The sequence below is a fragment of the Nicotiana sylvestris genome, chromosome 5, assembly GCF_000393655.2.
Source record: "Nicotiana sylvestris chromosome 5, ASM39365v2, whole genome shotgun sequence".
NCBI lineage: Eukaryota > Viridiplantae > Streptophyta > Magnoliopsida > Solanales > Solanaceae > Nicotiana > Nicotiana sylvestris.
Genome location: NC_091061.1, coordinates 160,338,139 through 160,410,227, shown reverse-complemented (window position 1 = coordinate 160,410,227; position 72,089 = coordinate 160,338,139). Strand labels below are relative to the sequence as shown.

The 72,089-nt window shown below is 36.6% G+C and overlaps 3 protein-coding genes and 1 non-coding gene across 5 annotated transcripts; 2 read left to right on the top strand and 2 right to left on the bottom strand.

Annotated features, from left to right (window-relative positions):
• Positions 1–31,029: 31,029 nt before the first annotated feature.
• Positions 31,030–35,774, bottom strand: LOC104210803 (GDSL esterase/lipase At5g03610-like). Of its 2 annotated transcripts, none has more exons than XM_009759772.2 (5): positions 35,627–35,774; positions 35,108–35,311; positions 34,098–34,381; positions 32,149–32,455; positions 31,030–31,371 (listed from the first exon to the last, which is right to left on the bottom strand). In XM_009759772.2, exons 2-5 carry the CDS (start codon positions 35,304–35,306, stop codon positions 31,160–31,162), a joined length of 1,002 nt encoding a protein of 333 aa, XP_009758074.1. In that variant the 5' UTR covers positions 35,307–35,311; positions 35,627–35,774; the 3' UTR covers positions 31,030–31,159. The 2 variants fall into 2 exon arrangements, with proteins under 2 accessions (XP_009758074.1, XP_009758073.1); XM_009759771.2 differs by having other exon boundaries at positions 35,651–35,774.
• A 4,882-nt stretch (positions 35,775–40,656) lies between these two features.
• On the top strand, positions 40,657–42,069 carry LOC138869571 (uncharacterized). Its single transcript, XM_070147199.1, has 3 exons — positions 40,657–41,056; positions 41,228–41,829; positions 41,947–42,069. The coding sequence occupies exons 1-3, from the start codon at positions 40,657–40,659 to the stop codon at positions 42,067–42,069; spliced, it is 1,125 nt and encodes a 374-aa protein (XP_070003300.1).
• A 521-nt stretch (positions 42,070–42,590) lies between these two features.
• TRNAK-CUU (transfer RNA lysine (anticodon CUU)) lies at positions 42,591–42,665 on the top strand. Its single transcript has one exon. It is a non-coding gene; the product is annotated as a tRNA-Lys (tRNA).
• Positions 42,666–42,803: 138 nt separating this feature from the next.
• Positions 42,804–48,184, bottom strand: LOC104210802 (protein SUPPRESSOR OF K(+) TRANSPORT GROWTH DEFECT 1-like). The gene is made up of 9 exons (XM_009759768.2): positions 47,985–48,184; positions 46,914–47,505; positions 46,140–46,245; positions 45,336–45,534; positions 44,202–44,273; positions 44,042–44,116; positions 43,850–43,948; positions 43,564–43,719; positions 42,804–43,165 (listed from the first exon to the last, which is right to left on the bottom strand). Exons 2-9 carry the CDS (start codon positions 47,383–47,385, stop codon positions 43,040–43,042), a joined length of 1,305 nt encoding a protein of 434 aa, XP_009758070.1. The 5' UTR covers positions 47,386–47,505; positions 47,985–48,184; the 3' UTR covers positions 42,804–43,039.
• Between the last annotated feature and the right edge of the window lie 23,905 nt (positions 48,185–72,089).

The following is a 72,089-nucleotide window of genomic DNA, read 5'->3' as shown; positions in this document are numbered from 1 at the left end:
GCAATATCTAAAAGGGACTACCGATATGGGCTTATTTTATGGCAATGATTGCAATCCCGATCTTGTTGGTTATGCCGATGTTGGGTATTTATCTGACCCGCATAAGGCTCGATCTCAAACAGGTTATGTGTTTATATGTGGAGGCACTGCCATATCTTGACGATCGACTAAGCAATCAATCGTGGCTACTTCTTCTAATCATGCTGAGATAATTGCTATTCATGAAGCAAGTCGATAATGTATTTGGTTGAGGTCTATAATACATCTTATCCGAGACAAATGTGGTTTGAAGTGTGAAAAATTACCCACAATTTTGTATGAAGACAATGCAGCATGCATAGCTCAATTGAAGGGAGGATTCATAAAAGGAGATAGGACAAAGCACATTTCACCAAAGTTATTTTTTACACATGATCTTCAAACGAATGGTAATATCAATGTGCAACAGACTCATTCAAGTGATAATATGGCTGATTTGTTCACCAAATCTCTACCAACATTAACCTTCAAGAAACTGGTGTACAAAATTGGGATGCGAAGGCTCAAGGATGTGAGTTCATGCTCTCATCAGGGGGAGTTAATACGCGTTGTACTCTTTTTCCCTTATAAGGTTTTGTCTCACTGAGTTTTCCTTGCAAGGTTTTAACGAGGCAATAAAAGGGTATATTTCTAATCATGTGTACTCTTTTTCCTTCACTAGGATTTTTTTCTCATAGGGTTTTTTTCTAGTAAGGTTTTAACGAGGTACATTATCTTTGGACATCCAAGGGGGAGTGTTATGTAAATATCACATTATGGTGGATGTCTACTCTTCTTCCATGATCTTCATCTCAAATGCTTAATGACATATTCAATGACATATTTTGTATGTTCAATGACATATTCCATGACATATTTTCTTCACTTTTATGCCTATATAAAGGCCTTGTAATAGATAGGAAAATACAAACAATTGAAGAAGAAAATCTCTTCCTTCTCTCTATCTCCATTTCTTGTTCATGTTTTACTAAATTGATTTTATTTTCTTATTCCATATTGTTACTTTGAGTTATATTTCATAACACTAAACAAATTATTAACTTGATAGAGTAACTTTTTAATTACTTTATTGCCTACTATGAAGAACTTTGCAATACAATAGTGATTGCATTGTCAACCTCTAGTAATATGGTCATAACCTTTTGTTAAAATATTCAAATGACAAACAGTTGGAATTTCTGAAAATTACACCCAAAGAGAAGCAATTTTTGAGAAGAAGAAAAAAGTACATTCTCTTCAAAAACACTTTTCTAAGAAACACTTTTGAGAAAAATACACTTAGAAATAGTTTTCAAAAGCTTGGCCAAACACTAATTACTATTCAAAGTACTTTTTAAATTAATTAACCAAGCACAAACTGCTTCTCACCGAAAGCACTTTTTTTAAAAGTACTTTTTAGAAAAGCACTTCTCAAAATAAGCTGATTTTAGAAGCTTGACCAAGCAGGCTATAACAAATTTGTAGTTCCCTGATGTGACCCCAATGCAATCTCCACTCTGCCCCCTTGTCCAACACTCAGGCCGTTGCCTCCGCATTCGAGGCATTGCCTTAGCACTCTGAAAAGTGCCCTTTGCACTGCAGAAGCTATAGAATATCAGCAAAGTGCTGAAATATTCTAATTTGTTCAAAACTCACCCGAGCTCTTCGGACATCGTCCAACTATCCCAACTAGTTCGTATTAGGGCTGCTCGGTGGGTCGGGCCTGAACCGGACCGGACCGGGCCCGCGGTCCTAACGGGCCTGGTGGGCCGGTCCTGGGTGGGCCGGTCTTGGTGGGCCTCCTGAGCCCGTCACGGGCTGGTCTTCATGGTTGAGCCCACGAGCCCGGGACCGTTTAGCCCGGGACCGGCAGGCGGGCCTGGGCCGGTCCTGGCGGGCCCAACGGCTATTTTTCAAAAAAAAAAAAAAAAAATCTCCAACGGCCATATTTAAAATCTAACCGTTTGGGCTGAAAATATGACCGTTTTTTAAGTTAAAAAAATGGCCATTTGGCCCCCAAACTTTATTTTAACCCCAAACTTTATATAATTACACTTTTCCCCATTTCTCAACTATAAATACCCCCTCATTCTTTCATTTTTATTCACCAATTCATCAATATCTCTCAATATCTCTCAATCTCTCTACTACAATTACTTAATTTATTGTTGAAATTTCGTGAAAAATTGTGAAGTTGTTGAATTGAAGTTTTCAAGTGTTCAACGATTTTCAATTTTCAAGAAGTTGTTCGGCAATCCGGTAAACTCGTTTCAACTCTTACGTTTTTAGAATATATTTTTGTGTGGTTTAGTTTGCATAATTATAATTAATATGGCATTTACTTTGAAAAAAATGTTTGGTAAAGGAAAAGATAAAACCGGTGAAAGTAGTGGCCAACCAACTACCCTTCCCCCGGCTCCCCGACCTAGAAAAGATAAGCAAGTTGAAAGTAGTCGCCAACCTAGACGTCCTCCTCCTTCCGTAATTCTTGATAGTGATCACCCTTGTTTTCAATTTACCGATAGTGAATTTTATCATAATGTTGCACCAGGTGATAGATTAGATGATGAAATTATGAATGCTCTTTATCCTAATGAAACCATCTTAGAAAATAATGAGGAAAATGAGGATGATGATGAAACTCAAGCACCGGATTTAGATGATACACCTACTAGTCCTCTTAATAACCCAAGTGATGCACCGGTCGACCCACCTGTAGAAACTCCTACTTTTAATAGAGAACCTGCTAAACGCCTAGAAACATCATTAGTTTGGAATTTTTTTACTCAAGTAAGAGAAAAAAATAAGGCTAAGTGTAAAACTTGTGGGAAATTAATGTCGCATAAATATGTAGGAGACCGTAGCGGCACAGGTAGTTTGACTAGGCACATAAAAACACACCCTAGAGATAAGGTGTCACACCTCCTTTTTCCGGCACCGCGAGGTGCGTAGGGAGTTTTTTCCAATTAAAGGACAGTCGAAACGGGATTGGTTTAATTATTTCAGAGTCGCCACTTGAGAGATTTAGGGTGTCCCAAGTCACCAATTTTAATCCCGAATCGAGGAAAAGAATGACTCTATATTACAGTCTGCGTACCAGAAATCCGGATAAGGAATTCTGTTAACCCGGGAGAAGGTGTTAGGCATTCCCGAGTTCCGTGGTTCTAGCACGGTCGCTCAACTGTTATATTCGGCTTATTTATCTGATTTTTAATACAATTATGAACCATGTGCAAATTTTATCTTTTACCGCTTTATTATTATAATTATTATTTTTTAGGAATGTGAACATCGCTTAAAACATATCTTTGGATTGTGTCACATGAAATGCACCCACAATACGAAACATATTTTATTTGATGTTTTAGGATTTAGATTTGGGTCGCATGAAATGCGCATCCGAGTTTAAGAAGGTAAAATTAATTAAATCGCGCCTAAAGAGTCTAACGCGTCATTATCTTTGGGGAAGGAAGTGAAATTCACTAAACAATCCATCCCAAATTCTAAGTAATTTTTTTTAAATAATAAATGAATAAATGAGATTGGAGAATCCTGTAAATTTGTATTATTTACATCTATTTATTTTTAGCGAAATCCTTTTAAGAATATCCTTTAATGACTACATTTTTATTATTACTAAGTTTTTTATAAATATAAAATCAATATCTACATTCTTGAAAATGACATATTAAATAGAAGAGAAAAACAAATATTAACAGAAAGTAATAAAATTATAATCATAAATACAACATGGAATTATCGAAAAGTAAAAAAATAAAAAAAATAAAAATTAATTATTCCATAGTTGGATTAAAATTCAAATTGTTAGTAAGACTTAAGCTTATTGAAACTAATTATTTACAAATACTGAAAATTGAAAGAAATAAAAATAAAAACTTGAGTACTAAATCATATTTCTAAAAATTTAAACAATTTAACATTAACTAACTTTGTTTTAATTCATCATGTCCTAATACTTGTTCGCAGACTAATTCATGTTATAACTGAAATTGACTACATGATTCGGATTAACTTATCGTTGACGAAAAACCTTATGAATAAGGAACTTAGTTAATTTTTGCCAAACTGATTCAATAACGCCATTTTTACGTTATTTCTTCTATTTTTTTTATTAAACAGTTTTAATTAATAATCAGGCTTAAATATATTTCCTAATAATCTGGTAAAGGCGTTATTTAATATGTCGCTATAATATGCCTAGTTATGCCGATGACAGTGATTTACAGAATAATAATACATGAATAACCTAAATACAATACAAAAATTAAATTAAACTAAATTAAAAATTTAACACTCCATTCTTCATTTCAGCTTACAAAATGCCAAAATTACAGTTGTGTACCTGATATTGTCAATATAAGAAGAAGAAAGTCAGCAACGTAATACGTAACACAACAACAGCAACAATAACCAGCAATAACCAGTCAACGAAAATCCCAGTGACAGCTTTGAAAAATTCAAAATAAAATCCAGGAATGCCGAAAATAACGGACAGAAACCAAGGGAAATTTTCAGATTTTTGAAAGGCTAGTTAATCTTCAACCCTTAATTTCTACACCTGTATACCAGAATATTTATCAGGTGTGTACTACTTTCTCTTCTAATTTTCAATTTTTTTTTCTTTGTATGTTTTTCTTTTCTTGAGAGTTTCAATTTTTTTTTTCGGAATAAATGTTCAGCTTTTTTTTCAATCTCTTTTTTTTCTGTCTGTCTTTTTTTTTCTTCTATCATTTTTCAGACCTCTATATATAATCCCCACCCTTTAATCAATTAAAATCAATCCCTTTCTCTACCAAACCCATTATCTTCCCACTCATCCCCATTACATTAAATAAACATATCACACCACCCCATTATATTTTGTCCCCCATGCTTTATTTAAAATAATGCAAGATTCCCCTTTAATTTAAATCTTGTCCCCCCTTTATATTAAATAATCATATCACAACCCACCCCATTTCATTTTGTCCCCCATGCTTCAAATAAACAATTTCAAAATGTACAATTCCTAAACTACCCCTTCCGACCTTACTGAAATTACCAAACTACCCCTGAACGTATTACAAATTTACCAAACTACCCATCAGCTATAACACATCAATTAATCAAACTTAACCAAAATATAGACAATATGATCAATTTCTAACAATGTTCAAACAACAATATGAACACGGATGAACATCATAACAACAATATCACATGAACATGATTTTAACAACATTTCAACAACAAATCACATGAACACAAATTGAACAACCAAGAACAACTAAAATTTGATTGAACAATATTTAGCAACAAACAATCCTATTTTCGGATTCAACAAACAACAACAAACAAAATATGAAGATTTCTAAATTCAATCATATTGAACTTAAAAATCAACTCTAACAACATTACAACAAACAATTCTTATATTAAACTTAAAACAAGATTATGAGAACAATTCAAGCAATAATCATAAATGGTAAACAAGAAATCAAACTATACAAAATTCGGATTCAAGATCATCCAAACAAAGTATGAACATGAATGAATCTATTTTAAGACAACAAACATGACGGATTAAACGATTAAAACAATATATTCCTTTAATACAACTAAATTCTTTAAACAAATAACAAGATCGACGAAGAAACAATTATGAACTTAAACTTGAACTTAACAATATTAACAATTTCTAACAATACATAAACACATGAAACAAATTGAAGAAATAGTTGATTAAATTTCAATTTGAATCTAACAAACATCAAACTAACAAATATTCACTTAAACAATAATACAAACATGAAATGAATATGAAAACAATTAATTAAACTTCTATTTTGAAATCTGAAAATTAATTTTAACAAAGCACATGAACATGAACAAACTAGAAAAATGATTTTAACGATGAACAACGAACAAAACAAGAATTGAATTCTTTAACGATTTTGGATCTGGAAAATACCAAACAAAAATATGGACGATAAATGAGATTCAAAAATCAACTAACCGGAAATGAAACGACGAACAACGATTGTAAACAAATCCGTCCGGGCTTCGACTCAACGAAAAACCCTCGACCTTTGACAAATCGAAGAAGACAAAGCAACAACGAAACAATAGCAACTGCTGCGACGAGCAGCAGTCCGTCGAGAAGCAGCAGAAGCAGACGCGCGACAGAGGAAGAAGAAACTGCATGAAGCAGTAGCAGCTGGGAGCCGAACGCAGCAGTAATGACGAGGATGCAGCAACGACGGGCAACTCGACGAGACCGGCAGAACAGCCGCGATAGCAGTGTCGACGAAGCTTGGAAGAAACAGTCGCAACAGCAGCATGGTGGAGAAGCAGGCAGCCATGGCAATCTTAGCTCAAACTTGAGCTCGACGAGCTTCATTAATGGCGAATAGGGCTGGGGTCGTTTAGTCGAGCCGGGGTCGTGAGGGTGATGTGCGTGTGTGTGTGAGTGTGACGGGGTGTTCATGGTGGAGGGTGGTCGATGTTGGTGAGGGCAGCCATGGTTGTGCTTTGGAGTTTTGAGGAAGAAGAAGGAGAAATGGGAGGGGGGGGGGCGGATCCTTAGCTCTTTTTTAGGGTTTTCCTTTTATTTTTTGTTTTGTTTTGTATCTTTGAAATGCAAGATAGGGGTATTGGGTCTTTTGGGTTATGGACTGGGTCGACCCAGTTCGAAATGGACTGGGTCGTAGGGAAAATTGGGCCATTTTTTGGGCCTGTGGCTTGAAGTTGAAGAAGAGGCCTAATTCCGACTTTCTTTATATTTTCGCTCTCTTTTCTTCTTTTATTTTTTTAAAACTAAATTATAAAAATACTTAAACTATTATTAAGAACTAAATTAAGTTATAAAAGCGCAAATTAATTCCCAATAACAATTAACGCACAATTAAGTATTAATTAAGCATAAAATTGTATATTTGGACATTAAATGCTAAAAATGCAAACGATGCCTATTTTTGTAATTTTTAATTTTTGTAAAACAAATTTAATTACTAACAATTGTAGAATTAAATCCTATATGCAAAATGCGACATATTTTTGTATTTTTTATTAATTTAGCAAATAAACATGCACAGATAAATACAAATAATTATTCAAAATATCACAAAACATCACAAAATTGTACACCAAGAAAAATTACTTTATTTTTTTGAATTTTTTGGGAGTAATTCTCATATAGGGCAAAAATCACGTGCTTACAGCTGCCCCTCTTTGCCCGAAGACACGAAGGGTTTTCGTGCAAAGATAAAGCGAGCGATTTTTGCCCATCCGAGTACTCCGTTGAAGCATTTTTTGAAAAAGATTTGACCGAACCTTTGCTTCAAAGGTTTCCTACATATCCTGGGCTAAACAGGAATCAGGTCAATGTAGTTCGAGAAATTTTGGTAGCTGGGACTACCGTTGGACTGCAATGTTACTGTTGTTGCATGCTATTATTATTGCTTACCGATCTCCTTGTTACACCGTGCTTAAAAAAACAAGAAGCTAGGCTAGAGTACAATTTATTTTTGTTGCCTTGCTTCCTTGTCTGCTTGCATTTCTTTCGGTGCTTTTCTTCCGATGCTTTTCTTCCTTTTGACACATGGACTTGAGTTTATGCTGGGACCTCTTGTTGCAACCTTCTGCTTCCCGGTGCTGGGGATTTTATTGTTTACTGCTGGGGATTCCTGTTGTAACCTTCCGCCTTCTGGTGGGGTTACTGATTCCAAACTCTGTAATACAAGACTAAAAAGTTGCTTCAATGCAAAATTATGAAATGTATGCCCGCATTATACTGGTGGACGACCTAGAACTGAAATGTATTCCCGCATTTTACTGGTGGGCGACCTAGAACAGAAAGTATTCCCGCATTTTACTGGTGGGCGACCTAGAACTGAAATGTATTCCCGCATTATACTGGTGGGCGACCTAGAACTTAAAAGTATTCCCGCATTCTACTGGTGGGCGACCTAGAACTGAAATGTATTCCCGCATTTTACTGGTGGGCGACCTAGAACTGAAATGTATTCCCGCATTTTACTGGTGGGCGACCTAGAACTTAAAAGTATTCCCGCATTTTACTGGTGGGCGACCTAGAACATAAAGTGTATTCCCGCATTATACTGGTGGGCGACCTAGAACTGAAAATGTATTCCCGCATTATACTGGTGGGCGCCTAATTGGTAAAGAATAATTTGAATTTGTTTCCTCGATTCTCCGAGAAAATTTCCACTTGTGGCAGAAAATTTTCTGCCCCAATTCTGGCGATCTTTCTTATGGCGTATCTTTAGGCCATCATCGACACTTTATTTTCCTGTTCAAATCAAAGAAAATTTAGTTAGTTTTTTTTTTTTTTGAAATATGGCGAGTGGTCATGTCACTCCTGATGGGGATGATTGTTCCCTTTCCCTTATTCTTGTTCGGCGTTCTCAAAACTTGTTGGGGATGATGTTATTTGCTGGGGATAACATTCTGCTGGGGATGGTTTTTCCATTTATCCCTTCACCATTTTGTATCTCAAAAATTTCTGGAGGTTATTTTGCCGAAGATGAATTTTCCTTTCTTCCCTTCCCCTTCTGTGTTGTCCGACCACCTCGTAGCTTGGTCGATATTCGGTCGGAGTACTCTGGGGATCGTCTTGGAACTTGGCTTACAATTTCCTCAACATGTTTTTTTTTCCGGCTCTTCCCCGTACTTTCCTTGCCATTTTAGGACAGTATTATTCGGCCTAGCAACCAACGTCTTTTGCCTTATTGCCTTGTCTCTTGCCTGCCCTTTTCACTTTTTATGTTGTACCATTTTGGCAACTGGTAGTAAGCTCTGAAAGACCTTCCTTAAAACATAAATTTCTAGAAAAATTCTTTTAAACAAAGAAATGAAAAGATAGAAAAATGAGAAAATCTTTCTGAACAAATGATGGGAAAAAAATGAACTTATCTGGGTGATATAACCGATTCCAACGATCATGTTGTGCATTCCGGATTTAATCAACCCAGTCTATTTGTGTCGATCAAACTTTCTGATGTCTTCACTTGCTGGGGATAAATAGGTGCCCAATTATTCGCAAAATGCGGATCTTTTCCGTCAATCTATCTTGTCGCCTCATAGTGCCCTTCGCGGGGTTTTCACTAACAAGGCTCTCTCATTTCTCACAACTCCCGTCGCCTTATGGTGCCTGTGAAGGTTTTCACCGATAAGACTCTCTCATTTTGTATTTCTCAGCTTACGTCGCCTTATGGCGCCTGTGAAGGTTTTCGCCGATAAGACTCTCTCATCTTATTTTCTCAGCTTGGGATTGGAGTGTTGCCGATAAGATTTATCTCTGCCGGGAATTCTTTTGGCTATAAATTCTTTCAATTCATGATCCTCATTCAGTCAGGGACCGACGTTTTATTCTTGGTTTTCATTTGCCTATCTTAACACCTCTCGGATACTGATCGGGAGGTCTTTTTTGGATATCAATATAGGTTTTAGAAGAAAAGGATATAAAATTCAAAATAACTTTGATGGGTAAAGTATTACAACTCTTGGAATCAAACTCCTTTTTTTTTTCAAAATTTAGAAACATAATTTTTGCCCCAGTTTTCTTACTTGGGGATTTTTCTTTTGATTTTTTTTTATTCTTTTTTTTATTACCTTATGACCGAGCCGTGAGGCGCCTACGTATCCTCTTTGAGGAATCAGGTCGAACGTAGTTCACTGACTCCTTTGTTTTCTTGCGACCTTCAAAAAGTTTTTTTTTTCATACATTTTTTCATTAATGATTCCAAGAGAGGGGTATAAAAAGATAAGTATGGCTCAAAGGGGTAAAGCAAAGGTTAAAAGTGTTTGGATAGAAGAAAGAATTGCCTCCGTCATTTCATTATCCGATAAGCACTAAGTACAAACAAACAAATAAACAACAAAAGAAATTACACATAATATCTTTTGACTGCATCAGAATTGATAGCCATGTCGACGCATCTTCCTTCAACATCCGTCAGACGTAAAGCGCCATTGGATAATACTCTGGTCACAATATACGGCCCTTGCCAATTCGGGGCGAACTTGCCTTTTGCCTCAATCTGATGTGGGAGGATCCGTTTCAATACTTGTTGCCCTACTTCAAATTTTCTGGGGCGCACCTTCTTATTGTATGCTCTTGCCATTCTCTTTTGATACAACTGGCCATGACATACTGCTGCCAATCTTTTTTCATCCATTAAACTCAGCTGCTCTAGTCGGGTTTTGACCCATTCATCATCGTCAATCCCGGCCTCAGCGATAATTCGAAGGGAAGGAATTTCAACTTCCGCTGGTATTACTGCTTCGGTTCCGTATACCAACAAATAAGGAGTCGCACCTATTGAAGTACGAACAGTAGTGCGGTATCCTAACAACGCAAATGGTAGCTTTTCATGCCATTGTCTGGATCCTTCAATCATTTTCCTCAATATCTTCTTTATATTTTTGTTGGCTGCCTCAACTGCTCCATTCGCCTTGGGCCGATACGGGGTGGAATTACGGTGTGTAATCTTAAACTGTTCACATACTTCTCTCATCAAGTTGCTGTTAAGATTAGCACCATTGTCCGTGATTATTATGTTTGGGATCCCAAATCTACAAATGATATGGGAATGGACGAAATCCACCACTGCCTTCTTGGTTACAGACTTAAAAGTTTTGGCTTCAACCCACTTAGTGAAATAATCGATGGCTACCAGAATGAACCTGTGACCGTTCGAAGCTGCCGGCTCGATAGGCCCAATGACATCCATGCCCCATGCTACAAATGGCCATGGTGCGGACATTGTGTGCAATTCCGTTGGTGGAGAATGAATCAGATCTCCGTGTATCTGACACTGATGGCATTTTCGTACGAAACTGATACAATCATGCTCCATAGTGAGCCAATAATATCCCGCTCGCAGAATCTTCTTTGCCAACACATATCCGCTCATATGGGGCCCACAGACTCCAGCATGTACCTCTGTCATCACTATCGTGGCTTGACCTGCATCAATACATCTCAGCAATCCCAGATCTGGGGTTCTTTTGTACAACATTCCTCCACTGAGGAAAAATCCATTTGCCAGTCGTCGAATGGCTCTCTTTTGATCTCCGGTTGCCTGCTCCGGGTATATTCCCATCCTGAGATATTCCTTGATATCATAAAACCATGGCTCGCCATCCATTTCTTCTTCTATTATGTTACAGTAGGCATGCTGATTACGAACCTGAATATACAATGGGTCAACATGGATTTTGTCTGGATGGTGCAACATCGATGCTAAAGTGGCCAAAGCATCGGCAACCTCATTGTGAACTCTCGGGATGTGTCTGAACTCCACTGATCGAAATCGCTTGCTCAGATCGTGCAAACATTGTCGATATGGTATAAGCTTCAAATCCCGTGTTTCCCATTCACCCTGGATCTGATGTACTAGGAGGTCCGAGTCTCCCAAGACCAAGACGTCCTGAACATCCATGTCTGCAGCCAATCGTAGGCCCAAAATACATGCCTCATATTCAGCCATGTTGTTGGTACAATAGAAACGTAGCTGAGCTGTAACAGGATAGTGATGTCCTGTTTCTGAAATAAGTACTGCTCCTACTCCAACTCCTTTTGCATTAGCAGCCCCGTCAAAGAAAAGCTTCCACCCTGGCTCCTCATTCAGTTCTAACTCCTCTATATGTATCACTTCTTCATCAGGAAAATACGTCCTCAAAGGCTCGTATTCTTCATCAATAGGATTCTCAGCCAAGTGATCGGCCAATGCTTGAGCTTTCATGGCCGTCCTCGTCACATAGACAATGTCGAACTCTGTGAGTAATATCTGCCATTTTGCCAATCTTCCTGTGGGCATAGGCTTCTGGAAAATATACTTTAATGGATCCAGACGTGAAATAAGGTAAGTAGTATGTGACGACAGATAATGCTTAAACTTCTGTGCTACCCAAGTTAGAGCACAACATGTCTTCTCAAGTTGAGTGTACTTATTCTCATAGACTGTAAACTTCTTGCTGAGATAATAGATGGCTTGCTCTTTTCTTCCTGTGATGTCGTGTTGACCCAACACGCAACCAAACGAATGATCCAGGACCGTTAGATAAAGGATTAATGGCCTCCCCGACTCAGGTGGAACCAATACAGGTGGATTGGATAAATAACCTTTGATCTGGTCAAATGCCTCCTGACATTCTGCCGTCCATTCTATCGCGGCATCTTTCCTCAGCAATCGAAAGATGGGTTCACAAGTTGTTGTGAGCTGAGCGATGAATCTGCTGATATAGTTCAATCTTCCCAACAGACTCATTACTTCTGTTTTGTTCCTTGGTGGCGGCAATTCCTGGATGGATTTGATCTTTGACGGATCCAACTCAATGCCTCGCCGACTGACGATAAATCCTAACAGCTTTCCAGATGGAACACCAAATGCACATTTGGCTGGGTTGAGCTTAATGTCGTACCTTCGAAGTCTTTGGAAAAACTTCCTAAGGTCTGCTACGTGGTCTTCCTGACGCTTGGATTTGATGATCACATCATCTACGTACACTTCGAATCTCTTTGTGTATCATATCATGGAACACAGTAGTCATTGCTCTCATGTACGTTGCCCCAGCGTTCTTCAAACCGAATGGCATTACCCGATAACAATAAGTCCCCCATGGCGTAATGAAAGCTGTTTTCTCTGCATCTTCTTCATCCATCAAAATCTGATGATACCCAGCGTAGCAATCCACAAAGGAGCCGATTTCTCGCCCGGCGCAATTGTCGATCAAGATATGGATATTGGGCAATGGAAAGTTATCCTTTGGGCTTGCCCTGTTCAGATTACGGTAGTCGACGCATACCCTGATCTTCCCATCTTTCTTTGGTACTGGCACTACATTAGCCAACCAATCAGGATATCGAGAGACCCGAATAACCTTTGCTTGCAGCTGCTTGGTTACTTCTTCTTTAATCTTCACACTCATATCTGTCTTGAACTTCCTCAGTTTCTGCTTGACGGGAAGGCATGCCGGGTCAATGGGCAATTTGTGAACCACTAGCTTGGTGCTTAAACCCGGCATGTCGTCATACGACCATGCAAAAATATCTTTAAACTCAATGAGTGCTTTGATTAATTCTTCCCTGATGCCAGGCTCAATGTGGATGCTGATTTTGGTTTCTCGGACATTATCCGCATCCCCTAGATTTACAGCCTCGGTGTCATTCAGATTAGGCTTGGGTTTCTCTTCAAATTGGCATAGTTCTCGGTTTATTTCTTCGAAGGCTTTATCCTCATCATATTCAGACTCATAATCGATCTCTTGTATCATTAAATCAGAGTCAGATTGATTTATTAGACTAGGTCGAAGATCCGTCGTGCATGCCATGTCATTAGAACCAGTAAAAAGAGAACTGTTCAGAAAGAGAAAAGAATAAAACAAAATTAAAATGAGACAAGAAAAGAATTTTATTAAAATGCGGGATAACAGGGTTCACACTTTTACAAGATAAAATAAGATTTGGATTACACCCTGAATAATCCGAAAAATAAGAAAGCAAAAATCAAAGCCTACTACCAGGACTCTCCCCGAGTAGGAAGAGGAGTAACCGTCCAATTGTTGGTTTTGGCCTCAGGCCCCATAAACTGTATGTCTGTTCCGCTGGAACCCTCTCCGACTTCTACCATATTGACATCAGTGAACAATCTTTCGAAGCTCTGATTCAGATCCCCGTCAATCCCAATCAATGGCCCGAGAACTTTCGGGACCGGTGACCCCTTGGCGCTTGCTCTAACAAAAGATCTTGAGAGACGTGGCACAGGTTTGGGAAGAAACCAAACTTTCTTCTTCATTTTCCGCGCTCGTTTTACATCTGCCGCAGTCGGTTTGAACCCCAACCCAAAGGTCTCCAAATTCTTGGGCAAGGAAACAGGTTGAACAATTCCCTGAAGTTCAGCTCCCAAGCCTTTTCCTGGCATAAACCCATTACCCAGCATTTCTGAAACCATCATAACCGTTGCGGAAGCTATCCTAGGATGCTGAATGATTTCACCCTCGGGGATCTTGTTTGCCGACACTGCATCAAAAATCTGGTAGACCCAGGGACCTTTGTCATCATTGGTCTCTATGAAGGGTACAATGGCGCCTCCTACGGTGCACGCAGTGTCCTCGCCGTGCAACACGACCTCTTGTCTATCCCACTCGAACTTGACCATCTGATGCAAGGTGGATGGCACTGCTTTGGCTGCATGGATCCACGGTCGTCCCAACAGAAAGTTATAAGATACCGTAGCATCTAATACCTGGAATTCCATGGTAAACTGGACTGGACCGATGGTCAACTCAAGTATAATATCCCCCACGGTGGCTGTTCCATTTCCGTCAAATCCTCGGACGCAAATGCTATTCTTTTGGATTCTTCCGTGGTCGATCTTCAATTGGTTCAGGGTGGATAATGGACAAATATTGGCACTTGAGCCGTTATCCACTAATGCCCGAGTAACTGCCGAATCTTCACATTTGACAGTTAGGTAGAGAGCTTTATTATGCTCCGTGCCCTCCACTGGCAGATCATCATCTGAAAATGTTACCCTGTTCACCTCGAAAATTTTGTTGGCAATCGTTTCCAGGTGATTTACAGAAATTTCATTGGGCACATGAGCTTCATTCAGTATCTTCATCAGGGCCCGACGATGTTCATCCGAATGGATTAATAATGATAGCAGTGAGATCTGGGCCGGTGTTTTCTTCAACTGTTCGACCACGGAGTAATCCTGCACTTTCATCTTCTTTAAGAAATCCTCAGCTTCTTCTTCTGACACAGGTTTCTTTATTGCAGCTGGATTGGGTCTTCTCAACTCCGCCGGAGCAAAACACCGTCCTGATCGAGTCAGTCCCTGCGCCTCACAACTATTCTCCTCCACTTGTTGTCCCTTGTACATCACCACTGCCTTCTCATACTTCCAAGGCACAGCCTTGCTATCAATCACTGGTGTTTGGACTACTGGTTTTATGATGACCGGTTCCCTGCAGACCCCTTTCACAACAACCACGGGTGCAGATGATGCTCCCGTTATTACCAACTTGGCTGGTTCTGGTTTCCTTGTAGCGGCAGATGGATTCTTCCCCAATATCACCACTGGCTTGACATCTTCCCCCTTCAACTGTACCCCTGCTTCCTCATTGATCGATTTTTCTTTTGGAGTGGCACGGATCATCATCACTGTCTGTGGGGGTTTCTTCGGCTCCCCTTCTTCGTGCACAAGTTCGATCATGTGGGCTTCAGGGTGCTTTGGCAATGGGTTCTGGTTAATGTTGGGTGCCTCCGGTGCCTGTACCTCGATCTTGTTGGTATCAATAAGATCTTGTATTGCATGTTTCAGCCTCCAACATTTCTCGGTATCATGTCCGGGAGCTCCCGAACAATATTCACATCTTACCGAGTGATCCATATTTTGGGGTAAGGGATTTGGTAATCTAGGCTCAACAGGATTTAATAAACCCAACTGCCTCAATTTGTGGAACAAGGCAATATAAGTTTCCCCCAACTCAGTAAAAGTTCTTTGCCTCTGCAATCTTTCATTTCTGGCGGCCGGATTTCCCCTGAAACCCATCCCTGGAGGGTTCCTGTAGGCTCTTGGTGGTGGATAGGTGTTTTGTGGTGGTGGGTATGTGTTATGTGGAGGTGGGTATGTATTGTGGGGAACCGGCGCGCGCCATTGTGGGCGAACCGGAGGTTGGGTGTATGTCTGGGCTTGATGGACGGTGAAATGTTGTTCTTGTGGTTGGTAGTAGGGTTGTGGAGGGTAATTTGGAATGTGTGGGTAGTTTAGACGATGGGGTCTGGGTTGGTAATGAGGGGAAGGACCTCTAGATCTGGACCAATTGTCGGCCTCTAATGTCGTGACCTCCTCTCTCCTTTTCTTCCCTAGCGCACCTCCCGTGCCGCTCTGAATGGCCTGAGTTGTTGCCTTAATTGCCGAATAACTCAGGATCTTATTGGACTTAAGTCCCTCTTCTATCATACCTCCCATTTTCACAACTTCATTAAATGATTTGCCAACTGACGTCACCAAGTGACCAAAGTAAGTTGGCTCGAGAGTTTGTAAGAAGTAATCCACCATTTCTCCTTCTCTCATTGGGGGATCAACTCTGGCTGCCTGTTCTCTCCATCGGAACCCAAATTCCCGGAAGCTCTCTCCGGGTTTCTTCTCGAGCTTTAGCAATGTGAGACGGTCTGGGACTATCTCAAGGTTGTATTGGAAATGTCCTGCGAAAGCCTGTGCCAAGTCATCCCAGGTGTACCACCTGCTCGGATCTTGTCTTGTATACCACTCTAACGCCGACCCGCTCAAACTCTGGCCAAAGTAAGCTATTAATAGCTCATCTTTGCCCCCTGCTCCCCTCATTTTGCTACAAAAACCTCGTAGATGTGCCATAGGATCACCATGCCCTTCGTATAAATCGAACTTGGGCATTTTGAACCCTGCTGGTAATTGAACGTCAGGGAAAGGGCATAGATCCTTGTAAGCCACGCTGACTTGGTTACCTAACCCGTGTATGTTCCTGAAGGATTGCTCCAGGCTTTTAAATTTCCGCATCACCTCGTCCTGCTCTGGGCTCTTAGCCGGCTTTTCAATCTCCGCCGGGACCTCAAAGTGGGGATTATAGGTATGTGGCTCGGGTGCTTTGAATGTGAGTTCAGGGGGGTAGTATTGTGTATCGTGAGCCTGAAACAGTGGCTCACTAGATGATCTGTGCAATGGGGCTGGGGGAGGTGCCACAAAGACGGGAACATTTGGTGGAGGAGGGTTTTGAGTGGGTGGTGGAGCTTGGGAATCATAAGCCTCTCTTCCCTGATAATAGTGATGGCTTGGGAAACTTGTTGAAGGACCGGGAGAGGGGTATTCCGGCGTGTGTGTTGGTTGGAGGGTAGGAGTAACGGGTAATTCTTGCCCCTTCTGGGCTCTAGCTAAGGCTATCTGCATTTCATTCATTTCTAGCCTCATTTTTTCCATTTTCTCCAGGGCTTCTTTCAGCATCTGATTGGCCGTTTTTTCTGACTCAACGCTGTTGTCTGACCCAGTCATGCTTTCTGGTATAGGACCTTTTGATCTTGTCTGATAATGGTACGGTGCCAGTACGCTCTAACAACTAACTGATATTGATTGGAAAAACAACAAACTTGTCAGTGTTAGAGTCTTAACAGATATTGTAATTGCACGTTAGGGGGATGCAATGCTCCTAGGCAGTTAATCATTTCTAACATGCTTTTGCTCTGACCGCATGCATCATCCCGGCTTATTTTTTGCTCTGACAAATATATATTCTTTTTTTTTTTTAAATTACGGTCGAATCCTATAGAGATTGCCTACGTATCGTGACCCCGCATGAATCAGACCAAGCGTAGTTCGTGCCATAAGACCAAATATTTTTTTTCATTACTCAAAATAATGCTATTACAAGCCATCACACAAAACAAAAAATACAGACTTTATATATATATATATATATATTTTTATTTTTTTGAGAATGTTTGAAGAAGAAAAAAAAACATATGGGTAGACAACAGACTCGAAAAACAAACAAGTGCAAGATTGAACTAGGGATACATTAAAGCTTTGAATTTTGGTGCCCGCGAGGCATCATTCGGCCTTTCCGCGGGCTTGGGGGCCAGGCTTCTTTGCAAGCTTTTTAGTTCCTCCATGATCTGATGGACATAACCCATGATTGAGGCAAATAGGACATCACGAGGCATCTCTTCACATGTTAGGCACTTTGTGGTGATATAGCGCCCTATATCATTGATCCTACCCCTGATTCTATCCCTCTCTATGCACAGCTGTTCTATCCGTTGATTCTTTAGTCCCAATATTCGAGTATTGTCAATGAGCTGCTCTTGGAACCTCTCCATTTGTTCTTCCATCCGGGCTATCGACTCATAGCAGTGTTCTCTATATGTTCTAGCATCCTGGGCTTGTTTGAGGACCCGATTATTGAGAATGGAGTTTATCTCTCTCAATGTCGCAACACTCATTTCGTAGTCCCTTTTTACTTGCCATAGGTGCTCTCTCCGTGATGTTGTAACTGTAGCCCACCTGACCCGCATTCTTGTTATACAAGCCTGGGATCTCTCCAAGTCTTCTCGGCTTTGGCTGACTTGATTTCTCAATTCCGCTATCAACCTTTCATCAGAGCGACGTTTCTGTCGGTCGCTATCACTCTTACTGACTTGGCGAATTCGGGCTTTCAGTGCCTGGTTTTCTTTGGCTAATTTGTTCTTCTCACCCTGCTCTGAGGCTACTTGAACGTTGTTTTCAAACATAAGCCTTTCAATTTGTCGCTTCAGCTTCCCGATTTCAACCCGGTAGCCTTCCTCTCTCACTAACCAGCCCCACTGTTCCTGCGAATCATCCGTAAATTGTTGGACGTGAGCTCTTTTGGCAGGCCTCTGACGAATCTGGAACCTTTTCCCGAACCAAACATCGTATTTTGGGTCTACCTCACCCTTAGCCAGCTCTCGAACCATAGTCTTGGGTTCAAGGAATCTACATTCGTGCCACAACTTTCTAATTTTTCCTTCGGGGAACACGACTCCTGGACTCAACTCAATGGCGTGCTTGCTTAGATCCTCATCAGTGGGAATTACCTGAAATCTTCCTAGTTGGCGCAGTACCCGATGAGGAGCATATGGTTGGATGCTACGAAGTCCCATCAAAAGAACATGACATTCCTCGGCCGCCATGTATATTACCTCAGTATCATTCAACCACCCAAATGCCCATTCAACTTGGTCGGCTGTTGTTGACCTCAATTGTGCAAGCCATGCTTCGACGCCTTCGGGAAATATGACGCCTGTCATTCGTTTCTCAAAGCCGCTAATGCAGTTTCTCTCAGTCAACCCGTGGTTCATGTATCCCACTCGGTGATGGAGGTGTTCTTGCATCCACAGCTGGAGTAACAGATTGCATCCCTGAAAGAACTTGCCTCCTTCTCGGCATATAGTTAAAGCTCGGTAGATTTCGGACAAAATCAAAGGAACCACAGTACTGTCGGTTCTTTTGATTGCAACATCGGCCATCCCTACAAGGCCTATCTCTATTTTTTTATCTTTGCGGGGACAGACCACAACTCCCAGAAATGCTGTGATAAATGCCAAAGTACGTCTTGCTTCCCACTTGATTCTGTTCCCAGTGTGAATTAATCCGAGGTTTGGTTCTTCCAAACCCTGAGGAATTCCGTACCGTTGATACAAGAATTGGAGAGTACAACATCCCTTCGACAAATCATCATTCTGTACCTTCCGACTAATGCTTAGCAAATCCAAGAACGCGTGCGGAGATACTGGTCTTGGTGAAAGTAAATACTGCCCTCTTAGTTTCCCATTCAACCCCGCATATCCGGCGACTTCCTCTAGTGTAGGTGAAAGTTCAAAGTCAGCAAAACGAAACACGTTGCGTGTTGGGTCCCAGAACGGTATTAGAGCCTCGATGATATCTGTCCTTGGCTTGATATTCAACAGATCGACAAAACCTCCCAAAACTCTTTCCACTATCTTTATACTATCCTTTCCCATATCATTCCACCACATGTGGAGTTGCGAAGGGACCTCGCTACACACTGAGAATGGTTCATTTTGACTTGTGCTCATCCTGCACATTTATTATAGTGATTAAAGAAGGAAAAACTTTTATTTGACTTAAAAACTATCTATATTCTAAAGAAATATTTTTTTGGATTTTAATAATTTTTATTTGTTTTTTGAAAAAAAACTTTTAAGGAAAAAGGAAATATTTTTGAACTAATATTCTGAATTTATGAAAGAAATACTACAGAAAAATATTTTTTGAATTTTATTTTGAATATCTTTTAAACAAATAATTGGGATTTTGAGATTAAAAGGAAATATTTTTTTTAAAATTTTTTTTTGAGGTCTAAAAGAAAAACTTTCTAAAGAAGTGAGTAATGTTAAATATTTTTGGATTTTTTTTTGAATATGGTGAGCCGAAACCAAAGAGGTTTGCCTATGATCTCACATCCGGTGAGAATCATACCCGCGTAGTTCAGGCTATAAACTAACTAATTTTTGAAAACAAACAAATTTTTCCTTTTTCTTTTATATAAAAAAAAAACTATTTTCCTTTTTCATTTTTTTTTAAATACAACAAATTAAAATAAAAGACTTATTCCTACACACTTTCTACTTTCTAGGAAAACCAACAATTCTAAAAGTAAAAATATATATGTTTTTTTTTTTTAAAAAAAAAAATTCGGCAGCATTTCGACAGTACTTGGACACTGATTTTTCTAAATTAATCAAATAACTTTCCACTTGCTATTTTTATTTTATTTTTTACACTCCCGAGACTCAGAAGCCAGTCAACATGCAAGACCGAGCAAATAAATGCACATAAAACAAATAAGATGCATCAGGATGGTCATTTTCATTTTTGGTGCACCTGTCCTAGACAGACCCAACCCCTGTGTTGAGCCTCCAAAGTCAGATGCACGTGATGCAAACAAACGTTCCTACTAGGGATCCGACATGTGGTTTTGTTATACTAGGTTCAGAACCTGGGTGTTTGTTCTAGACCTGGCTTACCCGAGCGGACAGCTCGAGCCGAGGGGGGTAGCGTACCGGGAATACAGAAGCTTCACCGGCTTAGCAACTTGTCCGAACCTCGTTCTAAATTGGGATTTTACACTATACAGAAAAGAAGTCGTACGAAGTACACCCTTCTTCATGATTTAGAAGACTCAGAGAGGAGATGGGTTTCGGCACAGTTTATACACAGTTCACGTAATATCAAAGCGGTAAAAGCAGCATTTAGCACATTAGGCTCAAACATGTAAAAATCAGATAAAACCAAATATAACAATTTATATGAGCTCGAATTTCTAACCCTGAACCACCGGTTCTGGGTAAAGATCCCCAGCAGAGTCGCCAGAGCTGTCACACCTCCTTTTTCCGGCACCGCGAGGTGCGTAGGGAGTTTTTTCCAATTAAAGGACAGTCGAAACGGGATTGGTTTAATTATTTCAGAGTCGCCACTTGGGAGATTTAGGGTGTCCCAAGTCACCAATTTTAATCCCGAATCGAGGAAAAGAATGACTCTATATTACAGTCTGCGTACCAGAAATCCGGATAAGGAATTCTGTTAACCCGGGAGAAGGTGTTAGGCATTCCCGAGTTCCGTGGTTCTAGCACGGTCGCTCAACTGTTATATTCGGCTTATTTATCTGATTTTTAATACAATTATGAACCATGTGCAAATTTTATCTTTTACCGCTTTATTATTATAATTATTATTTTTTAGGAATGTGAACATCGCTTAAAACATATCTTTGGATTGTGTCACATGAAATGCACCCACAATACGAAACATATTTTATTTGATGTTTTAGGATTTAGATTTGGGTCGCATGAAATGCGCATCCGAGTTTAAGAAGGTAAAATTAATTAAATCGCGCCTAAAGAGTCTAACGCGTCATTATCTTTGGGGAAGGAAGTGAAATTCACTAAACAATCCATCCCAAATTCTAAGTAATTTTTTTTAAATAATAAATGAATAAATGAGATTGGAGAATCCTGTAAATTTGTATTATTTACATCTATTTATTTTTAGCGAAATCCTTTTAAGAATATCCTTTAATGACTACATTTTTATTATTACTAAGTTTTTTATAAATATAAAATCAATATCTACATTCTTGAAAATGACATATTAAATAGAAGAGAAAAACAAATATTAACAGAAAGTAATAAAATTATAATCATAAATACAACATGGAATTATCGAAAAGTAAAAAAATAAAAAAAATAAAAATTAATTATTCCATAGTTGGATTAAAATTCAAATTGTTAGTAAGACTTAAGCTTATTGAAACTAATTATTTACAAATACTGAAAATTGAAAGAAATAAAAATAAAAACTTGAGTACTAAATCATATTTCTAAAAATTTAAACAATTTAACATTAACTAACTTTGTTTTAATTCATCATGTCCTAATACTTGTTCGCAGACTAATTCATGTTATAACTGAAATTGACTACATGATTCGGATTAACTTATCGTTGACGAAAAACCTTATGAATAAGGAACTTAGTTAATTTTTGCCAAACTGATTCAATAACGCCATTTTTACGTTATTTCTTCTATTTTTTTTTATTAAACAGTTTTAATTAATAATCAGGCTTAAATATATTTCCTAATAATCTGGTAAAGGCGTTATTTAATATGTCGCTATAATATGCCTAGTTATGCCGATGACAGTGATTTACAGAATAATAATACATGAATAACCTAAATACAATACAAAAATTAAATTAAACTAAATTAAAAATTTAACACTCCATTCTTCATTTCAGCTTACAAAATGCCAAAATTACAGTTGTGTACCTGATATTGTCAATATAAGAAGAAGAAAGTCAGCAACGTAATACGTAACACAGCAACAACAACAATAACCAGCAATAACCAGTCAACGAAAATCCCAGTGACAGCTTTGAAAAATTCAAAATAAAATCCAGGAATGCCGAAAATAACGGACAGAAACCAAGGGAAATTTTCAGATTTTTGAAAGGCTAGTTAATCTTCAACCCTTAATTTCTACACCTGTATACCAGAATATTTATCAGGTGTGTACTACTTTCTCTTCTAATTTTCAATTTTTTTTTCTTTGTATGTTTTTCTTTTCTTGAAAGTTTCAATGTTTTTTTTTCGGAATAAATGTTCAGCTTTTTTTCAATCTCTTTTTTTTCTGTCTGTCTTTTTTTTTCTTCTATCATTTTTCAGACCTCTATATATAATCCCCACCCTTTAATCAATTAAAATCAATCCCTTTCTCTACCAAACTCATTATCTTCCCACTCATCCCCATTACATTAAATAAACATATCACACCACCCCATTATATTTTGTCTCCCATGCTTTATTTAAAATAATGCAAGATTCCCCTTTAATTTAAATCTTGTCCCCCCTTTATATTAAATAATAATATCACAACCCACCCCATTTCATTTTGTCCCCCATGCTTCAAATAAACAATTACAAATTGTACAATCCCTAAACTACCCCTTCCGACCTTATTGAAATTACCAAACTACCCCTGAACGTATTACAAATTTACCAAACTACCCATCAGCTATAACACATCAATTAATCAAACTTAACCAAAATATAGACAATATGATCAATTTCTAACAATGTTCAAACAACAATATGAACACGGATGAACATCATAACAACAATATCACATGAACATGATTTTAACAACATTTCAACAACAAATCACATGAACACAAATTGAACAACCAAGAACAACTAAAATTTGATTGAACAATATTTAGCAACAAACAATCCTATTTTCGGATTCAACAAACAACAACAAACAAAATATGAAGATTTCTAAATTCAATCATATTGAACTTAAAAATCAACTCTAACAACATTACAACAAACAATTCTTATATTAAACTTAAAACAAGATTATGAGAACAATTCAAGCAATAATCATAAATGGTAAACAAGAAATCAAACTATACAAAATTCGGATTCAAGATCATCCAAACAAAGTATGAACATGAATGAATCTATTTTAAGACAACAAACATGACAGATTAAACGATTAAAACAATATATTCCTTTAATACAACTAAATTCTTTAAACAAATAACAAGATCGACGAAGAAACAATTATGAACTTAAACTTGAACTTAACAATATTAACAATTTCTAACAATACATAAACACATGAAACAAATTGAAGAAATATTTAATTAAATTTCAATTTGAATCTAACAAACATCAAACTAACAAATATTCACTTAAACAATAATACAAACATGAAATGAATATGAAAATAATTAATTAAACTTCTATTTTGAAATCTGAAAATTAATTTTAACAAAGCACATGAACATGAACAAACTAGAAAAATGATTTTAACGATGAACAACGAACAAAACAAGAATTGAATTCTTTAACGATTTTGGATCTGAAAAATACCAAACAAAAATATGGACGATAAATGAGATTCAAAAATCAACTAACCGGAAATGAAACGACGAACAACGATTGTAAACAAATCCGTCCGGGCTTCGACTCAACGAAAAACCCTCGACCTTTGACAAATCGAAGAAGACGAAGCAACAACGAAACAATAGCAACTGCTGCGACGAGCAGCAGTCCGTCGAGAAGCAGCAGAAGCAGACGCGCGACGGAGGAAGAAGAAACTGCATGAAGCAGTAGCAGCTGGGAGCCGAACGCAGCAGTAATGACGAGGATGCAGCAACGACGGGCAACTCGACGAGACCGGCAGAACAGCCGCGATAGCAGTGTCGACGAAGCTTGGAAGAAACAGTCGCAACAGCAGCATGGTGGAGAAGCAGGCAGCCATGGCAATCTTAGCTCAAACTTGAGCTCGACGAGCTTCATTAATGGCGAATAGGGATGGGGTCGTTTAGTCGAGCCGGGGTCGTGAGGGTGATGTGCGTGTGTGTGTGAGTGTGACGGGGTGTTCATGGTGGAGGGTGGTCGATGTTGGTGAGGGCAGCCATGGTTGTGCTTTGGAGTTTTGAGGAAGAAGAAGGAGAAATGGGGGGGGGGGGGGGTGCTTAGCTCTTTTTTAGGGTTTTCCTTTTATTTTTTGTTTTGTTTTGTGTCTTTGAAATGCAAGATAGGGGTATTGGGTCTTTTGGGTTATGGACTGGGTCGACCCAGTTCGAAATGGACTGGGTCGTAGGGAAAATTGGGCCATTTTTTGGGCCTGTGGCTTGAAGTTGAAGAAGAGGCCTAATTCCGACTTTCTTTATATTTTCGCTCTCTTTTCTTCTTTTATTTTTTTAAAACTAAATTATAAAAATACTTAAACTATTATTAAGAACTAAATTAAGTTATAAAAGCGCAAATTAATTCCCAATAACAATTAACGCACAATTAAGTATTAATTAAGCATAAAATTGTATATTTGGACATTAAATGCTAAAAATGCAAACGATGCCTATTTTTGTAATTTTTAATTTTTGTAAAACAAATTTAATTACTAACAATTGTAGAATTAAATCCTATATGCAAAATGCGACATATTTTTGTATTTTTTATTAATTTAGCAAATAAACATGCACAGATAAATACAAATAATTATTCAAAATATCACAAAATATCACAAAATTGCACACCAAGAAAAATTACTTTATTTTTTTGAATTTTTTGGGAGTAATTTGACTAGGCACATAAAAACACACCCTAGAGATAAGGCTAGATTTTTTCAAATGAAAGCGCAGCTAGAGGGGACAAGTGTAGATTCTGCGGTTAACCCTAGTACAGGTTCAAATCTAGTTCAACCAGGAATTAACACTGTCACTGGAGGTATTTTATATTACGATCCAAATAGAGATCGTGAAGAATTAGCAAAGATGATTACTGTTATGTGCTTACCTTATACTTTTGCTTCTAATCCTAATTGGGTTCATTATATTAGAAGAGTGTTTAATCCTACTTATAAAGGTTGGCCTCGCGCAACAGTTAAGAGTGATATTTATAAATTCAAACATGAATATGAACAATATTTGCGGTATTTATTTACTCATATACCTAATCGGATTTCTATTACTACTGATATTGGTAGAAGTGGTAATGATTGTGATTACCTAACTGTTACAAGTCATTGGATAGATGAGGAATGGATAATGCAAAAACGCATAATTGCATATAGAATAATTAATTCGCGTCACACAGGTAAGTTTATAGCTAACACTGTTGCAGATATTTGTAGATATTTTTGCTTTAGCGATAAAATAATGGCAATTTCAATGGATAATGCTTCTAGTAACACCAGTGCTATAGGCATGCTTACAACAACACTAAATCCTGCATTTACTAATATTTTCCATGTTAGATGTATTTGTCATATTTATCATTTAATTGTCGGTGATGGTATGCGAATATTAAACATAGAAATTGAAAAGGTTAGAATGGCTCTTAATTGGCTTTTTTATTCAAACCGTAGAAGTAGACTTAGAGAGTATTTTAAAAAATGTGATGAATATGGCCTTAGAGAAAGAAAGGTTCCTAAACCTTGCCCGACTAGATGGAATTGTATGTACGAAAGTTTAGTAGTAGCATATGAATATAGAAACCCAATTAATGCAACGTTTAATTCTCGGGTAGGTGGTGAAGATGATGATGAAATGCTTACCACTCAAGATTGGACTAATGTTAAAATTCTTTTAGATTTTTTAGAACATTTTCAAATTGCAACAAATGCATTTTCTGGGCAATATTATCCTACTATTTCAAACTGTTTAGTTTATATTGCAGCACTATCTGATTTGTTTGTTGAATTTAGTGAGGGTGGGGATATTTATGAACTTGCTATAAATGAAATGAAACAAAAGTTTAAAAAATATTTTTTTCCTATCCCTCCTATTTATGGTCTTGCTGCAATGCTAAATCCTACAATGAAATTGGGAGGTCCTCATTTTTGGTATTCAAATATTTATAAGGCTTTAGATCTTTCAAATGAGGAAATTGCGACACTTGCAGATGCAAAAGCTTCAATTAAGATTAACGCTCAAACAGTTTATAATGCTTATCAACTTGCCTTAGAGCATGCTAGGCCAACTATTCCAACCCCTACTTCGTCTAGCTCACAATCCTCTAAAAGAGTTGCGGGCTTAAAAGCTCTTAAATCTTGGACGGAGTTCAGGGGGTCTCAAGGTGAAAATTATGATGAAACTTCACATCTAAATGAGCTTCAAGTTTATTTATCTCAGGGACTTGAAAAGGAGAATCCAGACGGCTCTTTTGATCTTTTGGAATGGTGGAAGGCAAGGGAAAAACATTTTCCTGTTCTTGCAAGGATGGCTCGGGATATTTTATCAATTCAAGCTTCAACTGTTGCATCAGAGAGCGCTTTCAGTCAAGCAAGACTGCAAATAGGTGATCATAGAGCGTCTATGAGGGATAGCTTGGAAAAATCAGTATTGTTTAGAGATTGGATCCGCTCGGAAAGAAGAAACTTTGGAATTGCAGAAGCACAACCGGCGATAGATGAAGCTTATGAAGAAATGATAGCGGAACTTGCGGAGGATTCGGCTTCGCCCGGAAGTGGTGATGAACAAGCTTCTTTTCCACCACCACCAACGCAACCTCCTCCGAACCTTGAAGGATTTATGAGATTTGTTAGAGATAATACATAGAATAATATGTAACTTGTATTTTGGCACATCTTCCTTAGTTTTTTTTCCTTCTAATGGTGGTATTAGTACCTTGTTGTGCTCATTCCATTGGGGGAAGGATGACTAAGAAAGATATGTCATTTTTTGGTAATAAAATTTATTGCTTCTACCCATGAGCTTCTTTTCGCAATATTTCTTTGTCTATACTTAGAATTATTTATAAGCTACAATATATACATAATATACAATATATATACTACAAGAAAATATATAAGAGAATATATATACATAAGATACAATATAATATACTACAAGAAAATATATTATGCGAAAATATATACATAATATACAATATATATACTACAAGACAATATATTATGCGAATATATATACATAATATACAATATATATACTAAAAGAAAATATATTATGCGAATATATATACATAAGATACAATATATATACTACAAGAAAATATATATAAGAGAATATATATACATAAGATACAATATATATACTACAAGAAAATATATTATGCGAATATATATACATAAGATACAATATATATACTACAAGAAAATATATAAGAGAATATATATACATAAGATACAATATATATACTACAAGAAAATATATAAGAGAATATATATACATAAGATACAATATATATACTACAAGAAAATATATTATGCTACAATATATACATAATATACAATATATATACTACAAGAAAATATATTATGCGAATATATATACATAAGATACAATATATATACTATAAGAAAATATATAAGAGAATATATATACATAAGATACAATATAATATACTAAAAGAAAATATATTATGCTACAATATATACATAATATACAATATATATACTACAAGAAAATATATTATGCGAACATATATACATAAGATAACAATATATATACTACAAGAAAATATATTATGCGAATATATATACATAAGATACAATACATATACTAAAAGAAAATATATAAGAGAATATATATACATAAGATACAATATAATATACTACAAGAAAATATATTATGCATGACAATTTAGTGTTTTACTATTGTTTTGTTATTTTCTTTTTCGTCAAGCACTTTAATAATTAGATATACATATATACTACATATATATTTTTAATATAGCCATGATACTACAAAAATTGTCTTAAAAAAAAAAAAAGCCCGCTAGGCCCGCGAAGCCCACGAGCCCGGCACGTTAAGCACAGGACCATGTGGGCTTAGGCCCGTCACGGGCCGGTTCCACCCATTGAGCCCACAAAGACCGGGACCGCCAGAGCCCGGGACCACGAAGCCCGGGACCGCGAGGCCCGGCCCGTTAGGCCCACTAAGGCCCGGGCCCGGGACAAAATACAGCATTAGTTCGTATCCCATATACAAACTTGTCTAAGGCCTCAAAACACATCCGACATATCACATCTAAGGATCCAAACCAAATTATGAACTTTCTTAGTAGGCGTTTGGACATAAGAATTGTAAAATTCGAAAAATGGTATTTGAAATTTAGAGTTGTGTTTGAACATAGATTTTAGTTTGGGTAGTTTTTGAAGTTTTGTGAGTGATTTGAGTGAAAATTTTGAAAAACCGCTTTTTGTAGCTTTTCAAATTTTCGAAAATTTTCAAAATGCATCTTCAAGTGAAAATTAATTTTTTTTATGAACAAATGCTGATTTTGAAAAAAAGTGCATTTTTTTTTGGAAAAATCTTCCATCAAATTTTATGTCCAAACGAGCACTTAGTGGGCGTTTGGATATAAGAATTGTAAAATTCCAAAATAAGATGAAATTTTTTTTCAAGTGAAAATGTTATTTGAAATTTAAAGTTGTGTTTGGACATGAATATAATTTTGGGTTGTTTTTGAAGTTTTGTGAGTGAAAATTTTGAAAAATAATATTTTAGAGTTTTTCAAATTTTCGAAAATTTTCAAAATGCGTCTTCAGGTGAAAATTAAAAATTTTATGAACAAGCTTATTTTGGGAAAAAGTGAAATTTTTTGGAAAAAAGGGGAAAAAAATTTATGTCCAAACGGGCTCTTAAGTTCTTCAATTTTAAAATTTCCCCAAATTCCTTATAGATTAGGGGATATAAGCTTATGAAGTAAGACTAACAAATTTGTAGTTCCATGTTGCGACCCTAATGCAATCTCCACTCTGCCCCCTTGTCCAACACTCGGGCCATTGCCTCCGCATTCGAGGCATTACATCAGCACTCTGAAAAGTGCCCTCTGCATTGCAGAAGTTGTAGAATATCAGCAAAGTGCTAAAATGTTCTAACTTGTTCAAAACTCACCCGAGCTCTTCGGACATCGTCCAACTATCCCAACTAGTTCGTATCCCATATACAAACTTGTCTAAGGCCTCAAAACACATCCAACATATCACATCTGAGGAGCCAAACCAAATTGTGAACTTGCTTAGTAGGCGTTTGGACATAAAAATTGTAAAATTTCGAAAAATGGTGAATTTCTTTTTAAGTGAAAATAGTATTTGAAATTTAGAGTTGTGTTTGGATATAGATTTTAGTTTGGGTTGTTTTTGAAGTTTTGTAAGTGATTTGAGTGAAAATTTTGAAAAATAACTTTTTGCAGTTTTTCAAATTTTCGAAAATTTTCAAAATGCATCTTCAAGTCAAAATTGAAAATTTTATAAACAAATGCTAATTTTGGAAAAAAGTAATTTTTTTTTGAAAATCTTCCATCAAATTTTATGTCCAAACGTGCACTTAGTGGGCGTTTGGACATAAGAATTATAAAATTCCAAAATAGAATAAAAAAAAATTCAAGTGAAAATGATATTTGAAATTTAGAGTTGTATTTGGACATGAATATAATTTTGGGTTGTTTTTGAAGTTTTGTGAGTGCTTTGAGTGAAAATTTTGAAAAACAACATTTTAAAATTTTTTAAAATGCATCTTCAAGTGAAAATAGAAAATTTTATGAACAAAGTAACAAACGTTAATTTCGGAAAAAAGTAAAAAAAAAAAAATTGGAAAAAAGGAGAAAAAATTTATGTCCAAACGGGCTCTTAAATTCTTCAATTTTACAATTTCATAAGATAGATCTGATCACTCTTAAGCCCTTTGGATCACCTTTTAGACCATTTTAACAAGTTCAAATAACCTATATGGATCTATCCAAAGGATCAAAAAAGTAATACTGAATTCAATCCCAAGTCAAACAAGTTCTTCAAATTGCTAACATTCAACCAAAAGGTTGAATCCTTTTCAGGCCACCCAAGACTTGATTAGAATATATATATTTATTTATTTATATAAGTCCAAAATTATTATACGAAATCACCAATCAAATCCCATTTACCTAAGATGTTGGCTTTGGTTAACTTTCTCAACATACTGAAAGCTTCCATTTATCAACCAAGAGCTCCAAGTCACTCCCGAATCTCTTAAAACTCGAACTAATCATAAATGAAAGTGGAAAAACATCGTATGAACCTGCTCGAGTTATGACCAAAATAATTATGTGACGTTAATATTCTAGTAATTAAGTAAAGTTCACTCATTATATGTGAATTAATGACGCTCCAAATGGACTCACGACTGATTAAAAGATTAAGGGAAAATTGTAGAGTTTCATCAAAGATACTTTAATTGCTACGGACTAATTAATTTTGAACTAACTCGACGATTCTTCTTCTTTTTTTTTTCCTTTTCACAAACATACTGACCAACACTTAACATACCATCAAATTATCCAAGAAAATAGAAAGTAAAAAAGGAAAAGGTAGCAACAAAGGGATATCTAGCCTCGGGGCGGAGCTATATATTGTTAACGGGTTCGGACGAATTCAGTATCAATAAAAAAAAGTTGTTAAATAATATGTATAAAAATATCTGATTGTGAACTCAATAATTAAAACGAGCTATGGATTTAGTGACAAATTCGGAACAACTCATAAATTTAATTAATTCTTGGCTCTGCCTCTGTCAGACTAGCCTATGATTTACAGTAGGGAACGTAGAGAAGGCTTTAGAGCAGAAAAAACAGCAAACCAGCCTTGCTGAGAAGGATGAATAATATCCCAGAAAAATGAAAGCTGTGGATTTCGACATACGACATATTTCTTCGTCGTTCCCCTCTTGTCTCCGCATGAATACTCACTGCTCGTCCCCATGCAACATGGTTTCAGTGGATTCTCAAAGTTTGATGAATTTCCTAATATTTATATTGAATTGAATCATATACATGTCATGATATGGGAAGGAAAAAAAAAGGAAAGAGAGATTATTATGGTCCAAATCAATAAATAAAAATAATCAAATACATTACAAAACTGCTAAATGGTGCATATTTAAGGTGCAGAATGAAGGGCTAAATTTACGTTTGATTGCTACACTTTAGATGTGAAATCTTCGCTGGCACCCTTTAATTTCTAAAAGAAAAAAAAAAGGAATTCAATTTTTTTTTTGTTTCACTTAAATGTTTTTAACTGATTGTCTTATAAAATAATAAGGAAATAACATTGTATAGCTGTTCTCAAAATAATAGCTGAAAAAATATATATTTTTCTCTTTATATATATTATGTATGTTATATATAAAAATTATACAAATTTTATACACTTTTTGACTACGAATGTAAATAGTTTCTGGCGCATATTAAAAGTGAAAAATTCCCTATAGAATACGGATAGTCAAACTTCTTATACTGCGAAACTCTTTTTTTCTTCTTCTAATTAACGTGGAATTTACAGAGTGACAAAAAGCTGATGTGGTGAGTAACGTGTCATGGCTCAATGTTGGAAATTTATCCTACTAATGATTTGTTTTTATTGAGCAATCACTGCTTATGGTTCAATTGATAAATTTTTTTTTTGTTACTTTACGATTATAGTAGATAACGTCTAGCGATCGTACGTTAAAATTAACTCAAAAACTCATAGTGATCGGCTGCAAGAGTTTAAGTGGTGATATATATTAATGCATAAATTACCTGGATGGCTTTGCTGTATGTTTAAGGCAGACATGAAGGCACTGTAGAGATCAAGAATGACGAAAACTGGTTTACCAGTTTGATTATTGAGCTTCTCTATAGTTTGCTGCAGAATTTCATTGTGAAATCTTGAGAGAGAAGTTGCAGAATCACTGCAATTCTCATAGGAAGAAACAGCAGTCATTCTCGGCAAACATCCTATTGGTTCCATTGCTGTGATGCCTACTTTTGAAACTCCCAATCCATGTATGCGTCTAAGGTTTAATTCAAGTTGACTTATTATTGATTTAGTTAAATCACCCAAGTCCTACACAGAGAAAAAATGTAAATTAAAATGTTTACATTTTAGTTTTATAAGCAATAACTAATTCCAATAAACTTAATGGATTTTTTATAGGATAAGTTTCCAACCGCAAAAATAAAAAAATAAAAAAATAAGGGAGTGTTTTATTCCCAACATGGAACTTTGTGTAAATTTGAATTAGTCAGAGTCCTAAAGCAGTTACCAATCCTAAGTGAGAAACAAAACAAAAAAACATGATAAGGAGTACTAGTTCTACCATTATACTATATTCCTCATGAATCAACAATCTCTGTTTAACATAATCTTGATAAAAAGTGAAAGGTTGATGGGTTCCCAAAACATGTTAGGACCTAGGGGTGTACATGTATCAGGTTGGTTCGGTTTTTATCAACATCAAACTAAATCAACTATATCGGTTTGGATTGGTTCGGTTTTGTCGGGTTTTTCGGATTTTCGTTTTTTTTTGTTACATGAATATTATTTCAATAAAGTTTTGATAAGTGAATATATGTTTAGTAAATATGGAAAAAATTGACAAACATATTATTTAATTAAAATATTCTAATGGGAGAATTTTTTTAGTAACACGTGATAGTTATTTTCTTAGTTATCTACCAATAATTTTTCGTTAATTTACTTCTTTCAAGGTTAAACATGAGAGGATCCCAAATATTTCTACATTTTCTAAAGAAAAAATTCACTATAAAGTCTTAAAAATATAAATAAAATTTATATATTTATATGTCGGTTTGGTTCGGTTTTTTTTATTCAATACCAAACCAAGTCAAACCAAACCTAATCGGGTTTTTTAATTGGTTTGGTTTGATTTAGTGCAGTTTTCCGGTTCGGTCTGAATACCCCTATTAGAACCTATACAAATAAAAGAAGAATGAAAAGTGAAAGTTTACTTGTAACTTTTAACTTATACACATTAAACAAAATAATCTAAATCAAGCTTCAGCACAAGGTATAAATGTTTCATATTGAAAACATTTTAGAGTTACTAATTCCCCGGTCAATGTAACATTACGCCGCTACATTTAATAAATTTAATCATCGAATATATGTCTAAACTATCAATTGTTAAATGTCTTAGTAAATTAACACTCCACTAATTAGAATCATATAAGGGTAGATTCTGAAAAATATAATAAATGACTTCTTCTTTTTTAAACGTCAAATACTTCAAAACAAATCCAGTTTACTAAAAGGACTAATATTTGGGACTGAAAACAAATAAATGGAGTATAAAGAAAAATATAGAACAATTTTTCATCAAACAAGTAACGAGATCAAGAGCAAAAAAATTTACTCACACCACCAAGCCAGTAGATGTATCATATCCTTCTCGCACATCCATTTCTATCACTTAACTATGGTTAATTAGGAGTATATATTACCACTTCGATCATTGATTAATTAGCCAAGATAAATCAATACAGTTTGGTGTAAACCAGTAATTAGTATTTACCACAATTAACGTCTAATCAATTTTCTTCCCTAACCAATACATTGTTGCTTCGCCATCAATTATGCAGGATGAAGACACTTGTTAGCTAGCAAAAGCAAGAAAATAAGGCCATATTGATCACCAAACAAGTCTTGATATATAGGTAGGGCCTAGGGGTTAGTTTAACAAACTTACCTTCATATTGTTTCCATTTTTGGTTAAGAAAGTAGCATAATCATTGCCTGCCACAGATACAAGAGCAATGGAGGAACTCATTTCCTCTTTTGTATACACCTCTTCTTCTTGAATTATTAGCTGCTGAAAATAATTTATTTGTGTGGTCATATTTGGTTGGTTAACAAATGTGTTGAATACACCTGTGCCTCCATATGCAAAATTCACTCCAGCTTTTACTGATGATTTCCTATCAGATCCCTTCTTAGTATAAGGTAGAGGTGATCTTATGCCAAGGAATGAAGCTGCATTTAGAAAGTCATAGCAACATGTTTAATTAGCTTACATTATGATATCCCAAAGGAAATAGATGAAATTTTTAAAAAACTCATGGTAATAGTGGAGGACAAGTGAAGAAAATAATTAAAAATAATATTGATAATTTAATATTCGCGTTTAAAAAATTATGTTCTGTAATATATACATAAAATATCCAAGCCTACAAATTAAGGAAGTTTTCTATTAAACTCGGAAAGATCAGAGCATAATGTTTTGAGAATCTTGTGCCCGGAAAAAGTACACTTCAGCTGAATATGAATTAATAATTAAATTCTTTGACATGCATTTTCGAAGTTCATTCATATATTAATCCTAAACTTGAATTATTTTCAAATATAAAAATATATCGCTCTTAGAATATAGTTAATAATAGTATAATGTCACATGAATTGAAATGAAGAGAGTAAATTTAAGGATATATTGTAATAAGAATTTTTTTATCCACAATCATATTTACATCAATTCGGTACATAAATGACATGAGCTATCACTAAAGCTCAGTTAGTTAATATACATTTTCACCTCAATTGATAGTATAAACAAGTAAATTTACTATGGTTTGGTATAATCACTGTGTGGAAAAAAAATGTATTAATTGTCCAAAAGAAAAAGAAAAAAAAGAAGAGAAAAAGGATAATTAGAAGTATCTCTAAATTGATTCTGTTTGATAAGCTTTATTGAGGGAAAAGTACCAATAAAATCAGTGAGAACGAGGCCGTCGGAAAATCTGCCGGAAGGAGAACCAGGGTAAGTGAGGCCATAAGGTTCTTTCCAAGAAGTAGACATTGATTTTGGCCAATTCCCTGTATCTACGTACGAGTCTCCGAAAACAAACAGCTTATGTTTCCCATTGTGTCGTTTGAGTCCAGCATCAACCTTCAGATCAAACATGTCCACTGCAACAAAGTAAAAGAGCAAGACATGCTACAATTATTATGAAGTCCAAACATCAGAAAAAATATGTTAGGGAAAGGTGGGTGCATGGACATGCATATCTAAGGTTTTAAATGTTACATTATCGTGGTTCTAATCGAGAGAGTAACTTCTTAAATGTATATCTAACTGTATATATGCTTATTATGTACTACAAAATTTTGCTGAATTCGCAAACATATATATATATATATATATATATAGTTGGATCCACCTTTGAGTAGTTGCGGATCCAACATAGACTTAATGGTACGTAAGTTCTGAAATGTATATCTAACCGTATATATGCTTAGATGATTAACCTGCCGGAAAAAGGGTCATGTAAGTGAAGATACATAAACACCAGATGAAGCAAGCTTTGTTTTCCATTTGAGTGAATCTGTAAGAACTCAATGGTGCTCCCTGCAAATTAAAGCCAGTCTTTCAATTTTGAGGGGGGGGGGGGGGATGGAAACTGTTTGTGGAGGTGTTAAACGTTAAAGGTCATAACATGTAAGGCAACAAGAATAGAATGAGATAAGGATATATGTATAGAGGGTCTTTTATTTGTCATGCTACGTGTAACAAAATTACTAACTTAGCGTGAAACTAGGGTTAATTACATTTCCTAGCTCCCTCGCTGGTTCAAAAACCAAATAGAAGATTTCCATATTTCCTTCATTAGTTAGTCCAACATTTACTTATTTTAGAAAATCACAAGTAAGCTTCTAAACTAACCATATCTTCTTTCTCTGGTCATTCTTTCAAGAAACCTTGATATCTCTATTTACGAGAAAAAATGGGACACTCTAGTCTCTTAAACTAAAATCAAGTCCTCTTTTTTTTTCCCCTTCTTCTTGGTTATGCTTAAACAGGTTCACTATTAAAGAAAAGTTGCAACATTAAGGGTGTGTTTGGTACGAAAGGAAAATATTTTCTAATTTTTTCATATTTGGTTGACTTAAATGTTTTGGAAAATATTTTCCTTATGAACTCATTTTCTTCTAATTGGAGGAAAATGTTTTGCTTATCAAGAGAAGAGAAAGAAAACATTTTCCAAAACTCCTTCTCAACATTCTCACCCTATTCCCCACCCTCTCTAAAGAGTTTTTTTTTTTCAAATTTCAATTTTTCTTTCCGTCACCACCCACCCTGCTACCCTCCCCCCCCCACCTAACCCAACCCCACCCCACGCCTACCCACCCCCTCTCTCTAAAAAGGTTTTTTTTTTCAAATTTTAATTTTTCTTTCCGTCACCACCCACCCTACTACCCCCTCCCTCTGCAAAAAAATTATTTTTTTTTACCTTTTTTTGTAATTTTAAATTTCTGTTTTTTTGTTTTTCTGCACCACTCACCCCTCCTACCCTGCCAAACCCTACCCCTCCCCCCTCCCCCCGGAATTTTTTTTTTATATATATATTTTCAGTTTAGTTTTTTCTATCTTTCGGTTTACAGGTTCAAAATTTTACAAGTTCCAAAGTTATGAGTTTGGAGGTTTATGTGTTTGGAAGTTTACAGGTTTAGAAATTATAAAGTTTACGGGTTCGAAAGTTCGCGGTTTCGAAAGTTCAGTGGTTCGGAAGTTTGTGAAATTTGTGGGTTCAGAAGGTTATTGGTTTGAAAGTTTATGGCTTCATGTTTATTGTATTTAAATTGTTTATGAATACTCTTGAGAAGTTATTTTCCTTAATTTGCGTACCAAACACCGGAAAATGAATAAGATTATTACTTGTTTTCCAAGAAAATATTTTCTTGTGAAAACATTTTCGTTATACCATAAACACCCTAAGCTGAGTTGGTATTTACAGGGCAGCATTTTAAACGAAATGGAATGAACAAGAAAGAAAAGTAAGTTAATTATTTAAAAGTTTGAACACGAGAATATATATGTGTATAGCAAAGCATCATAATAACAATGTGGGTGTAGGGAATTTAAGCAGCGAAGATAGTCGAAGAAGTTTTAAAACCTCAAAGGCAGATCTAAAATAATTATTGAATGAGAACAAATATCTTATACAAACATATTCTCTGATCCTAAGAGACTAACATCGATCCAAGAACTCCACATACCAATTATAAGTATATGAGTATATAAAATCAAATATTTGTATCTTGACCTATAAAAACATGTCAAGAACTACAGGCAGTTTTGAAGAAAATAACAATGAAGTAGAAGCAAGAGGGAAATAAAAGACGCAAGTCTCTGATCTTCAAACCAACAATGCTTGAAACAAATCCCAGTTCTCTTTTCTGTAAGGGTGGCAATTTGAGCCCAAATTCATTTGACCCGCTTAAGGTTGGGTCGATCATTGACTCGCTCATTTATTGAACTTAGTCCATTTTGATATAGCCATCTAAAGTTAGGCTAATTGTAGTCCAAATTGATCAGTGAGTAACTTTGCTAAAATATCTTTAAATTAATTCTATTTTTTGTTTGATATGTTATATATGATTATAACAAAAGAAAAAAAATATTACTTGATAATTAAACAATTCATAAGAAAATAACACACATTAATTAAAGCTTGATAGAGTTGGACGGGTTGAGTTATGACCCAAATTTTAGCCCATCTTGACCCAACCCATCTAAGCCTAAGTAACTTTTGGGTGAGTCATTGACCTGCCCCGCTCATTTATTGACTCAGCCCATTTTGACCCTTCCAGAACCAGCCCAACTTGCCAATTTGACACCCCTAATTTTTCATATTAGTCGTTAATTAATAATACAAGTGGTTAAAATTTATATACTTCCCAAATATGGACTATCATTTAAACAACTCTAGAAGTGGCTCACTGTGCCAATTCCGCCCAGCAACTATCCTCTTTCTTTTTCGGGTAACAATGATTTTATATGGTGTTTGTGAATATATTTAAGGTAATTTATAATGTTTTATAGTGGTGAACTGTTGTGGCGTTTTATTTTTTACTATTCCTTAGGATTTCTTCTTTTTCTTTTTCTTAATTACAAAATGGGTTCGTTGGATTTATTGATGATTGAGATTTGTTCTTGATGATATTTGGAAGTTATGTTTCAAATTTGAACTCATTTGGAGTACCTTGAAGTATTAAGTCGTATATTAGGTTATTAAAATTCGAAGAACAAATTTCTATTTTTGGGCAATTTGCACTTCAAGCTTATTTGGCATTAAGTGCATGAAAACATTGGTTGCACTTCAAACCTTTTGGCTTTAAGTGCATCTGAAGTGCAATTTTTCACTTCAGACTTATTGTCTTTAAGTGTAGGAAACGTTTTTTGCACTTCAAACCTTTTGGCCTTAAGTGCATCAAAAGTGTAATTTTTCACCTCCTACTTATTGGACTTAAGTGTCGGAAATGTTTGTTGCACTTAAGACCTTTTGGCCTTAAGTGAATCTGAAGTGCAAATTTTCACTTCAGACTTATTGGCCTTAAGTGCATGAAACCATTGGTTGTACTTCAGATCTATTTAACCTTAAGTGCAACTGGAGTGCAATTTGTCACTTCAGGCTTATTGGTCTTAAGTGTAGGAAAACGTTTGTTGCACTTCAGACCTTTTGGCCTTGAGTGCATTTGAAGTGCAATTTTTCATTTTAGACTTATTGACATTAAGTGCATGAAACCATTGGTTGCACTTCAGACCTATTTGGTCTTAAGTGCATCTGAAGTGCACTTTTTTTTCACTTCAGAATATTTTTTTTTAACTTCAGACCTGATAAGTCTGAAATTGGTCGTAAAGTGGGTAAGCTTACAAATTTTTTTGCAAAGTGGATATAGGTTCAATTGTGACCCCAAAATCGGATATAAATGCAAAAACCCCATTAGATTGGGATTTTTTCGTTCGTCAATAATTGTTTTTTTAAAAAAAATTAAGAACTAACAACTCTCTGTGTAGTGGTAAATAATAGGTTATAGTGGGCGTGTTGAGATAGCTTAAGTTCATCAAACTAATTGAAATATCTTTTTTTTTTATAAAGAACTAAAAAGTATTTTTTTCCCAAGAAAGTTGAAGTAATTAATTTATGTACAATCAAAAAGGATATTTTAATATCGGTTTAATATTTATTACTTAATCACAAAGAAAATGGAAGAAAGTTGTTAGGAAGGATCTACAATCTGTTAGAAATGACTAGAGCCCACTTATCTTGGTTTCAAAAAATTTGGAATTTGATATTTACTAATTTAAAATGGAAAATTTTCGTTCCTATACCATATAGGAAATTATATTACTAAATATGTTCATAGTTTGCATATTATCCGCCATGCTAATAGTATTTCTATAAAATATAGACAATTCATTAAATAAGAAATCATTGTAGCTGTAGGCTTCCTTATTTAGACGCGCTAAAATTGGAGAATTAAATATTCTTCCAGATCTTCTACAACGCAAATCACGCACATTAATAATTATTGTCGGTTTCGTTTTAAATTTAGCTACTCTGTTTTTGCGAAACACCCTGTTTCAACTTTTTTTCTGATTTCACAAAAATAAAAAACGACTAAATTTTCTATAATTCTTCTGCAACAAAAATAATTATGTCCAAAATTCCAATTATGCTACAACTGAATGAGAATTGGGATAGCTATGCGAGATTTAGAGAATTTTAGGTCGATGGCATTGTAGTCGATGAAGATGCGAGTTATAGTCTATTGATTTCTACAATAACACAGCAATTAATGATCGATACATCCGAAAAAATTATAGAAATCAAATACATTGTCACCAAGCATTGTCCTCCAATAGAAATTAGGAACGATATGGGTGTTCGTGTATACATGGAGACGAAAAAGGAAAACAAAAACTTAGGATCATATCCGCTATGTATAATTGTTCGTGATTTCAATATGGAATTGAGTATCACCAATGAGAACACAGCTGTAGGTTTGGCTTGTTAATTTTTCTATCAAATTTTGGTTGTATGTCAATACCCTACACTTTATCTACATTTTAACTACAAATAAACCACATGTCAGAGTAAATCTATATATATCAGTATGGATTCTCATAATATCTACAAAATTTCTACATTTATTCTACAATAACAATACATATCATTTGAAAAATTAATATGAAATACAGAATGTCAATGTTTCTATAAATTATCTACAAAATTTCTACAAACTGTTCATAACAGTATTTATCTTTATTTTTGTGCAGGTTCGTCTGGAACACTAAAGTTACTTGATATGCCAACGTCTCCCGTTATAGAGGAATATGAAAGTATAATAATAACAGATAGTACACCAAGTTTTATTGAAGTCGGACAAGTATACCAAGACAATCAAACAATTGCAACAAGCACACATGCTCTTTAATGGACAATACATTCATACAACGCAAACCTACTGCCATGGTAGTTGGTAGCATGGTTATTCCAAAATATTCTGATCATAAGACAATTTACACACCAAAAGACATACAATTTGGCATGTTGTCTGAACACGGCGTGAATCTAACCTACATGCAAGCTTGGAGAGCAAAGGAAAAGGCTTTACAGTTTTTGAGAGGCCATCCTGCTGACTCCTACAGCAAATTGCCTAGTTATTTGTATATTCTGGAGAAGACTTATCCGGGGTCTGTAGTTAAATTGAAGAAGACGGACGATGACTGCTTCTTGTATGTATTTGTTGCGAATTGTACGTCAATCAGTGGTTGGGAGTATTATAGGCCAGTTGTAGTAGTTGATGGGACCTTCTTAAAGTCAGCATACAGGGGAATAATGCTAACAACTAGTACAATGGATGCAACAGGTATTGAAGTTTTATTGTAGAAATATTGTAGCTTGTATATTTTTTGTAGTACTTGTAAATTTTTTGTCGATATATTGTAAATATATTGTAGAAAAGTTGTAGTTTGTATGTATATATCTTCTTCTGCATTTTTCGTGTAGCCAATTAATTGATTTTTTTCACATAATGTAGGTACCATATTACCATTGGCATATGCTGTTGTTGATTCAGAAAATGACGCATCATGGAAGTGGTTTTTTGAGCAATTCAAACATGCATATGGTGAAAGACCAAATATGTGTGTTGTTTCGGATCGTAATGAGAGTATCTTGAAGGCAACATCTATTGTTTATCCCGATTATTCTTGCATGTGGCATATTTGGACAAATATATGGGCAAAGTTCAAGAAGGGACATCTAAAGTTAAGTGAATTGTACTTTGCCACGACACAGTCATACATGCTTGATGAATTTAATGAAAGGATGTCAAAGATTGAAGAGATTGACCCCCGTGTTAAAGCATATTTATACGATATTGGCTATCATAGATGGTCTCGAGTACATGCTACGGTGAACAGAACTTGGACTATGATATCAAACATTGCAGAGTCGTTGAATGCTGTAACAAAATATGCAAGAGAGCTGCCGATAGTAGAACTATTAGAGTATATGAGGACCCTTCTTGAACGTTGGACGAAGGAAAAGTTATTGAAAGCAAATGGTACATTCACATACCTTGAGTTCAAATTCAACAAAGAGTTGGATAACAACAGAACATTGTCGCACAAGCTTAAAGTAAGATCTGATTATTTATTGCATCAAATTAATTTATACAGGACAATGTAGATAATTTGTAGATATTTTGAATTAAACCGTATATGAATTGTTTTTTTGTTTGTAATGTAATCGTAGGAGAGGGCTTCAACAGACTACATCCATACAGTACTAGATAGTGTGAGGCGCTATATTGTTTGTCTTGAAAACAAGAGATGTAGGCTTCAACAGACTACATCCAGAGGCGGATCCAGAATTTGAGGCTTATGGGTTCCTACCGTAATTTTAAATTAATATGCAATAATAACTGGGTTCACATTTAGATATTTATAAATATTTAATAAATTTTTAATATAAATACAGAGTTTACGCAAGAGTTACTGGGTTCCCGGGAACCCGTATTCCATTCTCTACAGCCGCCCCTCACTACATCCATATAATATAGTTTCTCATATGCCCGGAATGTAAAAATTCCTTTAGGTTAAGTGTCGAAAATGTTAAGTTCAATTGAAACTGTACATTCTAACTACATCCGCACTGCATGCAGTGACAATCTTTATCACAGAATCCTGTAAATTGTCCTAATGATTTTTCGTTCTGTATGTAGAACTGCAGATGATTGGCCTCTATTGTGCTAACGCCCTCGTGTGTTTATTGTGCCTTTGCTTTTAGCTAGGGTTGCTATCTTGTTCCATCTTTCTCGTACTAATACGCGAATGGGTCAAAGGTTCAAAAGCCCATTCCTCCGTAATATAAGGTTAACACGTGTGCTTGGAAGCAAAGCCCGTCTAGCTCAGTTGGTAGAGCGCAAGGCTCTTAACCTTGTGGTCGTGGGTTCTCGAGCCCCACGGTGGGCGTGGATTTTTTTTATTTTCTGCCTTACATCTCACCACAAAGTGGACCCACCACACAAAACAACTAATGTCAGTTGTGAAAAAAAAAACCACATTTCTTTCGTTCCATCACAACTATTGATGTTCCTTTACCTTAAAGGATGGTCTGAACGAGTAAAATTACATAAAATGCTTTTTGACAAAATAACATGAAGCTGTACAGCAAAGCAAAGGCGGCAGCCGCTGAACTGCCTGAACATCAGCTCAATGGTCCTTAAAGTAAGAACCATGACTGATTATTTCTATTTATCACACGGCTGTCAGGTTTTATCATTTGACTAAACATTATATCGGTGCAATAATAGTTACACAATTTTGCATAGAAAACCAAAGAGCATTCATCCTTCCTCACCGAATTCCTTCGTGAATCTCTCGTGCACCTCAAGATCTGCTTTGCTTACTGTTGGCTTCTGTTTCCATAGTACTCTGTCAAAATCTCTTATGCTGATTGGCGGTGGTGTTATCTGCAAAAGTATCAATCAGTAATTGGTAATCAACAAACAACCATACTGCATTAGTTACTTTATAATGGTGTCAATTATTAGCTTGACCCATCATAACGTTGGATATCTATTATAATAGTGTCTCAATCACTTCTCCACTTTGTTTTTCTTTTTTTGTTCAGAAGTTTGGCTTAACAGACTTGAAAAACTATTTTATGCTTGACTTATTGTAATATTTTTGTGAGACGATTGCATCTACAGTGCCAAGTATGACGTAAATTTCAATTGCATATAGTATGAAATTTTTTTTGCAGAGTTAACACATGGCATAGTACGGGGAGCATTATAGAAGGCATGACTACAAGTAGTATCAGAATGTTGCCGTCGTCATATCTGTTAGAAGCAACCTACGTCATTACCTTTGAGGCTAGCCCTTGTGCGGCAAGCTCCTGCATATTAGTCTGAATGGCACCTGGTTGTCTAGGTCCACAAGGCACCCACAACCCATCACGGGTCTTAATGAAAAACTCAGCATCCTGAGTTTTACGTACAGGTTCAAACAAGACTTCATTTACCTGTCATTTAAAGGAAGATGAGAAAAGAGCAACTTCAGCTACCTTTGAGAAGCATTGCTGACCGTATTTCTTTGGAATATTAGACCAGCTAGTATTCAATAAAAACACTTTAAAAAAGTACGATACTTACACATACAGAAATGTCTGAACCTGAAAAACCTTCTGTTTTCCGAGCTAGTTGCTCAAAATCACTTTCTGTCAAGTTGTGAGGGGTGTCTCCTAAATGTACCTGCTCATGAACGTAAATAAGATTAGTATGTCGCAACATCTGAGATCAATGCTCCGAGAGGATTCCTGATATGCTTAAAATATTCCCATGTACCTTGAACATGTGCTGCCTTGCCTTCAAATCTGGTAGGGGGATGTATATTCTTTTGTCAAATCTCCGCCTAATAGCCTGAGGAAAGCTACTCGTTAGACAGGAACGGAGAAATAACTCTAACAAAACATGAAGTTAAGGAGTGTTGATAGACCCTTCTAACCTGGTCTAATGAGTAGGGAGTATTTGTCGCTGCAAGAACAAGAACTTTTTTGTCATCATCGTGCCCTACACCCTAGAAGGCATTGTAGATAGTCAGCATAAAGCAATATGGGAAGTACTTTGCAATTTAGAAGTAAGCAATAGAAGAAAAATAGAAATAGAGATGCATGTAAAAGTTCGCTGCAGGTAATACCAGATTCCCCCAGGAAATTTCCATGAACGGCGTGATGTTGTCCAGGCGTAAGATTTAGCAAAAGGGAAAAAGTAGGAAGGACCTAAAAATCTTTTTGATATATGTCACCACAATTTAAACATAGGGGAACCCCAATGTCAGAACTTATCCTTTCCAGAGACGTATTCTAAAATCTTGCAGTCAATGTTCAACCAACCTGGGGGTTTCCTTTTTTTCCCCTCAATATACCTTTTATTTTATTCTTTAAATATGTCTGATTCTTATTGACTAATGTCCACAAAAGTATTCTGGAAGGGTCCATAACTAATTATTTGAAAATTTTCCTTGTATCATCTTAGATAAACTCATTTTTGCAAGCTCTGAGTGTTGACAGGAATAGAGAGAACTTCAATACTGTAATGAAACGTTCAGAGTAGTTATAGGGTTTAAAATACTGAAAATGCACTGCAAACAAGGCTAGGGAATGATAGAATGAAAAGGCTTTATGTTGCATGATGGCTGAGAAAAGGTCTAAGAACAAACGAGGCTTGAAATTTTTTGAAACTACGCCTATACTCAGACTGAAAAGCATCGGCACGAGGAAAGGAAGCTGAAGGAATTGCTTCTTTGTAATTGTAGTCTAAGCCAAAGGAAGCACCAAAACTCTGAGATCTCTTAACTCCGGCACAATTGCTTAAAAACTCTGAACTTCATACCAAAAAATAAAAAATAAAAAAAATAAAAAGACTCGAAGCCCTATCCTATTGAATAAATTTGTTCTCAAATCCCAAACCAAACTACGATATAATGTCTAATATCTAACAACTTTGCCTATGTAACTCCAAGCAAAAAATCTATGACTAGTTTGCTTAGGAATAAATTCTGGCAGTAGCTAAATAGTTGAAAATAAGAACTCAAAGAATCAAGAAAGCAGTTGCGATATATCCTCAGAACAGAAATTACCTGCATCTGTACAAGAAGCTCAGTTTTGATACGTCTCGATGCTTCACTCTCACTACCCTCACCTCTTTGGCCACATAAGGAATCAATTTCGTCTATGAATACAATTGAAGGAGAACTTTCTCGGGCCATTTGGAATAGATTTGACACAAGTTTTTCACTTTCACCCATCCACTTTGAGACAAGGTCTGACGAAGAAACACTGCATAGCCGAAAAAGGACAATTTCATATGCATGGTATTTGTTTTTTAAAGCAGTCAAATATACTAGGTTGAATAAAACATTGATTCCTAGTCTCTCTAACTCTTCCTCGCCTAGGCAGTGTGTCTTTGCATGCTGAGCATGGGAGACTGATGAAGGGGAAATGGATAACAAGCAAATGTTTTCACTTTTTATGTCCTTACATTTACTTTCATTCAATGTTTTTGCATCTAACGATCATGGACACTAATATATATATTGGTAAAGTTGTCTCCATAGACCTATAAGTCACAGGTTCGAGTGGCGGAAGCAACCACAAATGCTTGCATGAGGGTAGGTTGTCTACATCATACCCTTGGGGTGCGGTCCTTCCCTGTACCCTGCATGAATGCGGGATGCTTTGTGCATCGGGCTGTCCTGTGGACACTAGTACATACACAACGCATTCCCACTAATTGGAACTGAAAGCATATCTTTCTCCAAAGGTAGAGTTCCAAAGTGATGCAACGGCAAATGGATAAGGAGATGTGGTGAATAAAATATATCATTTGCCATTAATAGAATGCAGAAGAATCTGAATCTCGCGCACCAGTTTCATCGCGTTACCTGAAAAAGGTAGAATCAGCTTCTGTAGCAACAGCTTTTGCTAGGTATGACTTTCCTGTTCCAGGCGGGCCATATAACAAAAAGGCTCTCCACGGTCGACGCTTGCCTGATAAGAAAATGCACAATGAAACAGGAATGTTAACTCAAGAAGCTATGAACATAAAGGACTTCTATGTATATTTTCATACAGTTCTTGACCTCTCGTAAGGAAGTGGCATGACTCTTGAAGTTGCAATCTAAAAACCTTCATTAGAATCTCCAACTAAATACCATAATGGACTCATGGTTAGTGTTTATAACCTTTTTGTTTGGTTACTTTTAGTAGTGTAAAGCTTTGTTTGATAAGGCTTTTAATAGTGTCACTTATTATGAAGCCAATCATAAGTTAGTCGCTTTCTTTCTTGTGAGGATCATCTATCCCGTGAATCAAATGTAATCTTGGTATTTGTCATCCGATTATTCCAGTTAATTAGCCGATAAAGTAATTCTTATCAGACATGATATTATGAGGCAAGTAGTTACTAGTAGGTCACACAAATTCCTTCACTACAGAGACCAAGCAATTATGTCAATTAGTGTTTCACCAACAGAACATTCACTTCCAATTTCAAAGCAATAACCATTGTTTAGGGAAGAAATTACAGCGATAAAAAATTAAGAATTGCAGTTAGAGCCAGAGGAATGATATCACATTTTAAACCTTAGTTCACTTATTTATATCAATCTTGAAACTAATTTATGTACAGAAACACAGGAAAAAAGGGGAGGACTAACCAGTGAAAAACTGAGGAAACTTAACCGGCAGTATAACAGCCTCCTGCAATGCCTGCTTGGCACTCTCAAGCCCTGCTACGTCGTTCCACTTCACATTAGGCTTTTCCCTTATAATAGCGGAATTAAGTCCAGCTCTTAACTTTACATTCTCTGCATCATCACCCTCTGCTCCTCCATTCTTTGGCTTTGACTTTGCACGTGATGCAACAGCAGCATCTCCATTGGATGCTGGTGGCCCGCCTCCTCCCTCATCTAGCACAGCACGAATCTCTTCAGCCCTCCTCAAATACTCCACAAATTTCTGTGTAATCGCTTCCTTAATCTTGGGATTCTTCTCATACTTCAAATGTGTTTTAAAATACTCCAAAGCATTCATATACAGCGAGAACGCCTTTGCATAATTTCCAGCATTATCTTCCTCAACTGCTTGCTTCACATAAGCTACTGCCTGCTCCTTGAAATTGCTATACATCTTTTATTCACAAACTCTCATGCAAAATTCAAAGCTTGAAACTTTTGACCAAAAAACCCGAACCCACGAGCAACAAACTATATCTCAACCCTCCCAACTACTTTTCAAGATTATGATTTCCTGTTCACCAAAAACCAGTCAGTAAAAGCCAAGTTACTATGTTTAACTACTTTTTCAAAAACAACAACCATTATTGCATATGATCAAAACCAAAGAAACTCAGTTCACAAAATATCTATGTATTTCAATAAAACAACATATATAACTTAATTGGATCAATCAACAATTCTAGTTTGAAATTTGATATCAAGCTCAAACCTTTAAAGTCCTGTTCACCAAAAACCACTCAAACAGAAGCCAATTTCTTATCTATTTAACTATTTCTTCAAAATAAAAACCACCCCTTCTGCATCTGATCAAAAAATAACAAAACCCAGTTCAGAATTACCTGAAAATTTCATGAAAACGACATATATAACTTGATCGGATTAAATAGAGTTATACTTTATATGATCAATAAGTAATATATATGCAAAGGCAAATCCAAAACCAACTATGAAAAGGGTAATTGAAATTGAGGGTAAAGAAATAAAACAAACCTTTGAAATAGCAAATTGCAGCTCCAATTGAAAAAAAGAAAAATATGTGTAGGATTCAGCTTTTCAGCGGACGCGTTAAAGTTTGGAAAATTCAGAGAAGGAATAGTTATTAAATTGAGAGTTTGGAATCGGGATTTGGTGGTGTCCAACTTCCAAATTCCAGCAAAGGCACTCTGGCAATTCCTCCTCCTTTCCTTTTTTTTTTTTTTTTTTTTGGGTTTTCTCCTTATATACTGTTTCTTTTTATTTTTAGTTTCCTTGCGGTTTCGTCGTAAAAATAAAGGAAAGAAAGTTTCCTTGCTAATTAATTTGATTGAAAATATTTAAAAAAAAATTAAAAAGTTCTATTTTGAAATAAGATATAAATACTTGTATGATTATAAGTTATTTTATTAAGAGTAAAAAATTAAAATTATTTTTAAATATCAAAATTATTATTTTATTCTACAAATTAAAAAAGATCTCGTACATTGAGATGAAAGAAAGTAATTTTTTTCATTACTCTTTTTTTTTTTCCTAACCAATTTTAGATTATGATCAATAGGAAATTGGTTTGTTACATCATTCTTTAAATCATTAGTTGGATTACAACATCCAACTTTCTTTAATCATAGTTTTGAAATTGGTCCACATAATTGTCATTTTTGCATGCATGAAACAAATATCAATTCTGATTTACGTATTTCAATAATTAAGAATGCAAGTGGAGAGATAAATAACCTTTTATTTGGACCCACTAATATTTCTATAATAGTATTTGTTTCTTCATTAACTGCTCAATTTTACTTTTCATTATTATACGTTGGGTTCATTCACACAATCACACTCTGTTGATAACTTTGCGTTTTTGTCCTTACCGTTAAGAAAACTATATAAGTGAAACGAGTAAATCCATGTATGAAACATTTTGAGGAAAAAGTTCTAAAATATTTTTTGACTATATTTTGAAATTACCTTCCGTTACCTAATGCTGATTGAGATTAGACCCAAAGTATAAGAAAAGATAAAAGTTAGTTCGAATATTTTTGACCCCTTTTTTTGATTGTACGACATGCGCTAATTAAATTGTGACACGTGTCATAACTCAAGGAAAAAAAATATAGTTTATATCCCAATTGATAATATTTAAATGAATAAAAATAAATCAGAAACAAATCCTCCTCACCTCCCCACTTATCTCTTATACTAATATTTCAATTAAAGATTGAGTCAAAGGAGAATTCAGCTTTAATGTCACGGTCTATGAAAATTTCTAATGATTCCTTTTCTTTCTTCGACGTAGGCATACATGCATCGATAGGGAATCCGAAGAAGAGCTAGAAAAAGGCTTTTCCACCCCATCGTCCCCTTCCCATCTCCACTATTCTTTTATCTTCGATTAACCGCAGAGTACCCTCTTAAAACACCCCTTTTCCCATTCTTTAAGAAAATCCCGAATTTCTTTAATTTTATTTTGATTGATATCTGAAATGGGTTATCTATCTTGCACCAGTTAAGTTATAGTAGAAGTGTCAATGATTCCTCCTCTAATACCTCAACAACAATAGCAGATAGAACCCACAGAAAAACTCCATTGATTCCCTTATTCTGCCACTGTCATGTTCATATAAATGAAGCACCCCGACTTCATTAATTTCTTTCTTTTTCAACTTGAAGTAGAATCTAAACTATTTCACTGGCCGAAATTTCAAGCAAAACTCCATTTCCGACCAGCAAAAGATGATAAAGAAAAGGATTTTGTTGATAATTGTTGGTAGTGTGTCAAAAGACTTTTTACATGTGGCATTACTTTAAAAGATTGTTTGACAAATGGCCTTACTAAGCCAAGTGATATTTCGCATGAGATATTCTGGCATCTTGCATGAAGAAAATTTGACAAGTAAGCACAACACTTATCTTGTGCAGAAGCTTTCCATAGGCCTATATATAACCATAATTAGCCATCATTCTTCCATCATCCAAAAACCAAGAAGAGCTCATCATTAGTAATCATTAGCAAAAGAAGAAATTCTTCTATCTTCTTTCTCTCCTATACGTTCTTCTCCTTCTAATTTCTTCTTTTATAATATTTTAATTGACATAAGATATTAGTTGCTCTTTCTCTTCCAACTTGGTGGATTTATTATTAATATTTGCTGATTCATGTATCCTCTTAAATAAAGGTAGGCCTGTTTAATCCTGAGTAAATATTTCACATTGCTGAAATAGTTTTTAGGACAGTTCCTAGCACGACTCAAGCCAATTGGTGTATTTTCGCTCAAATAATATTATTGTTATTCTTTTCACGTGTTGTTTTCCTACAATCTAAGAAACTATGGCAAGTAATACCACTACAAAAATTTATGATGGTGCTACTAATTTAGGTATTGTCTCCGCTGCTACTATTTCAGTTGTCCTGTCAGATATTTATGGTATTGCAAATACGTTATTGCATCCACAACTTTGACAAATAGACATGGTTACATATCTAATGCTAATATTAAAACCTTCAAGAAAAATACACCTCAATGCAAGAGAAGAGTTGGGATAAATGATAATCTCACTAAGTCAAAATTAAATTTGACTAAAGCGGATAATATAGTTGTTGCCATCATTTTCCAATTAAATAGTGTGACCAATGTGAGAGATTGGTTGATAGACTTTGGTGCTACTAGGCACATTTTGTGATGACCCAAAAGGTCATCACTTATGTTGCAAGTGAATTTAGTATTCCGAGGCCTAAAAAACCTCCATTTTACCCCACCTTGATTTACGTACGTGGTCTGGACCTATATCCGTAAAGCCTTCTATGTAAAAATATGAGAAATAGAAATTTTAGAGTTAAAAAAATTGATTATGGTTGACTTTGGTCAACATTCTTAGCAAACGAACCCGGATCCGTGTTCCGACGATCCTGGGAGGTCCGCAGTAAAATATGGGACTTGGGCGTATGCTTAAAAATGAATTCCGAGGTCCCAAGCCCGAGAAATGAATTTTTAAAAGAAATTATTTTCTGAAAAATATAAAGATTTTTAAAAGTGAAATGTTATGTGAAACCTGTGGTATCGGGCCCGTATTATGGTTCCAGAGCCCGGTACAAGTTCGATATGATTTATATATGTTGTCTGTAAAGTTTGGTGAATAACGGAGTTTATTTGACGTGAGTTGGACTTCCGGTTGGAGAGTTATGAACTTTGAGAGTTCTTGATTAAAATGTTGAGGTTTAATTTATGATTTTTCATATTATTTTGATGATGTGATCGCACGAGTAGGTCCATACGATGTTTTTGACGTTGTGTGTATATTTGTTTTGGAGCCCCGAGGGCTCGGGTGAGTTTCGGGGTGTCTTAGGCTTAAACATGGCTATTGTAGGTTCAGAAAAAAAAACTGCAGCTCTCTGAACCTGCTAGTGCGATCCGCACTGGTGGTTGTGCGGCCGTAGTGGATCTTGTGCGGTCCGCACAGGTTCACTAGTGACCGTGCGGCCACAGTTAATTTTGTGCGGTCTGCACAGGGAGTTTGAGAGGCTGTGCGGCCGCAGTTGATTTTGTGCGGTCTGCATTGGGAGTCTGAGAGGCTGTGCGGCCGCAGTTGATTTTGTGCGGTCAGCACAGGGGGTTTGAGATGAGTATATTAAGATGGGATTTTCAGTTATTTTTCATTTTTCAAAATCCCAAAAACATAAGAGGCGATTTTTCAAACAACCTTTCTTCTCTAAAACGTTGGTAAGTGATTTCTAACTCATTTTCTTCACTCCTTAACATCTTTTAACATGATTTCAACTCAAAACTAATGATTTTCATAGGGAAAATTGGGTGTTTTGGGTAGAACCTAGGTTTTTCAAAAATTGGGGATTTGGACCTCGATTTGAGGTCCGATTTCAAAATAAATTATATATTTGAGTTCGTGGGGGAATGGGTAATCGGGTTTTGGTTCTAACCCCGGGTTTTGACCATGTGGGCTTGGAGGCGATTTTTGACTTTTTGGGTAAAACTTTGAAAAATTCATTTTCATGCATTCAAATTGATTCATTTAACATTTATTGATGTAATTAAGTAACTTGTGACTAGATACGAGCGAATCAGTGGTGGAATGAAGGGGTAAAGCTATAGTTGAATCGTGAATTGTGTTCGTGGCATCGAGGTAATGTTTGGTCTAACCTTAGCTTAAGGGATTAGGTGTTGTGTCTTATTTGCTACATGTTAATTATAGAGTACGACGTATAAACATGGTGACGAGTATCTATACGTTGGTGTCAAGCATGCCCGTGAGTCTGTATTATAATTGTTATGACTCCATTGTGGTTTATTGCGCTTCATACGTTATTATCACCATTGTTCCCTTGTCGGGATGTTTGTTTTGATAGTATTGTTCCCTTGTTGAGATGTTGTTGAAATATCATTGTTCCCTTGCCGGGAAGTTGTTATATTGCTCTTGTTCCCTTGCCTAGATTCCTTGTGATTATTGTTGGTTTGTAAATTGGAGCGGGTGGTACGCCTACTAGAAGATATAATGAAATGGAAGTGGGTGGTACGCCTACCATAAGATATAATAAAATGGGAGCGGGTGGTACGCCTACCACAAGATATTATGAAATGGGAGCGGGTGGTACGCCTACTATAAGATATAATAAAATAGGAGTGAGTGGTACACCTACCACAAGATATAATAAAATGTGAGCAGGTAGTATGCCTACGACAAGATAAATGAAATGGGAGCGGGTGGTACGCCTACCACGAGATAAATGAAATGGAGTGGGTGGCACGCCTGCCACGAGATAAATAAAATGGGAGCGGGTCGCAAGCCTTCCACGAGATACAGGAAATGGGGTCGGGTTGCACGCCTGCAACAAGATGTGAAAAGAAAGTGAAATCTGCCTTTATTTTCCTTATTCTTGTTAGTGGTTGGATTTTGATTCCTTTATAGTTCTCTTGATATTCTGTTTTACCTGTTTTCCCTGAAGCATTTTCCCCTTCCATCTTTATTTATGTATTCTGCTTTACAATCCACTGTATATTATATAACTGCACAGGTTTATTTAGTAGTCTGGTCCTAGCCTCGTCACTACTTCGCCGAGGTTAGGCTAGACACTTACCAACACATGGGGTCGGTTGTGCTGATACTACACTCTGCACTATGTGCAGATCCCGAAGCAGCTTTTGGACCGTAGTGTGGAGGCTACCTTCAGTCAACGCGGAGATCCAAGGTAGACCTGCAGGCGTCCGCAGGCCCTGACGTCTCCTCTATTCCTATTTCCTATTTTATTTTTCTTTTATCCAGAAACAGTGTATTGTCATTTTCTTTAGATTTTGTATGTAGTAATCTCTTAGACAGTCTGTGACACCAGGTTTTGGGTGGTTAAGGCTTAAGTATTTGTAATAGATGCATTTTTCATAAATTTTATTGTTGTCTTCCGCTTAAATTGAATTTTCGCTGTTACCACGTTATCTTCTTATAATTGTTAAAAAGAAATAATTGGTTAATGAAGTAATTAGATTAAAGGTTTGGCTTCCTATCTCACATTAGTAGGCGCTATCACGATTCCCGAGGATGGGAAATTCGGGTCGTGACAAGTTGGTATCAGAGCTCTAAGTTACATGGGTCTCACAGTTCACAAACAAGCTTAGTAGAGTCTGAGGGATCGGTACGGAGACGTCTGTGTTTATCCCCAGAAGCTACAGAGTTAGGAAGAACTTCACATTTATTATTTCCTATCGTGCAGTTTGGTTCCTCAATGCTAATTGAATTTCTACTCTATTCTTTTGTATATGATGAGAACACGTGCTTCCTCATCCACTGACTAGCAGCCCGATCCCCAGTAGCACCTTCCACGAGGGGCAGAGGGCGAGGCCGAGGCCGTGCTAGAGGCCGAGGTAGGGGCAGAGCTCAGCCCCGAGCAACAGCACCAGCGGCGGAGCCTCAGGTTGATTTTGATGATGAGGTTCCGACCCCAGCAGTTCCGGTGGGCCCAGCTCAGGTCCCAGAGGGGTTTATTGTTACCCAAGTTCTTCAGGATGCTCTGGTCCATTTAGTGGGCCTCATGGAGAGTGTCGCCCGAGCAGGCTAGCTTCTTGAAGCACCAACCATCTCTCAGGCTGGAGGAGGAGCCTAGACTCCTACTACTCGCACTCCGGAGCAGGTAGCTCCCCAGATTTAGACTCTTGCGGTTCAGCCAGTTGGAGCAATTCAGTCGGGTGTGGTAGCTTAGACCGGTGATGGAGCAGCTATGTCTGCCGATGCTTTGTGGAGGCTGGATAGGTTCACCAAGCTCTTCACTACTACTTTTAGCGGTGCATCTATTGAGGATCCCCAGGATTATCTAGACAGCTGCCACGAGGTTCTCAGGAACATGGGGATAGTTGAGACCAATGGGGTCGATTTTGCTACTTTTCGCTTGTCTGGATTTGCCAAGACTTGGTGGAGGGATTTCTGTTTGGCTAGACCAGCCGGATCGCCAGCTTTGACTTGGGAGTAGTTTACTCAGCTATTTCTAGAGAAATTTCTCCCCATCACTCACCAAGAGTCCTATCGGAGGCAGTTTGAGCGTCTCCAGCAAGGTTCTATGACTGTTACCCAATATGAGACCAAATTCATCGACCTAGCTCATCATGCTCTTGTCATACTTCCCACCGAGAGAGAGAGAGAGAGGGTGAGGAGGTTCATTGATGGACTTATTCAGCCGATTCGTCTTCAGATGGCTAGGGAGACTGGGAGTGAGATATCTTTCTAGGAGGCGGCCAATGTGGCCTAGAGAGTTGAGATGGTTCTATCATAGGGAGGTGGTTATGGGTCGGACAAGAGGCCCGCGAAGATGTTTCAGGATTTGCGGCAACATTATTGGTGGCGGAGAATGAAGAAGGATATCATTGCATATGTGGCTCGGTGTTTGAATTGTCAGCAGGTCAAGTATGAGCATCAGAGGCCTGGTGGTTTGTTCTGGAAGATTGAGATTCCTGAGTGGAAGTATGAGCGGATCACTATGGATTTCATTGTTGGACTCCCACAGACTCAGAGGAAGTTCGATGCAGTATCGGTTATTGTTGATAGGCTGACCAAGTCAGCGCATTTCATTCCTGTGGCACTTTCCTATTCTTCCGAGAGGTTAGCTGAGATCTATATCCGGGAGATTGTTCGTCTTCATGGTGTGCCTGAGTTTATCATCTCAGATCAAGGTACGCAATTTACCTCCTATTTCTGGAGAGCAGTTCAGCGAGAGTTGGGCACGCGGGTTGAGTTAAGCACAACATTTCATCCTCAGACGGACGGGCAGTCCGAGCGGACTATTCGGATTTTGGAGGATATGCTCCGAGCTTGTATCATTGACTTTGGAGGCTCGTGGTATTAGTTTTTGCCTTTAGCAGAGTTTTCCTACAATAACAGCTACCAGTCGAGTATTCAGATGGCTCCGTATAAGGCTTTATATGGTTGGCGGTGTCGGTCTCCGATTGGATGGTTTGAGCCGGGAGAGGCTCGATTGTTGGGTACGGATCTGGTTTAGGATGCCTTGGACAAGGTCAAGATTATTCAGGATAGGCTTCGTACAGCTCAGTCCAGACAAAAGAGTTATGCCGACCGCAAGTTTCGAGATTTGGCATTCATGGTCGGTGAAAGGGTATTGCTTCGAGTGTCGCCTATGAAGGGCGTGATGAGATATGGGAAGAAGGTCAAGCTTAGCCCTAAGTTCATTGGCCCGTTTTAGATTCTTGATCGAGTGGGAGAGGTGGCTTATAGACTTGCGTTGCCGCCAAGCTTATCAGCCGTGCATCCAGTGTTTCATGTGTCCATGCTTCGGAAGTATCCCGGCGATCCCTCCCACATATTAGATTTTAGCACTGTCCAGTTGGATAAGGACTTGTCTTATGAGGAGGAGCCGGTAGCTATTCTAGACTGGCAGGTTCGTCAATTGAGATCGAAGAGTTTTCCTTCTGTTCGTATTCATTGGAGAGGTCAGCCTCCTGAGGCATCGACCTAGGAGTCTGAGTTCGATATGCGGAGCCGTTATCCCCATCTTTTTCCTGACTCAGGTACTTCCTTCTTATGTCCGTTCGAGGACGAACGATTGTTTTAGAGGTGGAGAATGTGATGACCCAAAAGGTCATCACTTGTGTTGCAAGTGAATTAAGTGTTTCGAGGCCTAAAAAACCTCTCTTTTACCCACCTTGATTTACGTGTGTGGTCCGGACCTATATCCGAAAAGCCTTCTATGTGAAAATATGAGAAAAAGAAATTTTATAGTTAAAAAAAATTGATTATGGTTGACTTTGGTCAGCATTCTTAGAAAACAGACCCGAATCCGTGTTCCAACGATCCCGAGAGGTTCGCAATAAAATATGGGACTTGGACATATGCCCGAAAACGAATTCCGAGGTTCCAAGTCCGAGAAATAAATTTTTGAAAGAAATTATTTTCTGAAAAATATAAAGGTTTTTGAAAGTGAAATGTTATGTGAAACCTATGGTATCAGGCCCGTATTATGGTTCCGAAGCCCGGTACAGGTTCAATATGATTTATATATGTTGTCTGTAAAGTTTGGTAAACAACGGAGTTTATTTGACGTGAGTTGGACTTCCGGTTGGAGAGTTATGAACTTTGAGAGTTCTTGATGAAAATGTTGAGGTTTAATTCATGATTTTTCATGTTATTTCGATGATGTGATCGCACGAGTAGGTCCATACGATGTTTTTGACGTTGTGTGTATATTTGTTTTGGAGCCCCGAGGGCTCGGGTGAGTTTCGGGGTGTCTTAGGCTTAAACATGGCTATTGTAGGTTCAGAAAAAAAAACTGCAGCTCTCTGAACCTGCTAGTGCGATCCGCACTGGTGGTTGTGCGGCCGTAGTGGATCTTGTGCGGTCCGCACAGGTTCACTAGTGACCGTGCGGCCACAGTTAATTTTGTGCGGTCTGCACAGGGAGTCTGAGAGGCTGTGCGACCACAGTTGATTTTGTGCGGTCCGTACTGGGAGTCTGAGAGGCTGTGCGGCCGCAGTTGATTTTGTGCGGTCCGCACAGGGGGTGTGAGAGGAGTATATTAAGACGGGATTTTCAGTTATTTTCATTTTTCAACACCCCAAAAACATAAGAGGCAATTTTTCAAACAACCTTTCTTCTCTAAAACGTTGGCAAGCGATTTCTAACTCATTTTCTTCACTCCTTAACATCTTTTAACATGATTTCAACTCAAAATCAATGATTTTCATGGGGGAAATTGGATGTTTTGGGTAGAACCTAGGTTTTTCAAAAATTGGGGATTTGGACCTCGATTTGAGGTCCGATTTCAAAACAAATTATATATTTGAGTTCGTGGGGGAATGAGTAATCGAATTTTGGTTCGAACCTCGGGTTTTGATCATGTGGGCCCGGGGGCGATTTTTGACTTTTTGGGAAAAACTTTGGAAAATTCATTTTCATGCATTCAAATTGATTCATTTAGCGTTTATTGATGTAATTAAGTAACTTGTGACTAGATACGAGCAAATTGGTTGTAGAATCAAGGGGTAAAACTATAGTTGAATCGTGAATTGTGTTCGTGGCATCGAGGTAATGTTTGGTCTAACCTTAGTTTGAGGGATTAGGAGTTGTGTCTTATTTGCTACTTGTTAATTGTGGAGTACGACGTATAGGCAATGTGACGAGTATCTATACGTTGGTGTCAAGCATGCCTGTGAGTCTGTATTATATTTGTTATGACTCCGTTGTGGTTTATTGCGCTTCATATGTTATTATCACCATTGTTCCCTTGCCGAGATGTTTGTTTGATATTAATGATCCCTTGCCGGGATGTTTGTTTTGATATTATTGTTCCCTTGCCGGGATGTTGTTGAAATATCATTGTTCCCTTGCCGGGAAGTTATTATATTGCTCTTGTTCCCTTGCCGGGATTCCTTGTGATTATTATTGGCTTGTAAATGGGAGCGGGTGGTACGCCTACCACAAGATATAATGAAATGGGAGCGGGTGGTACGCCTACCACAAGAAAAATGAAATGGGAGCAGGTGGTACACCTACCACGAGACAAATGAAATGGGAGCGGGTGGCACGCCTGCCACGAGATAGATAAAATGGGAGCGGGTGACACACCTGCCACGAGATACAGGAAATGAGGTCGGGTTGCACGCCTGCAACAAGATGTGAAAAGAAAGTGAAATCTGCCTTTGTTTTCCTTATTCTTGTTAGTGGTTAGATTTTGATTCCTTTATAGTTCTCTTGATATTCTATTTTACCTATTTTCCCCAAAGCATGTTTCACCTTCCCATCTTTATTTGTTTATTCTGCTTTACTTTCTGCTGTATATTATATAACTACATAGGTTTATTTGGTAGTCTGGTCCTAGCCTCATCACTACTTCACCGAGGTTAGGCTAGACACTTACCGGCATATGGGGTCGGTTGTGTTGATACTACACTCTGCACTATGTGCAGATCCCGGAGCACCTTTCGGACCGTAGTGTGGAGGCTACCTTCAGCCCACGCGGAGATCAAAGGTAGACCTGCAGGCGTCCGCAGGCCCTGGCGTCTCCTCTATTCTTATTTACTGTTTCATTTTTCTTTTATCCAGAAACAGTGTTTTGTTATTTTCTTCAGACTTTGTATGTAGTAATCTCTTAGACAGTCTGTGACATTGTGACACCAGTTTTGGGTGGTTAAGGCTTAAGTATTTGTAATAGATGCATTTTTCATAAATCTTATTATTGTCTTCCGCTTAAATTTGAATTTCCGCTGTTACCACGTTATCGTCTTATAATTGTTAAAAAGAAATAATTGGTTAATGAAGTAATTAGATTAAAGGTTTGGCTTGCCTAGCTCACATTAGTAGGCGCCATCACAACTCCCGAGGGTGAAAAATCCGGATCGTGACACATTTGTGCAACAAAAATAAATTTTTGTCTTACACCTAAATTGAGGAAGGAGAAAAAATAATTTATCTTGGTGACTCAAAGAACAACTCGTGTTCTTGGAAAAGAAAAAATTCTTCTCACACTCGCATATGATAAATCTCTAGCATTGAGTGATGTGTTTCATGTTCCTAATATCCAAACCATTTTGGTTTCTGTGGGATTATTAGAAAAAGTTGGAGTGAAGCTTTTCTTTGAAAATAATGAGGTTGTATTGACCAAAAATAATATTTTTGTAGGCAATGGATGTTGTAATCATGATTTATTTGTTCTTAATATTTCCGATACCAACAATAAAAATGCATCTTCTTATGCTTATATGATTGAGTCAATTTCTTTGTGGCATGCTAGACTAAGACATGTTAATGCCGCGTATATAAAGAAAATGCAGTCATTAGGATTAGTACCTGGTTTAGACTCAAATATTATTGACAAGTGTGAAAAATGTGCTGAAGCTAAAAGTACTAGAAAAACCTATTTTTTCATAAATAGGGAAACTGAATTGTTATCTGTAATTTATACTGATTTAGGCGACTTGAAGCAGACTATGACTAGAGGTGGTAAAAGATATTATGTGACTTTTATTGATGATTTTTTAGATATACTAAGTTGTATTTGCTTAGAAATAAATATGATGCCTTTAATGCTGTTATTTCTTATAAAACTGAGGTTGAAAATCAACTTAGTAGAAAAATTAAGAGAATTAGATCTGATAGAGGTGGAGAATATTTGTCTTCGAATGATTTTTGTGAAAAAGAAGGAATAATTCATGAATTAACTCTGCCTTATTCACCTAAATCAAATGGAGTAGCTGAAAGAAAAAATATAACATTGAAAGAGATAATGAATTCTATATTAGTTAGTTCTATGCACTTGACAATTTGTGCGATGAAGCTATATTATCTGCATGTCACTTACAAAATAGAATACCACATAGAAGAACTGGCAAAACTCTGTATGAATTATGGAAGTGTTATAAACCTAACTTGAAATATTTAAAAGTGTGGGGGTGCCTTGCTAAAGTTCTTTTGCCTGAACCTAAAAAGAGAAAAATAGGTTTTAAAACTGATGATTTCATACTTATGGGATATGCTAAACATAGAACTGCATATATATATATTTCTTGTTTTAAAAAGTAATATGCTTGATTGCAATATTATAATTGAGACAAAAAATACTGAGTTCTTTGAATATGTTTATCCACTATCTGATAAAATTTTTCATACACCTGTTGAAACAAATAATGAGATTAGCTCTAACGAGGAACTGAGAGGAGCAAAAGGTTTAGGAAGGAATTTTTTTCTTATGGAAATGATTTTCAAACTTTTCTTATTGATAATGAACCATCAAATTATTTTGAAGCTATATCTTCTTCTGATGCTGAATATTGAAAAAAGGCAGTAAAAATTGAAATTGATTCTATTATGGAAAATAAAACATGATTTTTGACTAATTTATCTCCTGGTGCAAAACCTATTGGTTGTAAATATATTTTTAAAAGGAAATATAATGCTGATGGATATTTAGATAAATATAAAGCTTGGTCAGTAGCAAATAGATTTTCTCAAAAATAAAATATAGATAATTTTGATATATTTGCACATGTGACTAGAATTTCTTCTATTCGAGTTTTAATTTCTTTAGCATCAATTCCTAAGTTTTTGTTCATCAAATGGATGTAAAAACTGATTTTCTAAATGGTGATTTAGAAAAAGAAATTTATATGGTTCAACCTGAAGGTTGTGTCATTCCTGAACAAGAAAATAAAGTTTGTAAATTAATTAAATCTCTTTATGGCCTTAAACAAGGTCCTAAGCAGAAGTATGAGAAATTTGAACAAGTCTTACTATGAGATGATTTTTCTTCCGTTGAGGTGGATAAATGTGTTTATACTAAAGTGGTAGACAATGATTATGTGATAATATGTCTATATGTTGATGACATGCTTATATTTGGTACAAGTTTAAATATTGTGCAAAATACTAAATTATTTTTGTCTACTAATTTTGATATGAAAGATCTGTGTGAAGTAAATACGATATTGGGAGTTAAAGTTATAAGGAGTGAAGTTGGCATAATATTGTCATAAGAACATTATGTTGAGAGACTTGTTAAGAAGTTTGAATATTTTAATGTCACGCTTGTGAGCACTACTTTTGATGCTAACTCTCAATTGAAAATGAATAATGGTGACCCAGTTACTCAGTCTAAATATGCTCAGATTATTGGGAGTCTAATACATTTAATAAATTTTACAAGGTCTAATATAGCCTATGTTGTGTATATACTGAGTAGATATACTCATAATCCCAACAACGAGCATTGGTCTGCATTAGCTAGACTAATGAAATATTTGGGAGGAACCATGAATTATGGTATCCTATACAGTAAGTTTTCTTCTACTTTAGAAAGGTACAGTGATGAAAACTAGATCTGTTATTCAGATGAGACAAAATACACTAGCGGTTATGTATTCACCCTTGATGGTGGTGCAATATTGTGGAAATCATCTAAACAGACGATCATTGCTAGATCGACTGTGAAATCAGAGTTTGTAGCTCTGGAGTTAGTTGGTTCTAAGGCTGAGTCGCTAAGAAACTTCTTAGCTAATATTCCTTTAATAAGGGACGTACTGTCTCCAGTGTCTATGTATTGTGATTGTCAAGCGGCAATAGCTATTGCAAAGAATAAATCTTATAGTTATAAAAGTATACATATGAAATTGAGACATGATGTCATAAAACAAATGTCCACAACAACAACAACAACAACAACAACAACCCAATATAATCCCACAAGTGGGGTCTGGGGAGGGTAATATGTATGCAGACCTTACCTCTACCCCGAGGGGCAGAGAGGCTGTTTCAAGGAGACCCTCGGCTCAAGAAAGCAACAAGAGACGCTATATTAGTACTATCAATAGACTCATAATAAAATAACATAAAATCCATAACATAACATAAAATACCATGAAATAACAAAATAACAGCAATATAAAATATAGGAAATACGAAAAAGATGTAAAGTATACTAATAATCAACAGATAAAGCCCATCATCAGTAGCTGATCAGTAGCATCCTAAGACTAACTCCTAACTAGATAGTCTCACTCTAGTGCGCTGTAGAAATATTCACAATTTCCCCCTAACCTACAACCTTAATACTCGACCTCCACAACTCCCTATTAAGGGACATGTCCTCAGTAACCCTAAGTCGCGCCATGTTCTGCCTGATCACCTCTCCCCAATACTTCTTAGGTCTTCTTCTACCTCTCCTCGTACCTACCACAGCCAGTCTCTCACACCTCCTCACCGGTGCATCAGTGTTCCTCCTCTGAATGTGCCCGAACCATCTGAGTCTTGCTTCCCGTATCTTGTCCTCCATGGGGGCCACACCCACCTTCTCTCGAATATCTTCATTCCTAATATTATCCCTCCTTTTATGCCCGCACATCCACCTCAACATCCTCATCTCTGCAACTTTCATCTTCTGGATGTGTGAGTTCTTAACCGGCCAACACTCGGTCCCATACATCATGACAGGCCTAACCACTGCTCTATAAAATTTACCTTTCAGTAACGGTGGCACTTTTTTTTCACATATGACTCCCTTCACTAACCTCCACTTCATCCACCCCACCCCTATACGGTGTGTGACATCCTCGTCGATCTCCCCGGTCCCCTGAATAACTGACCCAAGGTACTTGAAACTACCCCTCTTAGGGATGACTTGAGAATCAAGCCTCACTTCCACTCCCGCTTCCGTTGGCTCGACCCCAAATTTGCACTTGAGGTATTCCATCTTCGTCCTGCTCAACCTGAAACCTTTTGACTCAAGGGCATGTCTCCAAACCTCTAGCCTCTCGCTGACGCCACGTCGTGTCTCATTAATTAGGACTATGTTATCAGCAAATAGCATGCACCATGGCACCTCCCCTTGAATATGATGCGTTATGACATCCATCACTAGGGCAAATAGGAAAGGGATGAACGCAGACCCTTGGTGCAACCCCGTAACAACCGAAAAATGCTTGGAGTCGCCTCCTACTGTCCTAACCCGAGTCTTAGCTCCATCATACATGTCCTTAATCACCCTAATGTAGGCAACCGGGGCCCCTTTAGCCTCTAAGCATCTCTATAAGACCTTCCTAGGAACCCTATCGTACGCTTTCTCTAGATCGATAAACACCATGTGGAGATCCTTCTTCTTAACCCTGTATTGTTCCACCATCCTCCTAATAAGGTGGATAGCTTCTGTGGTAGATCACCCCGGCATGAACCCGAACTGGTTGTTTGAAATAAACACCGTCCTTCGCACTCTCATTTCTACCACTCTCTCCCAGACTTTCATGGTATGACTTAGTAATTTGATACCCCTATAGTTGTTATAGCTCTGGATATCGCCTTTGTTCTTATACAACGGAACCATTATACTCCACCTCCACTCTTCAGACATCCTATTAGTCTTGAATATATCATTAAACAACCTAGTAAGCCATTCCAAGCCTGCTCTACCCACACACCTCCAAAGTTCAACCGGAATTTCATCTGGCCCGATAGCTCTGCCCCTTCTCATCTTACGCATTGCCTCCATGACCTCATCGACCTCAATGTCCCTACAATCACTTAATTCATGGGGGCTGTCGGTATTCCTCAATTCACCTAGTACAAAATCCTGATCCCCTTCCTCAAGGATCGATATAAAACAAATGTCTAGAGATGGAATAATTTTCATTGACTATGTGAAGTCAGAGATAAATTTGGCCGATCCTCTGACTAAACCAGTGGGACGAAAATTTATTATTCAAACCTCAACAGAGATGGGGTTAAGGCTGACTTGTTGTTAATAAACATTATAACCCAACCTATGTAATTGGAGATCCTATGAAGCAGGTTCATATGGGTAATAAAAAGTTGATATTGATACTGAAGCACTAAAAAAGAGTGCTTGACTGCTACTAATTAAGAGCTTGAGTTATAACTCTTAATGAATTCATATTCCTTTTGGGTGGTGTATTTAAAAGCAGTATACACTTGATGAATTCACCTATATGAGAGTGGAATGGGGCCGCTCCTATGAGATTTTGGCCTAGTCTCTAGAACTCTCATAAATTATCAGGCACATGCATGGCCTAGTGGCGCAAAACCGTGTTGAACAGCAAAATTGTTGAGGTCGAAATATGATTGATAAAATCTCTAGCTTACAATAAGAATTATTAGTTTACAGAAATATTATTTTTCACTAGTAATTCTGTAAGTTAAGTTTTATTAGTCTAAGTTTGGTTTATAGTCCTGAAGACACCAAACCTATTACATTTAGACCATGCAAATCCAACAAGTCTTACTCTTTCCTACTCCGTATTCCTAAACAAAAAGTCTTTTGATGTTGGGGATTGTTGATAATTGTTGGTCATGTGTCAAAAGACTTTTACATGTGGTATTGTTTTAAAAGATTGCTTGACAAATGGCCTTACTAAGCCAAGTGGCATTTTGCATGAGATATTTTAGCATCTTACATGAAGGAAATTTGACAAGTAAAATACTTGTCTTGTGTAGAAGCTTTTCTTAGGACTATATATAGCCATGATTAGGTCATTATTCTTTCATTATCTAAAAACCAAGAAGAGCTCATCATTAGTAATCATTAGCAAAAGAAGAAATTCTTCTATGTTCTTTCCTTCCTATACGTCCTTCTCCTTCTAATTTCTTCTTCTATAATATTTTAATTGACATAAGATATTAGTTGTTTTTTCTCTTCTAACTTGCTGGATTTATTATTAATATTTTGTTGTATCCTCTTAAATAGAGGTAAGCTTGTTTAATCTTGGAAAAATATTCCACATTGTTGAAATAATTTCTTAAAATAGTGCCTAGCACGACTCAAGCCAATTGGTATATTTTCGCTCACAAATAATATTATTGTTGTTATTTTTCCGTGTTGTTTCCCTACAAGTTTCATTAATAAGCCCATGGCGCTGGAGAAAAATACGGGTGGAGATGTTAAGCCCATTGGGGGGTTTATTGCGGGAACAAGACCAATGAGTAGGGAGGTTGGGGGCAAAGGTGTCTGCATTAGCAACTTCTCTCTGTGTAATTTTTTTGTCTTTTCTTTTTGTATTTTGTGTATAATGATAAAAGGGAAAACGATAAATAGGAATTTTTTTAGACCTTTGGATTAATTTGTTCAAATCTACACCATTCAAATAAAACTTCAAATGCTCATTTTTCACCTCTCCACGTGCTCCTTTTGCGTGTTACTTGTTAGTATTTGTATTCGAAAAATATAATTTCTACAAAATAAAACAAAACAAGAAACAAAAATAGAAGTAGAATCAGATGAATAAAGTTTCAAGCTCAACAGAAAATTGTGTTTCCTTAAGGAATTTAATCCCCTCACTGTTGCCCAAGATTGTTAGAACTGAACAACTATTTTGTAATACCAACAATGAAAATTACAGAATTTCGTCGAACTCAACAAATGGTAGTAAACCACACTGATGCTTATGTTTTGCTATTGGAAAATAATACAGAAATGCAAAAGAGAGAGGGGAGATTATGCAGATTTTGGTGGTTAGAAAGTGAGCCTAAACCGTTAGAGCGTCAGGAAATTATCCACGAAATAAAGTCCATGAAAAAATATCAGGAAAAAGAAAAATAAATAATGAAAAATGGAAAATAAATTTGGTCCAAAAAATTATCGATCAATCATATTAATTGACCAAATCCAAATCTGAAGCCGAAGCCGAGCAAGCGATGATGACGATGGCGCGAGGTACCACTTCTTCTCAACTCTTTAAGAGCTAGAAGATGTTCTTCTCTATATAAGCATAAAATTTTCTTTGCATTTTCTGATGAGGGACAGTGAAAATATGCATGCATGAAAGACTGTGTGATTTACAAGCAAAGATTAATCATATCTGGATAAATAGGTTTCCATTTGAACTTTCCATAGTGAACTTATGTCGGATATACTCGGTCAATCGGTAGATTTCATATCTTTGAACCGTCGAACTTTGGTGTGTACCTAGACAACTATAAGTCATACAATCAACCCTTTAACTGCATTTGGTTCTCATTGTTGTGTTCGTTTCAGCCATGAACACCGCCTGGTTCATAAGTGCGTAGAGAACTAGCCTTACAAAATTCTCCTTGAAGTGGCTTACACTTCACACTTATATAGGTGATTCCTAAATGTGTTATCCCATAGATGCACTATTTGACATACTGCATATCAAACTAAGAAACCATTAAAAGTCTTAACGTTTTATCCTTGGTACTGAACATTGTCTCATCACGAGAATAGACCAACATTTTATTTGACAATGTTAAACCGTCACTAATGACTTTGTTTGATCTCTTTGAACCTAGATCTTGGGATCTCCAATCTTCTAGGTAGAGTTACCGCGACAGTGACTTGACCTCGATCATAGTCACATTTCCTTCGATGATTTATCAACTGCCTCTCTATTTAGGACTTTTATAAATGGATCCGACACATTATCTTTTGACTTTACGTAGTCAATTGTGATAATTCCACTAGAGAGTAGTTATCTAACGATATTATATTTTCGTCGTATGTGACGAGATTTTCCATTATACATAACACTTCTAGCCCTTCCTATTGCCGCTTGAGTATTGCAATGCAAGCATATATGAGCCACTAGTTTGGGCCAAAATGAAATATCTTCCAAGAAATTCTGAAACCATTCAACTTCTTCTTTGGCCTTATCTAAAGCTATACACTTAGACTCTATTGTAGAGCGAGCAATGCATGTATGTTTGGATGATTTCCAAGAAATAGCTCCTCCACCAATGGTAAAAACATATCCACTTGTGGACTTTGTTTTTGATGATTCAATGATCAAATTTGCATCACTATATCCTTCAATTACCGCAGGATTCTTACTGTAATGCAAAACATAATCTTGGGTATGTCTTAGATATCCAAAACTCGTTTCATTGACATCCAATGAGTTTGGCCGGGATTACTTGTGTAACGACTCAATTTATTTACTACACAAGCTATATCAAGATGTGTACAATTCATGGTGTACATTAAACTTCCCAAAGCACGAGCATAATCCAATTGAGATCTGCTTTGACCTAGATTCTTTGTAAGAGCCACATTTATATCAATCGGGGTCTTTGCGACTTTAAAATCTAAATACTTGAATTTTTCAAGTACCATTTTAACATAATGAGATTGAGACAATGCCAGTCCTTGAGAAGTCATATGGATTTTAATTTCTAGAATTAAATCAACAACTCCTAAGTCTTTCATATCAAACTTGCTAGCAAGCATACGCTTAGTAGCATTTATATTCGTAATGTCTTTGCTCATTATTAACATATCACCAACATATAAACATATAATGACTATATGATTTGGAGTATTTTTAATGTAAACACATTTAAAACACTCATTAATCTTAAATCTATTTGCCAACATTGTTTGGTCAAATTTCGCATGCCATTAGTTGGGTGCTTGTTTCAATTTGTAAAATGACTTAACAAGTCGGCACACCTTCTTTTATTTTCTCGGAACCACGAACCCTTCAGGTTGTTCCGTATAAATTTCTTCCTCCAAATCTTCATTAAAGAAGGCTATCTTTACATCAATTTGATGAATTTCAAGATCATACAGGGCGACTAACGCTATTAACACCCGAGTAGATATAATCCTCGTTACCGATGAGTATGTATCAAAATGATCAAGACCTTATCGTTGTCTAAAAATTTTGACAACTAATCTTGCCTTATATTTATCAATAGTACCATTAGCTTTCAATTTCCTTTTGAAAATATACTTAGAACCAAAAGGTTTATTTCCTGGAGGAAGATCAGCCAATTCCAAGTATGATTACTGAATATGGATTCTATCTCACTATTGACTACCTCTTTCCAATATTGTATTTCCAAGGAAGACGTTGCTTCTTAAAACATTTGAGGCTCATTTTCCAACAAAAATGTCAGAAAGTCTCGTCCAAAGGAAGTAGTTGTCCTTTAACATTTACTACGTCTTGGATTTTCCTCACTAAATGTAATTTCCTTTGCTTCTTCTCGAGGTCGTTTAGATTTTTCACTAGACGACTCGCATTCATTTTTATACGGATAAATATTCTCAAAGAATTCAGCATTATCGGATTCGATTACCGTATTAATATAAGTGTCGGGATTTTTTAATTTATGAACCAGAAAACGATATGCCTTACTATTTCTTGCATATCCTATAAAAATACAATCAACCATTTTCAGTCCAATTTTCACCCTTTTGGGTTTAGGAATTTGCGCTTTAGCCAAACACACCCACACTTTAAAACATATTAAGTTGAGTTTCCTACCTTTCTATTTTCCATATGGGATGGTTTGCATTTTGCTATGGGGAACTCGATTGAGTATTTGGTTAGCTGTAAGAATAGCCCCCCCCCACAAGTTCTGGGGTAAACCCGAACTTATCAACAAGGCATTCATCATCTCCTTTAATGTTCTATTCTTTCTTTCATCAATTCTATTAGATTGCGGTAAGTAAAAGGCAGTTGTTTGGTGAATAATACCATATTCCAAACATATTTCTTCGAAAGGAGATTTATATTCGATACCCCTATCACTTCTTATCATTTTGATCTTTTTTTTACTTGCATTTCAGCTTCACTTTTGTATTGCTTGAATACCTCAATTGCTTCATCTTTACTATTAAGTAAGTAAATATGGCAATATCTAGTACTTTCGTCAATAAAAGTTATGCAATACTTTTTTCCACCACGAGATGGTATTGATTTCATGTCGCAAATATTTGTGTGAATTAAGTCTAAAAGATTTGAATTCCTTTCAACTAACTTATAATGATGTTTAATCTTGGATTGAGTAGAAAGTCACAAAGACTTTAATCTCAAACTGGAGTAGAAAATTCAAGATTTTAATCTCCAAAACGGGAGTAAAAAATCGCTAGGATTTTAGTCTTCCAAAGCAAAATGTAGGATGAACACAAAATATTAAAACGAAAAAAAGAAGTTAAATTCCTTAAGCTTGTTAGTATCTGTATTCGAAAAATATAATTTCTTGAAAATAAAACGAAACCAGAAAAAAAAAACAGAAGTAGAATTAGATGAATAAAGTTTTGAGTCCAACTGAAAATTGTGTTTCCTTAAAGAATTTAATCCCCTCACTGTTGCCCAAGGTTGTTGGATTAATTCCTCCCAAGATAGAATGGAATAACTATTCTTTAATACCCGCAATGAAAATTACAGAATTTCGTCGAACTCAACAAACGGCAGTAAACCACACTAATGCTTATGTTTTCCTGTTGGAAAATAATATAGAAATGCAGAAGAGAGAGGGGTGAATATGCAGATTTCGGTGGTCAGAAAGTGAGGCTAAACCTATGAATTTATAGCCAGACAGTCTGGGCTGAATAAGTGTGAAGGTAACTGTTCATGTGAGGTATCATTTCGGCAGAAAATATTTCTGTTTGGTCGCGAATATTAAATTCAAAAACGACCGTAAAAATAAATAACAGAAAATGAGAAATAAATTTGGTCAGATAATCAATCATATCAATTGACAGAATCCGAGCCGAAGCTGTGCCGAGCGAGCGACGACGACGGCGACACGAGCACCACTTCTTTTCAGCTCTTTAAGAGCTAGAAGATGTGCTTCTCTATATAAGCACAAAGATTTTCTTTTCATTTTTCGATGATGGACAAAGTGCACTAGTAAAAGAAACAACTTCAAACTTTTCATTTCCCTCCAAAACGTTTCCCTCCATTTCCCATTTACACCTTTTATCTCCTTAGATAAAAACCCAACATAACTTACTTGGTCAAAAGTGGTATGTCTTAGGCACATTTTGGAAAGATCAAGTGTGTAATGTAACTTTCACTCGCAAAGAGTGTGTAATTAGGAATTTGGTCCACAATTTAGGAGTAACTTACATATTTTGCCAATTTTAAAATTATCTGTCATTATTCTTTAGGTTGGAGCTATGTTAGAGGTTAAAGGACAAATAAATCTATTGCTGATTGAAATAAAATCCAAAGTATAACAAAAGATAAAAGTCAGATCAAATACTACTGGGGCAAATTTGACCCTTTCCCATCCTTTGATAGATTGTATTATATTTTATATAGTTGAATACCTAACGCACATGCAGAATAGTTTGAACATTTGTACTATATTTGCACCTATTAAAATATGGCATTATGGAGTTTGCAACATTTTATTTTGTGCAACATATTGGCTGTTACTGCAATCTAGTCTACTAATAGGAAACCGAAGATTTTAAATGAAATTTTTACATTCCTATGCCATATAAGAAACTATATTACCCTCAATATTTAAGGTTTGATATAATTGTATTTAGTATACCTAATTACCAATGTTATACCATAATGTAAAAATAACGGTACATTAATTGTACCGTATATCCCTCCTAAATTAATGGTACCGTATATTCCTCCAAATCCCCACCCCCCACGTTTCTCTCTCACAAACCCCCACCCTCACCCACGTATCACCCCACACCTATGTTTCAAACCCATTATTTCCTCGGCTAAAACTAGAGAAACATATGTAACCCCCACCATTAACGTCCAATTTCAAGTTTTTTCTTCTACAACCAGTCAAAATTGAAGTCAAATCTTCAAAGCTCATGCACACATTTACCTTCAGCTTTAAATTTTCTCAATAAAGAAGAACAAACCTTCAAAGCACAGCCCTAAAAAAGCTAGAGAAGCTGATTGTGACGATCCGGCCAGTCGTCTCATGAGTTACCACTCTGTTTCCCCCATTTTAGCTTCTTTATGCTTTGTTATCCGTATTTTTGTGGTATCGGGTTGGTCGGATCGAGTCTGAAATGAGTTTGGTAAAGTTTGAGATACTTAGTCTCTTTTAAGAAGGCTTAAGTTGGAAAAGTCAATCGGATGTTGACTTATGTGTTAGAAGGCTTGGAAGTGAGTTCTGATGGTTCGGTTAGCTTCGGGAGGTGATTTGTGACTTAGGAGCGTGATCAGAATAGGTTTTGTAGGTTTGGAGTAGAATTAGGCATGAATTGACAAAGTTGATATTTTGGCGATTTTCGGTTGTTAGGCGAGATTTTGAAATGGGGGTCGGAATGGAATTCCGAGAGTTGCAGTAGCTTCGTCGTGTCATTTAGGATGTGTGTGTACAATTTTAGGTCATTCGGACGTGGTTTGGTTGGGTTTTTGATCAAAAGCGTATTTCAGAAGATTTTTGAAATTTAGGCTTGAATCCGATGTGATTTAGTAGATTTGATGTTGTTTGAGGTGTTTTGATGATTGTGACAAGTTTGAATAAGGTATTGGGTATGTGTGTGCTTTGATTGTGGTCCCGGGAGGCCTCGGGGTGATTTCGGATTGTTAGCGGGAAGATTTGAAACTTGGGAGATTGCAAAAAATATTGTTGCTTCTGGTATTTTCGCACCTGCGGTTTGGGGACTACAGGTGCGGTGCCGCATAAGCGAAGAGTTGACCACAGAAGCAAAAATTTGGACAGGTGTGCAGATACCGCAGAAGCGGTCAAGTAGCCGCATCTGCGAAGCCGCAGATGCGGAAGTCCTACCGCAAATGCGATTTTGGGTTTTAAGTGAAGGACCGCAAAAGCGGTGGTTTCGCCGCATATGCGGTACCACAAAACCGGGCATCGTACCGTAGATGCGGAAAGGCCTGGGCAGATGAATTAAAAGAGCCTTTCGCGAATTTTGGGTTATTTCACCATTTTTCAGCTTGAGAGCTTTTGGACGATTTGGAAGAGGGATTTCAAGGGAACTTCGTTAAGGTAAGGATTTTGGACCTAAAACATTCTATGTTAGAATTTCATGGATTAAGGCTATAATTAAAGGAATTAAAAGGTTAAAATTGGGAAAATTAGGGCTTGAGAACTTATGCCTTTAATTGTGGATTTGAAGGACCATTTGGGGTCGGATTTGAGAACTTTGATATGTATGAACTCGTGGGGAGATAAGGAATCTTTTGATGTGAAAATTTCTAATTTTAAGAAGTGGGCCCGGGGGTCGGGTTTTGGTAATTTCGGGATTTGTGCCCTTTGTTGATTGTTTTCGCTTGGGGTTTGTTCCCTTAGCATATGTTGACGTACTCGTTCTAATTTTAGATAGATTCAATGCGCGTGGAGGCCGATTCGAGTGGCAAAGGCATCACAAGCTAGGGATTTAGCCGGTTCGAGGTGAGTAATGATTATAAATGATGCTCTGAAGGTTTGAAA

Bases quoted from the DNA above. Each gene is read 5' to 3' on its own strand.
- LOC104210803 (XM_009759771.2), bottom strand. From the start codon at position 35,717: ATGGAAAACAAAGCTTGCTTCATCTGGTGTTTATGTATCTTCACTTAC. The intron at 32,456-34,097 runs GTAAGTTTGTTA...TTCTCTGTGTAG, and splicing joins AAAATGGAAACAATATGAAG to GACTTGGGTGATTTAACTAA. The intron at 31,372-32,148 runs GTAATTTATGCA...TATAAATATTAG, and splicing joins CATACAGCAAAGCCATCCAG to GAAATTCATCAAACTTTGAG.
- LOC138869571 (XM_070147199.1), top strand. From the start codon at position 40,657: ATGGTAGTTGGTAGCATGGTTATTCCAAAATATTCTGATCATAAGACA. The intron at 41,057-41,227 runs GTATTGAAGTTT...CACATAATGTAG, and splicing joins TAGTACAATGGATGCAACAG to GTACCATATTACCATTGGCA. The intron at 41,830-41,946 runs GTAAGATCTGAT...ATGTAATCGTAG, and splicing joins CATTGTCGCACAAGCTTAAA to GAGAGGGCTTCAACAGACTA.
- LOC104210802 (XM_009759768.2), bottom strand. From the start codon at position 47,385: ATGTATAGCAATTTCAAGGAGCAGGCAGTAGCTTATGTGAAGCAAGCA. The intron at 46,246-46,913 runs GTTAGTCCTCCC...TTTTCTTATCAG, and splicing joins GTTTCCTCAGTTTTTCACTG to GCAAGCGTCGACCGTGGAGA. The intron at 44,274-45,335 runs GTAATTTCTGTT...AATGCCTTCTAG, and splicing joins AGCTTCTTGTACAGATGCAG to GGTGTAGGGCACGATGATGA.